We start from the raw sequence: 72,089 nt of genomic DNA on the forward strand, positions 1-72,089 counted from the left end.
CAAAAACATGCAACAGACAGGAACTGGCACTGGGCACTGGATCAATATGTTAGTCCCAAAAATAGTATAAAAAGTTGCCAAAAAGTATATGAAAGTTGAATAATATTGGCATGGAACAATCAAAAGTTATAGATACGACGGAGACGTATCAATGATCCTATTGTTCCTACTGCTTATGTTGAGAAACCACCTTTTCCTGTTAGGATAAAAGATCATGCTAAAGTTTCAAATGTGGTTCGTAAAAGCAATATTAGAACTTATACACCTCCTGAGCAAGTTAAAGTTGAACCTAATATTGCTATTGTTAAAGATCTCTTGTCTGATAATATTGATGGGCATGTTATTTATTTCTGTGATGAGACTGCTAGAATTGCTAAACCTTGTGCTAAAGATAAACATAGACCCGTGGTAGGCATGCCCGTTATTTCTGTTAAAATAGGAGATCATTGTTATCATGGCTTGTGTGATATGGGTGCTAGTGCTAGTGCAATACCTATTGACTTATACAAAGAAATTATGCATGATATTGCACCTGCTGAGTTAGAAGATATTGATGTCACGATTAAACTTGCCAATAGAGATACTATTTCACCAATGAGAATTGTTAGAGATGTTGAAGTCTTGTGTGGGAAAACTAAATATCCTGCTGATTTTCTTATTCTTGGTTCCCCACAAGATAGCTTTTGTCCCATTATATTTGGTAGACCCTTCTTGAACACAGTTAAGGCTAAGACAGATTGCGAAAAGGATGTTGTTACTATTGGTTTAGGTGATATGTCTCATGAATTTAATTTCTCTAAATTTCATAGACAACGCCCTGAAGAGGAATTGCCTAGTAAAGATGAAATTATTGGTCTTGCTTCTATTGTCGTGCCTCCTAGTGATCCTTTAGAACAGTATTTGCTAGACCATGAAAATGATATGTTTATGAATGAAAGAAGGGAAATAGATGAAGTATTCTTTAAACATGAACCCATCCCGAAACACAATTTGCCTGTAGAAATCCTAGGGGAACCTCCTCCACCCAAGGGTGATCCCATGTTTGAGCTCAAACCGTTACCTGATACTCTTAAATATGCTTATCTTGATGAGAAAAAGATATATCTTGTTATTATTAGTGTTAACCTTTCAGAGCATGAAGAAGAGAGATTATTGAAAACTCTGAAGAAGCACCGTGCTGCTATTGGATATACTCTCGATGATCTTAAGGGCATTAGTCCCACACTATGTCAACACAAAATAAATTGGGAGAAATATGCCAAACCAGTTCGTGATCACCAACGACGGCTGAATCCTAAGATGAAAGCAGTGGTAAGAAAGGATATACTAAAGCTCCTTGAGGCAAGTATAATTTATCCCATTGCTGATACTCAGTGGGTAAGTCCTGTCCATTGTGTCCCTAAAAAGGGAGGTATTACTGTCGTTCCTAATGATAAAGATGAATTGATTCCGCAAAGAATTATTACAGGTTATAGGATGGTAATTGATTTCCGCAAATTAAATAAGGCTACTAAAAAAGATCATTACCCCTTACCTTTTATTGATCAAATGCTAGAAAGATTATCCAAACATATACATTTTTGCTTTCTAGATGGTTATCCTGGTTTCTCTCAAATACCTGTGTCAGCTGATGATCAATCTAAGACCACTTTTACTTGCCCACTCGGTACTTTTTCTTATAGGCGTATGCCTTTTGGTTTATGTAATGCACATGCTACCTTCCAAAGATGCATGATGGCTATATTATCTACCTATTGTGAAAAGATTTGTGAGGTTTTCATGGACGATTTCTCTGTCTATGGATCCTCTTTTGATGATTTCTTAAGCAACCTTGATCGAGTTTTGCAGAGATGTGAAGAAACTAACCTTGTCTTGAATTGGGAGAAGTGCCACTTTATGGTTAATGAAGGTATTGTCTTGGGGCATAAAGTTTCTGAAAGAGGTATTGAAGTTGATAAAGCTAAGGTTGATGCTATTGAAAAGGTGCCATGTCCCAAGGACATCAAAGGTATAAGAAGTTTCCTTGGTCACGCCGGTTTTTATAGGAGGTTCATTAAGGACTTCTCAAAAATTTCTCGGCCTCTGACTAATTTATTACAAAAGGATATACCATTTGTTTTTGATGATGATTGCGTAGAAGCATTTGAAATACTTAAGAAAGCATTGATCTCTGCACCTATTGTTCAGCCACCTGATTGGAATTTACCCTTTGAAATTATGTGTGATGCTAGTGATTATGCTGTAGGTGTTGTTCTAGGACAAAGAGTTGATAAGAAATTAAATGTTATTCAATATGCTAGTAAAACTCTAGACAATGCCCAGAGAAATAATGCTATTACTGAAAAAGAATTCTTAGCAGTTGTATTTGCTTGTGATAAGTTCAGACCTTATATTGTTGATTCTAAAGTAACTATTCACATGGATCATGCTGCTATTAAATATCTTATGGAAAAGAAAGATGCTAAACCAAGACTAGTTAGATGGGTTCTCTTGCTACAAGAATTTGATTTGCATATTATTGATAGAAAGGGAGCTAAGAACCCTGTTGCAGACAACTTGTCTAGGCTAGAGAATGTTCTTGATGACCCACTACCTATTGATCATAGCTTTCCTGATGAACAATTAAATGTCATAAATGCTTCTCGTACTGCTCCATGGTATGCTGATTATGCTAATTACATTGTTGCTAAATTTATACCACCTAGTTTCACATACCAGCAAAAGAAAAAGTTTTTCTATGATTTAAGACATTACTTCTGGGATGATCCACATCTTTATAAAGAAGGAGTAGATGGTGTTATTAGATGTTGTGTACCTGAGCATGAACAGGAACATATCCTACGCAAGTGTCACTCCGAGGCTTATGGAGGACACCATGCTGGAGATAGAACTGCACATAAGGTATTGCAATCCGGTTTTTTGGCCTACTCTCTTCAAGGATGCTCGTAAGTTTGTTGTATCTTGTGATGAATGTCAAAGAATTGGTAATATTAGTAGACGTCAAGAAATGCCTATGAATTATTCACTTGTTATTGAACCATTTGATGTTTGGGGTTTGATTATATGGGATTGTTTCCTTCCTCTAATGGATATACACATATTTTAGTTGTTGTTGATTATGTTACTAAGTGGGTAGAAGCTATTCCAACTAGTAGTGTTGATCATAACACCTCTATTAAGATGCTTAAAAAGTTATTTTTCCAAGGTTTGGAGTCCCTAGATATTTAATGACTGATGGTGGTTCACATTTTATTCATGGTGCTTTCCGTAAAATGCTTGCTAAATATGATGTTAATCATAGAATTGCATCTCCTTATCACCCACTGTCTAGTGGTCACGTAGAATTGAGCAATAGAGAACTCAAATTAATTTTGTAAAAGACTGTTAATATATCTAGAAAGAATTGGTCCAAGAAACTTGATGATGCGTTATGGGCCTATAGAACTGCATATAAAAATCCTATGGATATGTCTCCATATAAAATGATTTATGGAAAAGCATGTCACTTACCTCTCGAACTAGAATATAAAGCTAATTGGGCTATTAAAGAGCTCAACTATGATTTCAAGCTTGCCGGTGAGAAGAGGTTATTTGACATTAGCTCACACGATGAATGGAGAACCCAAGCCTACGAGAATGCCAAATTATTTAAAGAAAAAGTTAAAAGATGGCATGACAAAAGAATACAAAAGCGTGAGTTTAATGTAGGTGATTATGTATTGCTATACAACTCTCGTTTAAGATTTTTTGCAGGAAAACTTCTCTCTAAATGGCAAGGTCCTTACGTTATCGAGGAGGTCTATCGTTCCGGTGCCATAAAAATCAACAACTTCAAAGGCACAAATCCAAAGGTGGTGAACGGTCAAAGAATCAAACATTATATCTCCGGTAATCCTATAAATGTTGAAACCAATATTATTGAAACCGTAACCCCGGAGGAATACATAAGGGACACTTTCCGGAACGTTTCAGACTCCGAAAAGGAATAGGTACGTGGTACGGTAAGTAAACCGACTCCAAAATAGTTCTAATGGCAATTTTTATCCGTTTTGGAATATTTAGGAAAATAGAAAAATAAGAAGCAGTCCGGGAAGGACACGAGGGCCCCACGAGGGTGGAGGGCGCGCCCTACCCCCTTGGGCGCGCCCCCTGCCTCGTGGGCACCTCATGCGCTCTCCGGACTCCGTTTTCTTACACATTACATATTTTGGTCGGTAAAAATTCATTATATAATCCCCCGAGGGTTTTGACTCCCGTATCCCGCAAATATCTCTCGTCTTTGTTTCGAGCTGTTTTTCTGAGAGATCTAGGTCGTCATTGAAGGAAATATGCCCTAGAGGCAATAATAAAGTTATTATTTATTTCATTATATCATGATAAATTTTTATTATTCATGTTGGAATTGTATTAACCGAAAACATAATACATGTGTGAATACAAGACAAACAGAGTGTCACTAGTATGCCTCTACTTAACTAGCTCGTTGATCAAAGATGGTTAAGTTTCCTAACCATTGACATGGGTTGTCATTTGATTAATGGGGTCACACCATTAGAGAATGATGTGATTGGCTTGACCCATTCCGTTAGCATAGCACTTGATCGTTTAGTTTGTTGCTATTGCTTTCTTCATGACTTATACATGTTCCTATGACTATGAAATTATGCAACTCCCGTTTACCGGAGGAACACTTTGTGTGCTACCAAACATCACAACGTAACTGGGTGATTATAAAGGTGCTCTACAGGTGTCTCTGAAGGTACTTGTTGGGTTGGCGTATTTCAAGATTAGGATTTGTCACTCCGATTGTCGGAGATGTATCTCTGGGCCCTCTCGGTAATGCACATCACTTAAGCCTTGCAAGCATTGCAACTAATGAGTTAGTTGCGGGATGATGTATTATGGAACGAGTAAAGAGACTTGCCGGTAACGAGATTGAACTAGGTATTGAGATACCGACGATCGAATCTCGGGCAAGTAACATATCGATGACAAAGGGAACAACGTATGTTGTTATGCGATCTGACCGATAAAGATCTTCGTAGAATATGTAGGAGCCAATATGAGCATACAGGTTCCGCTATTGGTTATTGACCGGAGACGTGTCTCGATCATGTCTACATAGTTCTCGAACCCGTAGGGTCCGCACGCTTAACGCTACAATGACAGTTATATTATGAGTTTATATGTTTTGATGTACCGAAGGTTGTTCAGAGTCCCGGATGTGATCACGGACATGACGAGGAGTCTCAAAATGGACGAGACATGAAGATTGATATATTGGAACCTATGTTTGGATATCGGAAGTGTTCCGGGTGAAATCGGGATTTTACCGGAGTACCGGGAGGTTACCGGAACCCCCCGGGGGCTTAATGGGCCTACATGGGCCTTAGTGGAAAAGGAGGGAAGCAAGGGAAGTGTGGGGCGCCCCCCCCCCCAAGGACCAAACCGAATTGGTTTAGGGCAAAGGGGGCCGCCCCCCTCTTTCCTTCTTCCCCCCTCCCAAGTCCTAATCCAACTAGGAAAGGGGGGAGTCCTACTCCCAGTTGGAGTAGGGCTCCTCCGACGCGCCTCTCCCCTTGGCTGGCCGCACCCCTCCCCCTTGCTCCTTTATATACAGGGGCAGGGGGGCACCTCTAGACAGAAGTTGATCAAGTTGATTGTCTCTTAGCCGTGTGCGGTGGCCCCCTCCACCATAGTCCACCTTGATAATACTGTAGCGGTGCTTAGAATAAGCCCTGCGTCGGTAGAACATGAACATCGTCACCACGCCATCGTGCTAACGAAAATCTCCCTCAACACTCGGCTGGATCAGAGTTCGAGGGACGTCATCAGGCTGAACGTGTGCTGAACTCGGAGGTGCCGTATGTTCGGTACTTGATCGGTCAGATCATGAAGACGTATGACTACATCGACCGTGTTGTGCTAATGCTTCCGCTTTCGATCTACGAGGGTACGTGGACAACACTCTCCCCCCTCGTTGCTATGCATCACCATGATCTTGCGTGTGCGTAGGAATTTTTTTGAAATTACTACGTTCCCCAACAGTGGCATCTGAGCCAGGTTTTATGCGTTGATGTTATATGCACGAGTAGAAAACAAGTGAGTTCTGGGCGATATAAGTCATACTGCTTACCAGCATGTCATACTTTGGTTCGACGGTATTGTTGGATGAAGCGGCCCGGACCGACATTACGTGTACGCTTACGCGAGACTGGTTCTACCGACGTGCTTTGCACATAGGTGGCTGGCGGGTGTCAGTTTCTCCAAGTTTAGTTGAACCGAGTGTGGCTACGCCCGGTCCTTGCGAAGGTTAAAACAGCACCAACTTGACAAACTATCGTTGTGGTTTTGATGCGTAGGTAAGAACGGTTCTTGCTAAGCCCGTAGCAGCCACATAAAACTTGCAACAACAAAGTAGAGGACGTCTAACTTGTTTTTGCAGGGCATGTTGTGATGTGATATGGTCAAGACATGATGCTATATTGTATGAGATGATCATGTTTTGTAACCGAGTTCTCGACAACTAGCAGGAGCCATATGGTTGTCGCTTTATTGTATGCAATGCAATCGCCCTGTAATGCTTTACTTTATCACTAAGCGATAGCGATAGTCGTGGAAGCATAAGATTGGCGAGACGACAATGATGCTACGATGGAGATCAAGGTGTCGCGCCGATGATGATGGTGATCATGACGGTGCTTTGGAGATGGAGATCACAAGCACAAGATGATGATGGCCATATCATATCACTTATATTGATTGCATGTGATGTTTATCTTTTATGCATCTTATCTTGCCTTGATTGACGGTAGCATTATAAGATGATCCCTCACTAAATTATCAAAGTATAAGTGTTCTCCCTGAGTATGCACCGTTGCGAAAGTTCTTCGTGCTGAGACACCACGTGATGATCGGGTGTGATAGGCTCTATGTTCAAATACAACGGGTGTAAAACAGTTGCACACGCGGAATACTCAGGTTAAACTTGACGAGCCTAGCATATAACAGATATGGCCTCGGAACACGGAGACCGAAAGGTCGAGCGTGAATCATATAGTAGATATGATCAACATAGTGATGTTCACCATTGAAACTACTCCATCTCACGTGATGATCGGACATGGTTTAGTTGATTTGGATCACGTGATCACTTAGAGGATTAGAGGGATGTCTATCTAAGTGGGAGTTCTTAAGTAATATGATTAATTGAACTTAAATTTATCATGAACTTAGTACCTGATAGTATCTTGCTTGTCTGTGTTCATTGTAGATAGATGGCTCGTGATGTTGTTCCGTTGAATTTTAATGCGTTCCTTGAGAAAGCAAAGTTGAAAGATGATGGTAGCAATTACACGGACTGGGCCCGTAACTTGAGGATTATCCTCATTGCTGCACAGAAGAATTACGTCCTGGAAGCACCGCTGAGTGCCAGGCCTGCTGCTGATGCAACTGACGACGCTAAGAACGGCTGGCAGAGCAAAGCTGATGACTACTCGATAGTTTAGTGTGCCATGCTTTACGGCTTAGAACCGGGACTTCAACGACATTTTGAACGTCATGGAGCATATGAGATGTTCCAGGAGTTGAAGTTAATATTTCAAGCAAATTCCCGGATTGAGAGATATGAAGTCTCCAATAAGTTCTACAGCTGCAAAATGGAGGAGAATAGTTCTGTCAGTGAACATATACTCAGAATGTCTGGGTACCATAATCACTTGACTCAGCTGGGAGTTGATCTTCCGTTGATAGTGTCATTGACAGAGTTCTTCAATCACTGCCACCAAGCTACAAGAGCTTCATGATGAACTATAATATGCAAGGGATGAATAAAACAATTCCCGAGCTCTTCGCAATGCTGAAAGCTACGGAGGTAGAAATCAAGAAGGAGCATCAAGTGTTGATGGTCAACAAGACCACTAGTTTCAAGAAAAAGGGCAAAGGGAAGAAGAAGGGGAACTTCAAGAAGAACAGCAAGCAAGTTGTTGCTCAAGAGAAGAAACCCAAGTCTGGTTCTAAGCCTGAAACTGAGTGCTTCTACTGCAAGCAGACTGGTCACTAGAAGCGGAACTGCCCCAAGTATTTGGCGGATAAGAAGGATGGCAAGGTGAACAAAGGTATATGTGATATACATGTTATTGATGTGTACCTTACTAATGCTCGCAGTAGCACCTGGGTATTTGATACTGGTTCTGTTGCTCATATTTGCAACTTGAAACAGGGGCTACGGATTAAGCGAAGATTGGCTAAGGACGAGGTGACGATGCGAGTGGGAAATGGTTCCAAAGTCGATGTGATCGCGGTCGGCACGCTACCTCTACATCTACCTTTGGGATTAGTATTAGACATAAATAATTGTTATTTGGTGCCAGCGTTGAGCATGAACATTATATCTGGATCTTGTTTGATGCGAGACGGTTATTCATTTAAATCAGAGAATAATGGTTGTTCTATTTACATGAGTAATATCTTTTATGGTCATGCACCCGTGAAGAGTGGTCTATTCTTATTGAATCTCGATAGTAGTGACACACATATTCATAATGTTGAAGCCAAAAGATGCAGAGTTGATAATGATAGTGCAACTTATTTGTGGCACTGCCATTTAGGTCATATCAATGTAAAGCGCATGAAGAAACTCCATACTGGTGGACTTTTGGAACCACTTGATTATGAATCACTTGGTACTTGAGAACCGTGCCTCATGGGCAAGATGACTAAAACGCCGTTCTCCGGTACTATGGAGAGAGCAACAGATTTGTTAGAAATCATACATACAGATGTATGTGGTCCGATGAATGTTGAGGCTCGTGGCGGATATCGTTATTTTCTCACCTTCACAGATGATTTAAGCAGATATGGGTATATCTACTTAATGAAGCATAAGTCTGAAACATTTGAAAAGTTCAACGAATTTCAGTGAAGTTGAAAATCATCGTAACAAGAAAATAAAGTTTCTACGATCTGATCGTGGAGGAGAATATTTGAGTTACGAGTTTGGTCTACATTTGAAACAATGCAGAATAGTTTCGCAACTCACGCCACCCGGAACACCACAGCGTAATGGTGTGTCCGAACGTCGTTATCGTACTTTACTAGATATGGTGTGATCTATGATGTCTCTTACAGATTTACCGCTATCGTTTTGGGGTTATGGTTTAGAGACGGCCGCATTCACGTTAAATAGGGCACCATCGAAATCCGTTGAGACGACGCCTTATGAACTGTGGTTTGGCAAGAAACCAAAGTTGTCATTTCTAAAAGTTTGGGGCTGCGATGCTTATGTGAAAAAGCTTCAACCTAATAAGCTCGAACCCAAATCGTAGAAATGTGTGTTCATAGGATACCCAAAGAAGACTGTTGGGTACACCTTCTCTCACAGATCCGAAGGCAAGACTTTTGTTGCTAAATTCGGATTTTTTCTAGAGAAGGAGTTTCTCTCGAAAGAAGTGAGTGGGAGGAAAGTAGAACTTGATGAGGTAACTGTACCTACTCCCTTATTGGAAAGTAGTTCATCACAGAAAACGGTTTCTGCGACACCTACACCAATAAGTGAGGAAGTTAATGATGATGATCATGAAACTTTAGATCAAGCTGTTACTGAACCTCGTAGGTCAACCAGAGTAAGATCCGCACCAGAGTGGTACGGTAATCCTGTTCTGGAAGTCATGCTACTAGATCATGATGAACCTACAAACTATGAAGAAGCGATGGTGAGCCCAGATTCCGCAAAATGGCTTGAAGCCATGAAATCTGAGATGGGATCCATGTATGAGAACAAAGTGTGGACTTTGGTTGACTTGCCCGCTGATCGGCAAGCAATTGAGAATAAATGGATCTTCAAGAAGAAGACTGACGCTGACGGTAATGTTACTGTCTACAAAGCTCGACTTATTGCGAAAGGTTTTCGACAAGTTCAAGAGATTGACTACGATGAGACCTTCTCACCTGTAGCGATGCTTAAGTCTGTCCAAATCATGTTAGCAATTGTCATGTTTTATGATTATGAAATATGGCAGATGGATGTCAAAACTGCATTCTTGAATGGATTTCTAGAAGAAGAAGAGTTGTATATGATGCAACCAGAAGGTTTTGTCGATCCAAAGGGAGCTAACAAAGTGTGCAAGCTCCAGCGATCCATTTATGGACTGGTGCAAGCCTCTCGGACTTGGAATAAACGCTTTGATAGTGTGATCAAAGCATTTGGTTTTATACAGACTTTTGGAGAAGCCTGTATTTACAAGAAAGTGAGTGGGAGCTCTGTAGGATTTCTAATATTATATGTGGATGACATATTGTTGATTGGAAATGATATAGAATTTCTGGATAGCATAAAGGGATACTTGAATAAGAGTTTTTTAGTGAAAGACCTCGGTGAAGCTGCTTATATATTGGGCATCAAGATCTATAGAGATAGATCAAGACGCTTAATTGGACTTTCACAAAGCACATACCTTGACAAAGTTTTGAAGAAGTTCAAAATGGATCAAGCAAAGAAAGGGTTCTTGCCTGTGTTACAAGGTGTGAAGTTGAGTAAGACTCAATGCCCGACCACTGAAGAAGATAGAGAGAAAATGAAAGATGTTCCCTATGCTTCAGCCATAGGATCTATCATGTATGCAATGCTGTGTACCAAACCTGATGTGTGCCTTGCTATAAGTCTAGAAGGGAGGTACCAAAGTAATCCAGGGGTGGATCACTGGACAGCGGTCAAGAACATCCTGAAATACCTGAAAAGGACTAAGGATATGTTTCTTGTTTATGGAGGTGACAAAGAGCTCATCGTAAACAGTTACGTTGATGCAAGATTTGACACTGATCCGGACGATTCTAAATCACAAACCGGATACGTGTTTACATTGAACAGTGGAGCTGTCAGTTGGTGCAGTTCTAAACAAAGCGTCGTGGCGGTATCTACATGTGAAGCGGAGTACATAGCTGCTTCGGAAGCAGCAAATGAAGGAGTCTGGATGAAAGAGTTCATATTCGATCTAGGTGTCATACCTAGTGCATCGGGTCCAATGAAAATCTTTTGTGACAATATTGGAGCAATTGCCTTAGCGAAGGAATCCAAATTTCACAAGAGAACCAAGCACATCAAGAGACGCTTCAATTCCATCCGGGATCTAGTCCATGTGGGAGACATAGAAATTTGCAAGATACATACGGATCTGAATGTTGCAGACCCGTTGACTAAGCCTCTTCCACGAGCAAAACATGATCAGCACCAAGGCTCCATGGGTGTTCGAATCATTACTGTGTAATCTAGATTATTGACTCCAGTGCAAGTGGGAGACTGAAGGAAATATGCCCTAGAGGCAATAATAAAGTTATTATTTATTTCCTTATATCATGATAAATGTTTATTATTCATGCTGGAATTGTATTAACCAAAAACATAATACATGTGTGAATACATAGACAAATAGAGTGTCACTAGTATGCCTCTACTTAACTAGCTCGTTGATCAAAGATGGTTAAGTTTCCTAACCATTGACATGGGTTGTCATTTGATTAACGGGGTCACATCATTAGAGAATGATGTGATTGACTTGACCCATTCCGTTAGCATAGCACTTGATCGTTTAGTTTGTTGCTATTGCTTTCTTCATGACTTATACATGTTCCTATGACTATGAGATTATGCCACTCCCGTTTACCAAAGGAACACTTTGTGTGCTACCAAACGTCACAACGTAACTGGGTGATTATAAAGGTGCTCTACAGGTGTCTCCGAAGGTACTTGTTGGGTTGGCGTATTTTGAGATTAGGATTTGTCACTCCGATTGTCGGAGAGGTATCTCTGGGCCCTCTCGGTAATGTTCATCACTTAAGCCTTGCAAGCATTGCAACTAATGAGTTAGTTGCGGGATGATGTATTAAGGAACAAGTAAAGAGACTTGCCGGTAACGAGATTGAACTAGGTATTGAGATACCGACAATTGAATCTTGGGCAATAACATACCAATGACAAAGGGAACAACGTATGTTGTTATGCGGTCTGACCGATAAAGATCTTCGTAGAATATGTAGGAGCCAATATGAGCATCCAGGTTCCGCTATTGATTATTGACCGGAGACGTGTCTCGGTCATGTCTACATAGTTCTCGAACCCGTAGGGTCCGCACGCTTAACGCTACGATGACAGTTATATTATGAGTTTATATGTTTTGATGTACCGAAGGTTCTTCGGAGTCCCGGATGTGATCACGGACATGACGAGGAGTCTCTAAATGGACGAGACATGAAGATTGATATATTGGAAGCCTATGTTTGGATATCGGAAGTGTTTCGGGTGAAATCGGGATTTTACCGGAGTACCGGGAGGTTACCGGAACCCCCGGGGGCTTAATGGGCCTATATGGGCCTTAGTGGAAAAGGAGGGAAGCAAGGGAAGTGTGGGGCACCCCCCCCCCCCAAGGCTCAAACCGAATTGGTTTAGGGCAAAGGGGGCCGGCCCCCCGTCTTTCCTTCTTCCCCCCCCCCCAAGTCCTAATCCAACTAGGAAAGGGGGGAGTCCTACTCCCGGTTGGAGTAGGACTCCTCCGGCGCGCCTCTCCCCTTGGCCGGCCGCACCCCCCCCCCCTTGCTCCTTTATATACAGGGGAAGGGGGCACCTCTAGACAGAAGTTGATCAAGTTGATCGTCTCTTAGCCGTGTGCGGTGCCCCCCTCCACCATAGTCCACCTCGATAATACTGTAGCGGTGCTTAGGTGAAGCCCTGCGTCGGTAGAACATCAACATCGTCACCACACCGTCGTGCTGACGAAACTCTCCCTCAACACTCGGCTGGATCGGAGTTCGAGGGACGTCATCGGGCTGAACGTGTGCTGAACTCGGAGGTGTCGTACGTTCGGTACTTGATTGGTCGGATCGTGAAGACGTACGACTACATCAACCTCGTTGTGCTAACGGTTCCACTTTCGGTCTACGACGGTACATGGACAACACTCTCCCCTCTTGTTGCTATGCATCACCATGATCTTGCGTGTGCGTAGGAAATTTTTTGAAATTACTACGCTCCCCAACAGTCATGTCATCTTCATGTGCCCCCAAGGACAAGTTTTTCGAGAAGGTCATCAACCCTTACCTCGCGGGAGTGCTCCAACACCCTCAAACCATTGAGATGCGTGAGAGGGTGCTGCACATCCGTGATGCTGAGGGACCAAGGAGGACCGGAAGCGTGGAGACAAGGCTCGAGGCAATGGAGCAACAAGTTTTCAAGTGCCAGGAGATGGTGGAACGCGGACTCGACACCAACCATATGATGATCGCGGATTTCACCAACAACCACAAGTTGGATGCCAAGAACATTGGGGAGACCATCTTCAAGCTTCACGAGAAGATCGAGCACCTCCAAGCCCAAATCTATGACCTACAAAACCAAAACTGTGAGTATGAATATAGATTCAGAAGGATGAGTTTGGCTGCAGATTTGAGGATCCAGGAGACTCAATCATCCTTCTATGATGGCGAGCCTATGCCTTGGAAAAAGGACGACAAGCCTACATCATCAACAACTCCACCCTCTCCACCAACAAAGAAGAATTGAGTATCTGGTATGGGCACTCCCCTTGGCAACTGCCAAGCTTGGGGGAGTGCCCCGGTATCGCATCACCATCACTTTTATCTTTACCGATTTTCTTAGTTCGATCCTTTTGATAATATTTTGATCTAGTAGAATAAAAGTTCTTAGTATGATCTAGTTGTGAGTTTTGCTTTATGATCCTTCTATGTAATCGAGTCCGTGAGCTATATATAATAAAGATTAGTGTTGAGTCAAGGGCTTGATTATTTTGCCATGATCTTGAGGGAATAAAAGAATAGAGAAAGAATAAAAAGGAAATAAAAGAGATCATATGGATCTTATGGAGAGTAATGAACTCACATATAAAAAGTATGATGAATAAAAGTTGTTGAGAGTTGACAAACATAGTTTTGGTCATCGTTGCAATTAATAGGAAGTAATAAAGAAAGAGAGGTCTTCACATATAAATACACTATCTTGGACATCTTTTATGATTGTGAGCACTCATTAAAATATGACATGCTAAAGGGTTGACGTTGGACAAGGAAGACAACGTAATGGGTTATGTTTTCTTACATCTGAGATAAATTATATTATCATGGATCATCCAACATGATTGAGCTTGCCTTTCCCCCTCATGCTAGCCAAATTCTTTGCACCAAGTAGAGATACTACTTGTGCTTACAAACACCCTTAAACCAGTTTTGCCATGAGAGTCTACCATACCTACCTATGGATTGAGTAAGATCCCTCAAGTAAGTTGTCATCGGTGCAAGCAATAAAATTGCTCTCTAAATATGTATGACTTATTAGTGTGGGAGAAAATAAGCTTTATATGATCGTGTGATATGGAAGAAATAAAAGCGACAGACTGCATAATAAAGGTCCATATCACAAGTGGCAATATAAAGTGACGTTCTTTCGCATCAAGATTTTGTGCATCCAACCATAAAAGCGCATGACAACCTCTGCTTCCCTTTGCAAAGGGCCTATCTTTTACTTTTATCTCCCACCTTACATAAGAGTCATGGTGATCTTCACCCTTCCTTTTTACATTTTATCTTTTGGCAAGCACAACATGTTGGAAAGATCCTGGTATATATGGCTAATTGGATGTGAGTTTTCATGAACTATTAGTGTTGACATTACCCTTGAGGTAAAACGTTCGGAGGCAAAACTATAAGCCCCTATCTTTCTCTGTGACCACGGCGAAGAAGATTAGGCCCGCTTGTTCTCTGCTACCTCTTGAGCACTTGCGTTGGTTTTCCCTTGAAGAGGAAAGGGTGATGCAGCAAAGTGGCGTAAGTATTTCCCTCAGTTTTTGAGAACCAAGGTATCAATCCAGTAGGAGGCCACGCACGAGTCCCTCGCACCTACAGAAACAAATAAATCCTCGCAACCAACGTGATAAGGGGTTGTCAATCCCTACACGGTCACTTACGAGAGTGAGATCTAATAGATATGATAAGATAATATTTTTGGTATTTTTATGATAAAGATGCAAAGTAAAATAAAAGGCAATAAAAATAACTAAGTGTTGGAAGATTAATATGATGGAAAATAGACTCGGGGGCCATAGGTTTCACTAGTGGCTTCTCTCAAGAGCATAAGTATTCACAGTGGGTAAACAAATTACTGTTGAGCAATTGACAGAATTGAGCATAGTTATGAGAATATCTACGTATGATCATATATATAGGCATCACGTCCGAGACAAGTAGACCGACTCCTGCCTGCATCTACTACTATTACTCCACACATCGACCGCTATCCAGCATGCATCTAGAGTATTAAGTTCAAGAGAACAGAGTAACACTTTAAGCAAGATGACATGATGTAGAGGGATAAACTCATGCAAAATATGATATAAACCCCATCTTGTTATCCTCAATGGCAACAGTACAATACATGCCTTGCTGCCCCTACTGTCACTGGGAAATGACACCGCAAGATTGAACCCAAAGCTAAGCACTTCTCCCATTGCAAGAAAGATCAATCTAGTAGGCCAAACCAAACTGATAATTCGAAGAGACTTGCAAAGATAACCAATCATACATAAAAGAATTCAGAGAAGATTCAAATATTGTTCATAGATAAACTTGATCATAAACCCACAATTCATCGGTCTCAACAAACACACCGCAAAAGAAGATTACATCAAATAGATCTCCACAAGAGAGGGGGAGAACTTTGTATTGAGATCCAAAAAGAGAGAAGAAGCCATCTAGCTAATAACTATGGACCCGAAGGTCTGAGGTAAACTACTCACACTTCATCGGAGAGGCTATGGTGTTGATGTAGAAGCCCTCCGTGATCGATGCCCCCTCCGGCGGAGCTCCAGAAAAGGCCCCAAGATGGGATCTCGTGGATACAGAAAGTTACAACGGTGGAATTAGGGTATTGGCTCCGTATCTGGTAGTTTGGGGGTACGTAGGTATATATAGGAGGAAGGAGTACGTCGGTGGAGCAACAGGGGGGCCACGAGGGTGCAGGGCGCGCCCAGGGGGGTAGGGGCGCTCCCCTACCTCGTGGCCTCCTGGTTGATGTCTTGACGTAGGGTCCAAGTCCTCTGGATCACGTTCGTTCCAAAAATCACATTCCCGAAGGTTTCATTCCGTTTGGACTCCATTTGATATTCTTTTTCTGCGAAATCCTAAAATAGGCAAAAACAGCAATTCTGGGTTGGGCCTCTGGTTAATAGGTTAGTCCCAAAAATAATATAAAACTGTATAATAAAGCCCAATAATGTCCCAAACAGAATATAATATAGCATGGAACAATAAAAAATTATAGATACGTTGGAGACGTATCAAGCATCCCCAAGCTTAATTCCTGCTCGTCCTCGAGTAGGTAAATGATAAAACATAATTTTTGATGTGGAATGCTACTTGGCATAATTTCAATGTAATTCTTCTTAATTGTGGTATGAATATTCAGATCTGAAATATTCAAGATAAAAGTTCAATATTGACATAAAAATAATAATACTTCAAGCATACTAACTAAGCAATTATGTCCTCTCAAAATAACATGGCCAAAGAAAGTTCATCCCTACAAAATCATATAGTTTAGTCATGCTCCATTTTCGTCACACAAGAATGCTCTCATCATGCACAACCCCGATGACAAGCCAAGCAATTGTTTCATACTTTAGTAATCTCAAAAAATTCAACCTTCACGCAATACATGAGCGTGAGCCATGGATATAGCACTATGGGAGGAACAGAATATAATGATGGGGGTTATGTGGAGAAGACAAAAAAGGAGAAAGTCTCACATCAACGAGGCTAATCAATGAGCTATGGAGATGCCCATCAATTGATGTTAATGCAAGGAGTAGGGATTGCCATGCAACGGATGCACTAGAGCTATAAATGTATGAAAGCTCAACAAAAGAAACTAAGTGTGTGTGCATCTAACTTGCTTGCTCACGAAGACCTAGGGCATTTGAGGAAGCCCATTGTTGGAATATACAAGCCAAGTTCTATAATGAAAAGTTCACACTAGTATATGAAAGTGACAAAACAAAAGACTCTCTATCATGAAGATTATGGTGCTACTTTGAAGCACAAGTGTGGTAAAAAGGATAGTAACATTGTCCCTTCTCTCTTTTTCTCTCATTTTTTTGGGCCTTCTCTTTTTTATGGCCTTTCTCTTCTTTTTTTTCTCACTTGGGACAATGCTCTAGAAAATGATGATCATCACATTTCTATTTATTTACGACTCAATGATTACAACTCGATACTAGATCAAAGTATGACTCTATATGAATGCCTCCGGCGGTGTACCGGGATATGAAATGAACCAAGAGTGACATGTATGAAAGGATTATGAATGGTGGCTTTGCCACAAATACTATGTCAACTACATGATCATGCAAAGCAATATGACAATGATGAATGGGTCATGATAAACGGAATGATGGAAAGTTGCATGGCAATATATCTCGGAATGGCTATGGGAATGCCATAATAGGTAGGTATGGTGGCTGTTTCGAGGAAGATATAAGGAGGTTTATGTGTGAAAGAGTGTATCATATCACGGGGTTTGGATGCACCGGCGAAGTTTGCACCAACTCTCAATGTGAGAAAGGGCAATACACAGTACCGAAGAGGCTAGCAATGATGGAAAGGTGAGAGTGTGTATAATCCATGGACTCAACATTAGTCATAAAGAACTCACATACTTATTGCAAAAATCTACAAGTCATCAAAAACCAAGCACTAGCGCATGCTCCTAGGGGGATATATTGGTAGGAAAAGACCATTGCTCGTCCCCGACCGCCACTCATAAGGAGGACACTCAAAGAACACCTCATGTTTCAAATTTGTTATATAGCATTTACCATACGTGCATGCTATGGGACTTGCAAACTTCAACACAAGTATTTTTCAAATTCACAACTACTTAACTAGCACACCTTTGATATCACTACCTCCATGTCTCAAAACAACCAACAAGCATCAAACTTCTCTTAGTATTTAACACACTCATAAGAAAGTTTTTATTAGTCTTGAATACCTAGCATATTAGGATTATTTAAGTAAATTACCATGCTATTTAAGACTCTCAAAATCATCTAATTGAAGCATAAGAGAATAATAGTTTCGATAAAATAAATCCATTGACGTGCTCTAAAAGATATAAGTGAAGCACTAGAGCAAAAACTATATAACTCAAAAGATATAAGTGAAGCACATAGAGTATTCTAATAATTTCCGAATCATGTGTGTCTCTTTCAAAAGGTGTGTACAGCAAGGATGATTGTGGTAAACTAAAAAGCAAAGACTCAAATCATACAAGACGCTCCAAGCAAAACACATATCATGTGGTGAATAAAAATATAGCTCCAAGTAAAGTTACCGATGGAAGTAGACGAAAGAGGGGATGCCTTCTGGGGCATCCCCAAGCTTTGGCTTTTAGGTGTCCTTAGATTATCTTGGGGTGCCATGGGCATCCCCACGCTTAGGCTCTTGCCACTCCTTGTTCCATAATCCATCAATAGAATTCACCCAAAACATGAAAACTTCACAACACAAAACTTAAAGTAGAAAATCTCGTGAGCTCCGTTAGCGAAAGAAAACAAAACACCACTTCAAGGTACTGTAATGAACTCATTCTTTATTTATGTTGGTATTAAACCTACTGTATTCCAACTTCTCTATGGTTTATAAACTATTTTACTAGCCATAGATTCATCAAAATAAGCAAACAACACACGAAAACAGAATCTGTCAAAAACAGAACAGTCTGTAGTAATCTGTAACTAACGCAAGATATGGAACCCCAAAAATTCTAGAATAAATTGCTGGACGTGAGTAATTTATCTATTAATCATCTGCAAAAATAATTAACTAAATATCACTTTCCAAATAAAAATGGCAGCAATTCTCATGAGCGTTAAAGTTTCTGTTTTTTACAGCAAGATTAAGAAGACTTTCCCCAAGTCTTCCCAACGGTTCTACTTGGCACAAACACTAATTAAACACAAAAACAACACAACCAAAACAGAGGCTAGATAAATTATTTATTACTAAACAGGAGCAAAAAGCAACGAATAAAAATAAAATTGGGTTGCCTCCCAACAAGCACTATCGTTAACGCCCCTAGCTAGGCATAAAAGCAAGGATAGATCTAGATATCTTTAGTTGGTAATTCTTTAATGAGACATATATCACCTTTAGGAGTTTCTTTCCTTTTATCAATAATCAAACTTCTAGGCACAAGATCAAAAAAACATTAGTAGCAAATGGTTCCTTAATGATAGCAAAAGATTAGGATGAATACTTATAGATTTGAGATCCGCAGTTTCTTTGCTAGAGGATTCACCCTTATTTTTAGGAACATACATAAGGTTGGCAATTTTAGTTGGAGGACTTGGAGTATTCTTTACGGAAAAAGCGGTTCCCAAGTTGGTAATGATACCCTCAAGTTTATCGATTCTAGTGGAATCATGATTTATTCTTTCATTAACTATAGGTTCCTTCTCATTAATATTTTTCAAAGTTACTCCTACTTTAGATCCATATTGGGTAATTTGGTTGTGGATCTTTTTATCTAAATTTTCAATTAACTCAACGGTAGCAACTTTATTTTCAATAATTTCAAGTTTTTGCATTACATGCTCCAAAGTTAACATAGTTCCATTAACCAAAAGAGGGGGTGAGCTAAATAAATCTATCATAGCATTATAGGAATCAAAAGTGTGGCTACCCAAGAAGTTCCCTCCGGTAATGGTATCAAGGACATATCTGTGCCAAGGAATAGCACCTACATAAAAATTGTGAAGAAGAATAGAAGTAGATTGCTTCCTGGTAGATCTATTATGAGCATTGCAAATTCTATACTAAGCGTCTTTTAGGTTTTCTCCTTCCCTTTGCTTAAAATTAAGAACTTAATTTTCGGGAGACAACGGAGAAGATAGGGGACTAGCCATAATCACAAGCAAGCAATCCAACACACGAGCAAACAAGAAACGAGAAAAAAGAGGCAAATAGAAAAAGAGAGGGAGGATAGAGAGAGAGAGAGGGAAAACAGCAAGGGTGAAGTGGGAAAGAGGAAAACGAGAGACAAATGGCAAATAATGTAATGCGGGAGATAAGGGCTTGTGATGGGTACTTGGTGTGTTGACTTTTGCCCGAAGGTTTGAGGTAAACTACTCACACCTCATCGGAGAGGCTATGGTGTTGATGTAGAAGCCCTCCGTGATCGATGCCCCCTCCGACGGAGCTCCGAAAAAGGCCCCAAGATGGGACCTCATGGATACAGAAAGTTACGGCGGTGGAATTAGGGTTTTGGCTCCGTATCTAGTAGTTTGGGGGTACGTAGGTATATATAGGAGGAAGGAGTACGTCGGTGGAGCAACATGGGGCCCACGAGGGTGGAGGGCGCGCCCAGGGGGGTAGGCGCGCCCCCCTACCTCGTGGCCTCCTGGTTGATGTCTTGACATAGGGTCAAAGTCCTCTGGATCACGTTCGTTCCGAAAATCACGTTCCCAGAGGTTTCATTCCGTTTGGACTCCGTTTGATATTATTTTTCTGTGAAGCCCTAAAATAGGCAAAAAAAACAACAATTCTGGGTTGGGCCTCCGGTTAATAGGTTAGTCCCAAAAATAATATAAAAGTGTATAATAAAGCCCAATAATGTTCAAAGCAGAATATAATATAGCATGCAACAATAAAAAATTATATATACATTGGAGACGTATCATTCTCCCACGAGCTGTCCATGCTGGCCAATGAGGGTAACCTTGCCCTAGTCACCCTCCGCAACGGGCGCTCCCATTCCTCCTCCACCTTCAGCACCTTCCCCATCAGTGACTACTACGAATACTTTGTCTACCAGGCGGGGGCGCGGGAGCTCTCCCGGCTCCGGCAACTGTCCCCCGAGATGTTAACCGGGGGAGCTGACTGCTTCGATGTCGATTCGATCGGTGTCATGCCTTACCGCAGCAACATCTCCGTCACCGGCCCTTCTCAGGCCCTCCCCAAGGACGACGATGATGCCGCCTGTGATACCTACGTAATCGCGGTGCTTGGCCACGACTATTTCCACGACTCTGCCAATGGCCCATACTACCTGTGCATCTACGACTCCAAGGCCGGGGCCTGGACCCGCAAGCCAGGCGCCATTCCACGCCCGCCGCCGCCATCCAGCTACATGTGCGACATGGCCATCACCATCGGCGGCTTCAACGGTGGCATCGTTGGCTGGGTCGACCTCTGGAGGGGCATACTCATCTCCGACGTGCTAGCCGACCACACCCCCTTCCACCTGTTCCGCTATATCCCCCTTCCCAAGCGGAGGCATCTGCAAAATTGCCTCCCTCTTGCCATTGACATTGCACGCGACTTTAGGGACATTGTCTTTGTCAAATACTCCAGCACCATCAGGCTCGTCGACCTTCAGGTCCACGCCGACACCAGCAGCAGCCCTTTCTCAGAAACCCCTAGTGGCTGGACGGTGGTCACATGGACCATGGAGATGGAGGGGCTTCATGGGGATTTGGATACCCTGGGTGATTGCGTTTCAAGCAGGAGCTTGAACTTAATTCCCGTGATACCAAGGGCTACAACTTGCCCAAGTCTCTCTTTGTCTGCAGCCCCATTCTCAGCTCCGGGAAAGATGTCATCTTGTACCTCCTGACCAATATCAGCAGTGAAACCGACAGGAACTCGCATGTGATTGCTGTTGACCTCAAGCTCAAGAAGCTGCTGGGGGTCAAGGAATTCGATATGCAAAGACCCACCAGCTACATACGAACTAACATCTCCAGCCATCTCATTCCGTCGGGTCCCGTACCATCATCTCCCCGTTAATGATAAATATACGTCAATATGTCTGGCTCAAATTTATTCGAGATGTAGACCATGACATGAGCTGTAGTTTTAACATTTGTGATCAATCTAGCAGTTAATTAAATACAGATCCATGTAGCTACACATTCTATCTATATCGCATCTAGCTTTCCTTCAAGTCCAAATATTTTTCTTATTTTGGAGGAAAGAAAAGAAAAGTTTGTGCACTTGAATTTTTGGTGTTAGAATGGATGGTTTAGATAAGAGGTGTAGCTGCATTGCTACACAACCACACAACTTTCCCACACTCTTCTCGGATCACGTTGCGGTCGTTGTTGGTTGTGATTTTAAAAAGAGAATGGCACACGCTTATTTTTCACACCAAATTTTTTGGAAAAAATCTTATACGACCGGGTCGTACATCCCGCGTCGTGCGACCCTGTCCTGATGATGACACCTAGCAAAATGAATATCAAAGCACATCCCCTTTCTGCTTCCACCTCTGACCTCTCTCTCTCCTATCTCTTTCTCCTCCCGCCGTTCTCCTCGACTAACGCACGGGCTCTGGGATCAACATCGGTGTCTCTGGGATCCTCTCGCAAGAAGCCTACCATCACTAACCTAGCGGAAGGAGATGGTGATGTCGGGGATACGATGGAGATCGACTCGCAATGGGTAGTTTAATTTGTTTAGGTGTGACTGCCTTGGATGCCCATAGCACCATACCACCATTATGGTATATTTGCTTTCAACTCATGTCACGCCACACCGGACATCTTAATACTAAGTTGTAGCAAACTGTGAGGAAGTACATACATTAACATTAGAAATGCATTGTTCCTTTAAAAATGTAGTATTGTTGATGTCATTGGCATGTGCAACTGAATTTATAAAGTGAAAATTGTGTAATATTAAGTACAGAGTTACCGACTGATAACCTTAGTCTGGAAAATGAATTATTCAAAGTTCAGGCGACTGGTTTTGCCACAAAAGTGCGGTGAAGTGGATATCATGTGCATTATCTCTCAGCTTTGCACCATGCGCATTGACGGCGGCAAGAGGTTAGGCCGGCGGTGGAGGGTGGCACAACTGCAACATTGGAGGGTGGCAAAACGGTTTGAGGAGGAAGAAGAGGATGCACGCACAGGAGGGATTCGAAGTATGAAAAGAAAAATAGTCAACTGATGCATCCAGTTTTACATTTGTGTTAGGTATATTGTCGTCTCTTTTTCTTCGCCAAGATCAATTGTCACCTCTTCACATTTTTATTTTGCCTCCTCTACATGTCACTTCCTCAGTTTAAACAACCAATACAGTGAAGGCATTGAGGAAGGATGATGGTACTTTGTGTATGGTAGATGAGGAGATGCGGGAGATGGCAGCGAGTTTTTATGAGAGCCTCTTCTCTTCGGAGGGCTCAACTAACGCTCAAGTGCTTCTTCAGAATATACATCCCTGTGTTGTTGATGATATGAATAATGCACTAACGGACCCTTTTGCAGATGATGAGATTGAGAGGGCTCTATTTCAAATGGGCCCAACGAAAGCACTCGGACCCGATGGCCTGCCTGCACTCTTCTATCAACGACACTGGTCGCTTCTTCGTGAAGATGTGTGTAAGGCTGTGAAAGACATCTTGGGGGGGTGTTCCGGCTCCGGAGGCGTTTAACGCCACTATTATTGTCATGATGCCTAAAGTTAGTTCTCCGGAGATACTATCTCAGTTTAGGCCCATAAGCCTCTGCAATGTGCTATACAAGGTGGCAACCAAGGTGTTAGCAAATAGGCTTAAGCAAATCCTTCCGATTCTTATATCTGAGGAGCAGAGTGCGTTTGTTCTGGGGCGGCTCATTACAGACAATGTGTTGGTGGCCTATGAATGTGTTCATGCCATCCGCAAGAGGAAAAGAAAGAAGTCGTTCTGTGCAGTTAAGCTGGACATGATGAAAGCATATGACAGAGTGGAGTGGCCTTTTTTTGGAAAAAATGATGGAACAGTTCGGGTTTCGAGCAGAGTGGATCTCCATGATAATGAGGTGTGTGACGTCGGCAACATTCTCTTTTAAACTGAATGGTGGGCGATCAAGGTGTTTTCTTCCTTCCCGTGGCCTACGGCAGGGATATCCACTATCGCCCTACCTATTTCCCTTCTGTGCTGAAGGCTTTTCTGCGCTCCTAAAAAGGGCCCAGGAGGAGAAGAGGATCAAGGGAGTGTCTTTTGGGAGCACTGGCCCCCATGTGACACATCTTCCGTTTGTGGACGATAGTGTGGTTTTTGTGGAGGGGACAAGAGATGGCATGGAGGCGCTGAAGGATATATTGTAGCAATACGAGGAGGCCTCGGGCCAGAAAGTAAACCTGTAGAAATCTGGAATTTTCTTCGGAAAAGGCTGTTCGGAGGAGAGTAAAGTAGAGTTGAAGGATGTGTTGGGAGTTTCTTCAGAAGCACTCAGTGAGAGGTACCTAGGACTACCAACACTGATTGGGAAATCCAAAGAAGGCACTTTCAAGTATGTCACTGAGAGCTCGAAAGGAAAAGTGGGCGAATGGAAGGGGCAGGGGCTTTCCAAAGCGGCAAGAGAAGTGCTTGTCAAATCCGGTCTTCAAGCTGTACCTACTTTCACGATGAGTTGTTTTCACCTCACAAAGAAAACGTGCCAGAACCTGACTTCGATCTCTTCGAAATTCTGGTGGGGGGCAATGAATGGTGAAAGGAAAGTGCACTGGATCGCTTGGGAAAAAATGTGTGCGTCAAAGAGAAGTGGTGGCATGGGCTTTAGGGATCCCAAAGCTTTTAATCAAGCCCTCTTGGCAAAACAGGCGTGGCGCATTCTGCAGGTGCCCTCATCTCTATGTACTCGGGTGCTAAAAGCACGATACTTCCCCTGAGCACTCAATATTGACAGCCACTTGCCCGCCGGGGGGGGGGGGGTGGTCCTTCACTTTTAGAAGCATCATCCATGGAAGAAACTTACTCCGGGAAGGACTAGTATGGAGGATAGGTGACGGATCGAAAGTTTCTATACACCATGATAACTAGATACCCCGCTATGGAAGCCTAAAACCGTTAGGGCAGAATTATGTTCATGGGATCACCAAGGTTGCAGACTTGTTGAACCAGGATGGCACGTCGTGGGACGCCCGGAAGGTGGATGACATGTTTTCCCCGACAGATGCTGCTGATATAAAGTAGATCGCTGTAGGTGGACCAGGTGCTGATGAATTTTTTGGCATGGAACTATACTCGCAATGGAGTGTTTAATGTCAAATCCGCATATCACTTGTGTATGATGATGAACAGGTCAAGAACTGGACAGTCGGGTTCTTCATGTTCTGTTCGAGGTCATCAGGGATATATGGGTCTATGGAGCACAAATGCACCAGCAAAAGCGAAGATACATATGTGGCGCATCATTAAAAATGGGATTGCAGTGGGGGCCGAACTACACCGTCGTCGGATAAAGCCTGGTATTTTTTATGTTGCATGTGGCAGGGAAGAGACCTTATATCATAGATTCTGGGCATGTCAACATTCATCACAGTTCTGGCAAATGATGCAGTCGGAAAAGGGAGTTTCGGTGGCGATCCCACCGAGTCAGATCGACTCTCAGAGTGCATTGGCGATCTGGTTACTGGGGTGGTTTGCAGGAGCATCTGATGACGAGAAGGAGGCGATGATACACGCTGTATATGGCTTGTGGTTGGCTCGCAATGAAGCAAGGGACGGCCGAAGGATAGTTCATCCACATGAAATCATGGAGTGAGTGTATAGTTACATGCAGGAGTGGCGGGCGGTCCATACACCTAAGGTGCGTGCTCCGGTGACCAGGGAAACGGAGAGGTGGAAACCACCAGAGAAGGGTTGGATGAAGATAAATTCAGATGGTGCTATATCAAAACATGGAAGCAGCACGGGCGGAGGAGCAATTCTGAGAGACTACATGGGTGCGTTCCGAGGAGGAATCTGCTAGTTTTTCCCTCGCGTTACCGACCCTGAAGCAGCCGAGGTTCTTGCATGTAGGAGAGCAATTCAGTTCGCAATACAGCAGCAGGTGGAAAGGATCCATGTGGAGCTAGACAGCCAAGTGGTGGCATAGATGATAAACCAACCGGACAAGAACTTGTCTGCTACCGGGCCGTGGATCCAAGATATTAAGGACATGCTTCAGTCTTTCACTCAGTTCAAAGTGGTTTGGGTTCGGAGATCTGCAAATGTTGCCGCTCATAAACTTGCAAAAGTAGGTGTAGGCGAGGAGAGATCGCAGCTTTGGCTTGGGTCTCCTCCTGATTTTATTTTAGATGTAATTTCGGATGACATTCCAGACTTTGTTTAATTAATAAAGCGGCAGCAGATTACACCCCAAAAAAAACGACCAATAACTTTCTCTTCACGTGTCTTTTGTACTAGTGCTATCATTTCTCCACAAACAACCAACACGTGCTAATTCATTTCTTCACAAAGAAACAACCTTTCCATTTGTCCTTACAACAAACATGTGCTAATTTCGGTTCAAAAAAAAAACATGTGCTAATTCAAGTATAAAGATAAATACCAACTTCTGACAAGCGGAGCGGTATTGACCTAGGTCACATCTACAATATATATCCATTGTAAGCCGACGCACGGGATAAGTTGATCAGTTCTAAATCCCTGGCATTTGTAACCTCTCCCGATATAGTTTTTTTTTAAACTGTCACCCGGGGGGAAAGGCTCCCCGTCTGAATATATTTCAAAAAAACGTTGAGAGAGATTACAGAGTAGAGAAGGCGAGAGGAGAAGAAGTCCTGCCACAGCCCGGCATGGGACTTGTCCTCAGCCTTTTTAAGGAGGTGAGACCAAAGCGTGAGATCCGCAATGATTCCCTTAATTACATCATTGGACGAGACATCGACCTGGCGAAAAGTTTTTGCGTTTCACGCGTCCCAAATTTTCCATATGATGAGAATAAGAATGAAGGGCCAAACAGATCCTGGGAGCCCCGCATGGGCCGGTGGCGACCAGAGTGCTGCCAAGGGAGAGGAGCATGGGAGGAACCCAATGGCGTCCCAGATGCTGCGCGAGGCAGGGCAGTGGAAGAACAGGTGGGCACGGTCTTCCGGCGCAGACGCACATCTAGCACATGAGGAGGACTCGATGATGGTCTTCCGATGCAGATTAGCCCTAGTGTTGAGCCGGTCGAGGTAGAATAGCCATCCAAAGACCCGCACCCGGCTCGGCACCCGCGAGTCCCAAATGCAGGCCAGAGAGGGATCGGCGAGTTGTGAAGAGAGGGCCTCGTAGGCCCCCTTGGTGGTGAAGGGGGCACCATTAAGCAAGGTCCTCACGTCGGGAGCACCTGTCAGACACACCTCTTGCAACAGACATCTCCCGATATAGTGAAATTCGTTGGCTGGCGCTCATGGTTTTTTTTCTTCGTGTTGGGGCATGTGTTGATTTTGTTTATCGTCGTTTGATTTGGTCTGCAAAGTTGTCATCCTCACAAAGCAAAGAAAAAGGTTGTCTCTTCATTTGTATTTACCCTTAGTTAATAGTTTTAGTTTGGTTAAGCAAATTTATCTATTAAAAAATCTTTGAATGCAAAAAATCATTTGTATAGGTCGTTGATTCGGCATTGATTAAAAAGGATGGAGTGCCCCTCTTTCTGGTAAATAGTTCATGGTTATAGATCTCCCAAAGTTTCATTGAAAGAGGGAGTAGAACCGCACGTCTGTGAGATCTCGTCGATGAAAACCTGACTCGAGAGAGTGCAAGCCCACACCCCGTCCCCCACAACACACACACACACACACACACACACACACACACACACACACACACACACACACACAAAGTGCACACAGAGAAAACGCGAGATGTGGCTACAAACGCCACCCGACACACATCACACCACATCTTTAAAAAAAACTCACACCACATCTTTTGAAACCAAATTCGCATGCGGTGTGCATTTGAGCTTTGTATTTTGAGGTTGACTTACAGTTTTCCTACTTGCTCGATGTCACCATGTTGCGGGCCCGTATGAGGGCATGTACAACGCTATACAGTCAGGTGTCTGTAACGAGAGCCACATATGATTTTAGATGAGGTGGAGTTGAGAAAAGGAAGAAAGAGAATGAGTCCGTCGGTAGAAATGCAGACGGTCTTTAGTCCTGAAAGATCGGCTGCTATCGACGGCTTATTACCATTGTACGAGGCCGTCTCCAACTGTAGACCCGATTTTTCCTCTACGCAAGGATCCAGCATCCCAATCCTCACCCGCGGCGATGAGGAGACCTTGTGCCCCGCCCGACGAGCTGCTGCTCGAGCCTGACGTTTAGTCGATGAGGAGCTTTGATGTCACCGACGCGGGTGATACTCGGGGCAAAGGCTGCGACAAGGCGCGGCGGGGGCGGCGCAACCCGGCACCACCACCAGTTCACGAGTATGTCAGAGTTCCTCGTCAAAACCGCAATATCCTATCTCAGATTTGAGTCCGGTGTTCCGATCTGGCTAGCAATTGATTCAAAGGATGGACAAATCTCTGGTAGCTCAGCTTGCGATGCATGTGACTGCTATGAATTGGGGTCGATCCATTCTCTTCTCCGTCTCTCTAGATTTTCCTCCCTTAATTGATTTTACAAATTTTCGTCTTCGTGGAAGCTGCGTGATACGGAGCCGGCACTGCGCATGGTGGCATGACTCTCTGCAAATTACTTCCTCCGTTCCCAATTACTTGTCTTCGATTTGTCTATATATGGATGTATCTAGACTCATTTAGTGCTTGATATCTTCGTATCTAAACAAATCTAAGACAAGTAATTCGAAAAGGAGCCTGCATTTGGAATGATTAATTAGGAACTGAGCTTGTGGAGTTTTTCTCATTTTTAAATGTTATAGACAACTAGAAAGACAGTCTGTTGTATAAGCTATCTATACCGCTACCTACAGATGACACGGAGAGCTGCTATAGACGGATGCTATCTAGACTATTGTATTCCTTTCGTTTTTTTTTACTCCGCATATAAGATTTAATGAAAATCAAACTGCACAAAGTTTAACTAAATTTATATAAAAAAATATGAACATCTACAATATTAAAGCTATATAGTATGAACATACGTTTCATGATGCATCTGATAATATTGATTTCATATTATAAATATTTATATTTTTTAATATAAAATTAGTCAAACTCTATAAAGCTTGACTTTATCAAACCTTGCGGACTACTTGCCCTGAAGAGATAACGCACCGAAAAATCAGCAGTACGAAGACGTGGTCGAATAGATACACACGTCGGTCAAACTTTACAGCAAAAGAAAACAAATGTTACACCGAGTATGGCGTTCAGATTTGGCTGAGGTGACCTAGTGTAAAACTGACATGCGGGCCAGCTGATTTGCAGCCCCACACGTCAGTGATTCCAGCGAACCCCAGCACGTCGTCGAGTGTCGACTGACAGCCACAGCCACACAGCAGCTCGCCGAAAATAACAAGCTTAAAAAAAAAGTTTACACAATTAAGAAAAAACGAAGCAATGGCTATACTACATCTTCCATCCATCCATGGCAGAGTTGACTCGAGCTCGCCTCGCCTCAGACCCTCTGCTCCGGGGACACCTGGTGGAGCTCTGCCTCCCTTCGCTGCCCGGTGACCTCATCGCGGGCGCCCTCGCGGACGAAGAAGAAGTAGAAGGCGACGCCGATGCCGGCGGCGAGGACCACCCAGACGGCGATCTGGAGCCCGCGGTCGGGCATCGAGTCGGCGACGCGCGCGGCGATGACGTTGGCGAACGCCACGGAGACGACCCACACGGCGAGCCGGACCCGGCGCCGCTCGGGCGCCGCCGCCGGGTCGTCGCGCCGCAGCAGGCTCAGCTTCCCGAGGCAGCAGTAGAGCACGGCGAGGAGATAGTAGGTGACGACGACGTAGGCGAGGCTCCGCGGCCGGTGCCGCGCCTGGTACACGCCCCACGCGAAGCTGGCGGCGAGGACGAGGGACACGACGGCCCACAGCGCCCAGCGCGCCCACCCGCCGGGCTGCGGCGCCGCCGGACCGCCGCCCAGCTGCGCCGTCTGCGGCGCCGGCCGCGGCGGCGGGTCCCGCGCCACCGGGTAGGACGTCGCGGCCGGCTCCATGGCGCGGTGGTCGCGGGCGAGATCGAGCTGGTGCCGCCGCTGTGGCCTGAGAAAGTGGGGAATGGCGACGCACGTGTTTGACGCGTTGGGTTGATCTCGACACGGGATGAGATGCGGTTGGCTTATATTGGACAGAGCGGCTGCACCTGCTCGGAAAACGCGGGGAAAGAAGCGGGGATAATCGGCAACCGCGTTGGGTGCTCACGGCAACACTTCCGGCTTCTGAATTCCTGACCGAGTGGAAGTTACTTCCAAATTCGCAAGAAACCAAATTACTCCTGGGAGAGTACAGACTTTTTTCGTGGAAATGCACTGCTCATGTCACTGCCACACAGATATGCGACCAGATATTCTGCATGTGTCACTGGCACCTGGGACAAGGAGGGAGAATGCCAAACCCAGGACTAGTAATACAACTTTGTCCAAAAACACAAGCCAGTTGCATATATTATATATACAAAACAAACACACGCAACGACCGGCTGCTCAATTCAAACTTCAGCCATATGGTTTTTGCCACAAAAGTACCAGGAATACGTCCAATACTTATACTAGTTATACGTAAGTGGTTCAGAGTACCGGTTTCTAGGATATAGGTACACGCCAGTTTCAGCTTCGCACACGTTGAATCACTTCAGAGAAGGGATTAACCATAGGAACGGCTCTGCTCGAGGCTGGCGCCCGTAAAAGTCTTGCTGACTCTGAGCAGGGGCAGCGGTTTCGAGGGCTTCTACGAGCTCCTTGGTCCCATGCTCAAGGTTGAACGCGCACATGTTGTTGTAGCCGTCGATGAAGTAGACGCAGTTTGCCTTCAGGTACGGATGGTCCTTGGCCGGGAAACAGAACGAGCTGTAGTGGCTGACGAACAGCCCGAATTCCCCAATGTCGCTGGTCCGCTCGAAGGAAGAGGTCTCCCTGTCGAGGACCCACAGCGCAAACTTGTTCTGCGACTGGCGCTTGACCCTTATGAGGTGTCCGGACGGGGTCTCCACCAGACAGTTGAACTTCTGGTGTTGGTAGTGGACGAGGTTGTGCATATGCGGTTCCACCTGGGGGAAGTCATCATCTGGCCATGAACGGGGAGGCTCTGCCCACACCTCGACCGTGCCATATACATCAATGGTGTAAAGTTGCCTTCGGTGCTTGAAGACATCCACCAAAATGTGTTTTGAATCGACAAACGACCAGCTTTTACTTCCTTTGCGTGTCACTTGGTATCCTTTTTGGTCGCGATGGATGACAGCAACAGTGAAGTTGCTCTCACTCATGTCAAGCAACATGGCCTTGGACAGGTGCTTCCTTCCGATTGAGGGGAGTTGGAACGATGTGCTGCTGATGGGATTAACCAGCTGGATGGTTCCCTGTGGCGGGCTAAAGAAGATAAGCCAGCCATGGGATGAACCAACCGGAGTCCACATGGATCCAAAGATCGTGGCAACACTCGGGATATGGATGGTTTGACTCTTTTTTTCAGGTAACCTAAAAAATTTAGCACCTTCAAGCGCCTTTGTGGGGAGCATCAGCCATGGGTCCACCCGTGGATGGTTGGATACTTCCTTGCAGATATGGTTCCATGACGTGCATACAGCACGGAATCTGATGTAGTCAGGAATGCCAAGCTTCTTTATAATTAGACCAACAATATCAGTCTGAATATTAGCCCAATCTTTCATCCCAACAGAATTAACTTCTTTAAGCCTGAAAAAAAGAACTTGTCTGTATCAGTGTACTTCATGAATCATGACACAAATGCTAATAAAGACACCAAATTCTTGCTACATCTTTGTGGAAGCGTTCAAATAGTTTCACAACGAAGGCATTCAAGCCATGTCCAAGTCAAATAACAGTTTCTGATATGTACAGATAGCATCAGTACATACATCCATTTAAGCTCATTTAATTTTGGGATTTGATAAATGGAAAGGGGAGTAAATAAGAAAACCCAAGTTCAATAAGGAAAACCTTAATGTAACAAGTTAGACGATACCCTAAAGGTTAGTTTTATGAAAACAACTATCCAGCTATTCACAAAGACCATTCACCAGAGAGCAGCTAACATGAAATAGCAGTGACGGGAAGCAGATCAATCAGAGAATGTTGGTAAGGATCGAATGTTGCTTGATAAGATAATATTACAGTTCAGTTCAATATGCTGATTAAAATACCAGCTCATGGATAAACATGGTCAAGTCGGAATCTGTGAATAGAAAGGGGGCAGCCCGGTGCATGTAGCTCCCGCTTGCGCAGGGTCCGGGGAAGGGTCCGACCACTTTGGGTCTATTGTACGCAGCCTTTCCCTACATCTCTGTAAGAGGCTGTTTCCAGGACTTGAACCTGTGACCTCATGGTCAGAAGGCAGCAGCTTTACCACCGCGCCAAGGCTCCCCTTCAGAATCTGTGAATAGAAGCACAGGAGAAAACAATAGTACTCCGTCCTTCCATCCCAAAATAAGTGTCGTGGTTTTAGTTCAAATTTGAACTAAACGGCGACACTAATTTTTGGATAGAGGGAGTATGTACTATGTACACTGCTTTAAGATCTTCATTCTAATCAAGCAGATTAAACACCACTGAGCTCAAGATCGGGTCTAAACTTGAATACCCCATAACTAAGTTGAGTGACTGTAGAACTCCATATGTGATTGAACAGTTTCGTAGAGTTTCATATGTGATTAAACAGAATGGCGAATGCACAAATCGATAGTTCAGAAAATTCTGGTAAGTGATAATAGATTAATAGTACCTTGTTTCCTTCGTGGACATGCTACTACAATAACTTCAGCTGATGTAGAGGATCCAAACTCAACTGCAGTGACATCACAACATCATAAACTGAATTAAATGGGCGGAAGAGGAAACAACATATCCTGGTGCAGTGTCGCACAAGTTAAGACATAAGATACAACATGAATAGACAGGAGGGAGTCAGGGAGGAGTGCCTTTTGAATTTTTTATCACGGAAGCTCTAATGTAAGGAAAACCTTCACTCTACATATAAACTTACGCTGCTGCACGGCAGCACGTAAACTCAGATCACCAACCACAGATGACCTACATGTACTACATTTCATGGAAATTACAATTGAAACAAATCCATATGTACATATATGCAAGTACGACTGCCGCATTAACAGCGGCATTAAATATCAGCAACCTCAGTTACCAGATCTCCAGCATTTTCATTGATATTTGGGGGGTTTAGAGGAGTTTGTTACAAGGGATGTACAAGTCCAACACATGTACCATTGGACAAGCCCTACACCAGTACAATTACATGATAAGATGGAAACTATAATAGGAAAATAGGGCACACTGCTCCTTTGATGTTTAAACTGTGCTTATCATTGGAACGTCTAAATGAACAGATGTTTATGCACATCCCCTGGACCGTGGACCGACCACAGTATGTTCTATTAAACAACACAAATACACAATCCTTCTTACATACCAAACGAACCGTTTGGAAGGGCCACGGAATCACACCAAAGCTCGATCAATTAATCAAAGATATAAAACTAACAAAGTGACATCTAACTCCTACACCATTTGGTTTTACACGGAGATTCATGGGAATTTTCTCTTTTCTTTTTCTTGTTTGACTAATCAAATGATGTAGGGGTTAGATGTAGCTTTGTTAATTCTCATCTAGAGGAGCAATAGCAAATCCGATTAAAAAATCTATAACCCCCAAACCCTACCAAAACCCCCCAAATCAACGCGTCCCCACACCCACCAACAAAATCGCCGACCAGAACTAGACGGCCTCGGGGCAGTCCTTCAATCGCCGCCAAAAGAACACCAAGGAAATCGCCGGTCGGAACTAGAAAACCTAGGATGGGTCCTTCAATCGCCAAATCAAACGCAGAACTCCCCGGCGGAACTTGAAATCGATCGATACGGCACGCGTACATGAGTATATGAGGGCGTGGAATCTCAGCTCACCACCGTGATACGCGCGGGTACCGGTCGACGCGACGTCGCCTGGATCCCGCCTCCGTGCCGCCGCCGATGTCGATGTCGATGTCGGAGAGGAATCGAGGGGCGGCGGCTAGGGTTCGATGGCGGCCTCGATTCAAGCTGTGGCGGCGCGACTCGGTGCGGGGCCCGAGGATAAGGTGGGGGAAAGCACGTACGCGGCGGTCGCCGGCCGTGACGGCCCCCGTCGGATCAGTGCGGGGCGAAGTGGGGACTGTGAAGGAGAATTCGAGGGGCGGGGGGATGGTGGCGGGGGGTGGGGAGAGGAGGTTCGGACGCGGTTGTTCTGGTCAAGGAGTCGCCGGCCTGGGACGGATGACCTGGCACATTCTGTAAATGTTTTTTATACCATAATAATTCGCGAGTGCTAGGCGCCGGCCGGCCGGCCCAAGTTTCGGCCGGTCGGCTAGCAGCCGTGCGATTCGACCACGCAGAACCGTTTAATCGTGACTTCGTCTTCTTCATCCTCATGTACACGGGGGAAATCCCCCCTTGTCTCGGTGGCACGCGACTTTGCCTACCCGTGTGCTGCTCCGACGAGGGCAGTGGCTGCCGCCCGCTCGCACCGCGACGCCTCGTAATGACGCCCCTCCATTGCTCATCGAAGTACTTTCTGCTGCTCATCAATTCCGGTTGAAGATTCGACGCCAACAGGTTGCAAACTCCCGCCGTCGACCGGTTTGCAACTCCAATTTGTCGAAGCTCCATGGTTGCAGCACTTGATGCGCCACTGCCGCCTTGGCCGTCGACACTTGCTGCACGGGATTGCACAAACAGCGGCACCTGTCAATGCATTTGAATTGACGTAGCAAAAAACTTCGCTGGTTGTAGCAAAAAATGACGACGGTTGTAGGAAAAACCAACGGTTTGTACCAACCCTAGATAGGGTTGTAGTTGTGGATAACATGGATGTAGCTTCGTACATACGGTTCTATCATTTAAATCTACCGGTTGCAGCTTCCTGGTCGTAGGTTGAAGCCGCCTGCCGTCGCCGGCCACAAATTCATCGTCGTTGGATGCAACATGTCACTCCACCCGCCGAAGCTTTTTTGTTACCGGTCGTAGCTTTTGCGCAACCCGGTTGCAGCTTCTTGAACTCTCCAGCTGCATCCATTTGTTGCCGCTGGTCACAAAACTGCACTTCCGGTGATTGTAGCAAATAGTGACGCCGACTGTAGCAAAAAAACAATGCGGTTGTAGCAAAAACCAGTCGTGGTTTCAGCTCACTTATTGGTTGAAGCAAAAGCCAAATGTGGTTTCAGCTTTGGCTTCGGTCAGTTGCAACAAAAAAAAATGTTGGTTCCAGCTTCGTCGTCCGCTCGTTGGGGTTGCAACCATTGTCTTGGTCATCCGAGAAGGCTTGTCGGGCACCCCTTGGCACGGCGGCACAACGCGGTCCCAGCACCTCCATCACGGAAGTCGGCAGCTGATGGTGCACACAGGAATGGCAGCTCGGGAGATTACATTTTTTGTGTAACATCACCTACTATAATATTAACTACCCTTTCCTGCGCCTATGTCCAAGGTTTTTCATGTGGTCTCTTGTAGTCGCAACGATGATGCCCGTAAACCCGAATCGCCCCATGTGAATAGTCCAGGATGAGGACTCAACGTGCTAGTGGAAAACGAACGTCATCCTCCGACAAGCACTGTCAAGTCCGCAAAATTACAAGTCAGTGCAAGGAGGGGGCACGAAAGGGGCATGCTAGAGCATGATGATCAACTTCGTCGTGAATAGATAGACAATGTAACCGACACGGTCGATGTTAGGAAATAGGATGAGATGCGACGTATGGGCGTATTTGCTAGTATAGTAAAAAAAACATCTTAATGAAATCTCACTCATCACCTATTCTCAAAAATTACTGTTTTGCTGATGCAAATGCAGTTCCCCCTCTATACGGTAAGATTGAGACGACCATGGTTGGCTATTGACCAGCAGTCTAGAAAGTGACTGGCGACCTCACTTTTCAGTAAACGCGGGTAGGTGATCGTGGTGCTGTTACCCAAGATAAGACGCACCATTTGCAGAAGTGGGCAATGGATCCTGCGTCATTCACAGATCACAGCTGCCGGCCAATGGATTCCCATCGACCATCCTCGCTGAGCCCGTCGCCGCTCAGCAAGAGTCGCGTTAGACAGCGACGTTCATCTTTTTTCTTGTCCTTGCGACGTCGTTCTCGGGGACGGAGAGGGAGAGGGGTGATGTTCTGGTTTTCGATTCTGATTGGGTCGGGGTTGATGCGTCGATTTGCCCGAGAGTGCGCCGGCAACGTTGCTGCTTGCGGAATTAGCAAAGATCGGAGCAAGTTTCTTTGGATGCGTCCAGACGTCCGGTGCTCCTGTGTTGTACTCCCTTCGTTCAATAATGTTGGCCTATATATTTTTTAAAGACCAAACTTTACAAACTTTGACCAAGCGTAGAAAAAACTATTTCCGTTTAGAAACGCCACAAAGCGCATTTCAAGACACTTTATGTAACTAAACACTCGCTTTTGATGGCAGCGATGACGCCCGTGCCGTCATGCTCCCGCCGTGCCGACGTGAAGCAACTCACCACTCCTTATTGGGTCGTCCTGAAGCGGCGAGTTGCTGAACCACGTGCCGGCTTGGAGCGGTAACTTGCTCCGTTGGGTCGGGCGCTGGAGGTGGAGCAGCGAGTTGCCTTCCTCGTATTCGGCCGGCTTAGCGGGCCACCCAGCCGGTTTGTATGCCAAAAACTGCTCTTTGGAAGCCATCGAAAGAGTGGTGAAGGAGGAGATGTGGGGGCGGCGGAAGGGTGTGGTTCTTTTGCCCGGCGTCTGGCCTCGTTTAAATAGAGGGTGGACGCGAGGAGTTCAGCCGACATTCCGTTTAATGCCTCCCCGCTCATGAACGAACATGTGGCCGGAGTAGGTTTCTTGGCTTTCACACGGGGTTAATGGAGGCGTATGAATGCGGTGAGTAGGCGTGTTCAACCGGACGTGCAGTAGGCGGTGCCCTCGACCGGCGAGCCGCTTCAATGACAGAGGCAATGAGAGGTCGCGTCCGTCCTAAGCCGCATTCAATGCGGAGCGACGCGCTCTACAGCGACATGAATACGGGCATATGGCATTAGGCGGGATGCACGTGGGGGGGGAGTGGTTTTCGATGGGCCAGGGCGGTCAAAAAGCGGGCTTGGGATCGGTCTGCACTCCCTCAAACCTCCTCCACTTTTGTCTCGGATTTATGGAAGAAATCGCGTCCGAACTATCCCGCGGACCGATATAGATCGGCGTTGAATGACTTCCGCGGTTCGGATAGCGCCGTCCGGACGGTTGCGGGAGATTTGCGGGTTGGCGTTGGAGATGTTCTTACAAGCTAAAGTATAAGAGCATCTACAGTCGGACCTCTCAAACCCGCCTCATACGCCCGGGCGGGCTGCCCAGTCACTGATCGGTCACGTTTTTTCATCCAGACGGACGCCTCAAACGCCCGGGCTGACCGGCACCCCCCATATCCAGCCCAAATATGGGGGCACACCCGCCACGTCAGACCCGGCCCATATTGGCCCACCCGACCCCACTTATATTCCCCATCCTCTCGCCGGAGCAAACCCTAGTCACTTCACTCCACTCCCCTCTGCCACCCGAACTCACCTCCGGGCAGTTTCCGTCCTTCTCCGCCATGGCAGGCAGCGGATCGGACTCCGACCAATCCGGATCCGGCAATTGGGGTGTCATCCCGTGTGGGTTGGAGGAGGCAATGCCAGTCCGCATTTCACTCCACCGCTTCCAGGAGGACAGCGCCCAGCTGACGCCATAGTGTCGGCTCACCGGGCGCTCGGGTCCTCTGGTGCTGGATCCTCGCGGTCCCGGGCGGAACACCTGTCCTTTCCCATCACCTCGGGCAGAGTATGAGTCCCACTGGGAACGGGCGGCCCGCCATGAAAAGGAGAGGATAAGGGCCGCTGAGGCACATATCGCAGTAGAAATGGCGGCTGATGTAGCGGCGCGGGCCGCCGCAGAGGAGGAAGCCATATGTTCCCGCATTTGGAAAAACGGTACTGGAGGAACATGTGCGCCATCGCCCGTGAGCAGAACCGGGCGGTCCGTGCCATGGCCGGACTGCCACCGAAGGAGGACAGCGACGGCGAGGACAACTTCGGCGACGAGCAGATCCGGCTCGATCCGTACTGCGTCTTTGACCAGTACTTCCGCGAGAAGGACGACAAGGGCGTCGGGAAAGGCAAGGGCAACTGTGGATGAACTCCATCATAGCTAAACATGCCAAATTTTGGTAGTCCGATAGTATGTTTAGTGTAGTGTGATGGAATAGCCGGATGATGCGTGTGTGTCGACGTAGTTGTATGAGTTTTGTATGGATTTGAGATATGGTAATTGAGGTGTCCGGATGTGGATTGCATTTTTTGAGGAGTGCCCAGTCGGTGCCCGCGGACGTGCCCGTTTGAGGAGCCGGATTTACCTAGTCCAGTTTTAGATGCTCATCAGCTCGCCTCCCCCCGGGTGAACAACAAATTCAAGTAAAGTGGCAGAAAAAAATTGTACATCAACGATGAACAAGTTCTCTATGTGCATGCAATTGCAAAATTGCATGACAATATGACATCGATGGTGGGCTCGGAACAGAAGAGAAAAACAGTGCTCCAAAAATCAGGGCCTGTTTACCTTTTCTCAAAATTCCAACTTTCTTTGTTTAGAATTCCTCTAATGTCATATCACCATGAATCTAGAAAAGTCATACATCTTTCGTGCCATTTTTTTGCTATTTGTTTTCAATTTACTGTTCATCTACGGGAGCAGATGCTCTTGTGCACCGCAACGCCATCCGCCTACAAGATTACATTCCCTGGGACAATGTTCGACAGAAACATGAGTGAACCTTTTAGCAAAACGAGTGCATTCTTCATATGTCGTCGCAGCAGTACCGATTGAGCTTCCTTCGTTTCTCATTGTATCTACGACGTCCATGTACGTTGGTTACAATTAACTTGGAGCATCCAAATGCCCAATCTGGCCAGCCAGGAAAGACAACGCCAACTAGGAAATCTCGCAGCGGCTGGCCGCCAAGAAGGTACCTCCGCGTATAATTTCTTTACCCCAATAGTTTGTGCAATAGGATTTTTGTAATCGATTATCCAACTTTGCCCCTCGGTTTCCGCTTTGGCTGCACTGCTCTGTGGTGAGTAACACACACTATTTCCTATCACTTGGCCGCACCTCTCGCTGTACCAATCCCATACTCCCCGTGAGGGAGAGCCAATCTATAGAAGAGAAAGAATATCTCCACAAGGGAGGAGTTGATGGCGTGGACGTTGACAACATGTTGTTGGCGAATCAAGACGATGGTAGCACGAAAAATGGGGACGATGGCTTGCTCGCGGAGGACAGTCTCCTCGTGGACGATGGAGTGCTCACGGAGACACATATATGGAAACTCAAGGAGACACTCGGACTTCAGGAGGTTAGGGTTGAAAGCATTGTCAATGAAACTTACCTCACTACTAAATTCCCAATACCTCCTAGGCCTAGAATTGCATACTACTACTAATGAAAAGAATGGAAATTGTGTTCTTGCGTCCATCATTTGTCATTTTTCTCAAACATCTTGCTTCATAAGGATGCTCTTTATAAGGGCGTGAGGCGAGTGGTCCAACAAATTACTCACTCTCTACCGAGACGCTGCATCGTGAATGAATGATTGAATAGCACTAATTGGCAACTGTACTACGTATCATGATATATATTATCATGGCAGAAAAGATAGGCCAGGATAATTTGCCCAACGGAGACATCATATAGCAATCATGCGTTAGGGGAGACCCCACAATGTACCAGTTACAAAAACAAATAGTTGTCCTAAAAAACAGTTCACTGTTCAGTGCTACGAACAATTTTTTCATCTCATAACCAAGATTCAAATAATAAAAACTAATGTTTGCAAAAAAGTTTGCAAGAGAAGGGAAAAAAAGGGATTACACTAGCGGAAAATCATAATAGAACTCGGGCTATTATTTCTAGATTTCTATTGAACGAAAAATCATGGTTCGAAGAAATCAATCTTATAAAAATCCTATTGCAGAAACTATTGAGGGAAAGAAATTGCACGTCGAGAAAAAAAAAATATTAGGAGGGAGTAACAAAGATGTTCCGTGAAGAATGGGTGGGAAGCTCCATGAGAAGGCCATGCTAAACTGAACATCGATGCAGTTTTCTCTGTCGATGAAAGTAGTGGTGCTTCAGGTGTTGATGCGTTGTCATTCGATGAAGGCCACTCTAAACTGGCAAGATAAAGAAAATAAAAACCCTTTTTTAAGTTTCAAAAAACTGTGAAAACTCACACATGTATATAGTGATGTATACCTCATTTTTTGTAAAATCTTATGTTTAAATACGTTTTGATGCGGTCTACACAAAAAAAAATCTTGAACTTTTATAGCGAACAGTACATGTGTTAGAAAGTGATGGTTGTGTTAATTTTGTGTAACTCACATCAGAATGTATTTTATCATGAAAATTTACATACATGTAATATAAATCCCTATGTGCTTGTGTATTTTTTTTTCAGTTTTTTAAAACTTAAAAGGCTGATTTTAAACTAAAAATCAGGGTTGCCCAGCTCTATTAGGAAATTTCACCAGTGCAAGTCTTTTTTTCTTCTCTTGCAATTTTTTTGCAAATATTTTATTATTATTATTTGAATCTTAGTTACAAGATTAAAAATTGTTTGTAGCATTTTAACGGTGAAATGTTTTTCCCCAATTGATGCATCGTGGGGTCTCCAATACTGCATCATTGCTATGTCATGTCTTTGTTCGGTGCATTGTTGTGGCCTATCTTTTCTGTCATGACAATATATATCATGATAGTACAGTTGCTCACTAGTGCCATTCAATTATTCATTCATTATGCAATGTTTTGGTAGAGAGTGAGTAATTTGTTGGACCACTCGCGTCATGCCCTTATAAAGAGCATCATTCTGATGTCGAGAAAAATGACAAACGTCGGTCGCAAGAACACAATTTCTGTTATTTTCGTAAGTATAAGTATGCAATTCTAGGCCTAGGAGGTATTGGGGATTTAGTAGTGAGGTCGGTTTCATTGGCAATGCTTTCAGCCATAACCTCCTGAAGTGCAAGTTTGTCTACCAGTCCCCATATATGAGTAGCCACTTCCCTGTATATGAATAGGCAACTTAAACTCAGGCAGATTTGAACAATTTTGTTCTTGATCGGAAGCGATCTGCATGGCAACGTCGTAACTGCAAATCTCTGTTTCCAGGCATGATGTTGTCCTCAAGGACCTGGATGCCCTCCACTACCTCAGTGAGCATTCCACCGTCCATGAAGAGACTATCCTCCATGAGCAAGTCGCCCTTCCCCATTTTCGTGCTACCATCATCTTCGTTCATGAACACAAGATCGTCGTTGTCCACGCCGTCCACTCCTTCCTTGTAGAGATTTTTTCCCTCTTCTATAGGTTGGATCTCCCTCCACAACAAATGGATCTGCCATGGGGACGACCGGGGCAGGGGTTGTTGTTAGCACCGAACAATCAAATAATGATATTCTAACTACATAAAGTATTATTCAATAATGAAAAATAAATTTAGTACTTCAAAAATAAACATTTGGTATGGCACTATTCAATTAAAGTTTACATTTGTAAAGCAATGCTATAGGTTTGAAGAGATAATATCAAAGTGACAAGGCTTAGAGAAGGTTGTTCGATTGTAACTACACATACATGTTGGAAAATTGAACACCGCCAGTTCGTATTCTATCATAGATTAAAAAAATGTTAACATCTGTCTCCAAACCAGAAACACATCGATGCCCTTAATTATTTGTCATCACACATGTACATGCGAGGGAGGAGTATATCATGAAACTCAAGGTGGAGTTAGGCTGACCATTTGGCTGAACTAACATCATGGGCATATTAAATGGTGCAGTTCATCTGTTTCTTCATTCAAGAACACTAAAGAATACAAAACATAGAAGATATATTCACCATCTAGCACTTCCATGAAAAAGAAAAAGAAAATGGATTGGGCAGACATCAATGATCCATTTTCACGTGGACACATGTGTGTCGGCAGTAGTTGAGTTAGAGAGGCGTTTAGGGGAGAGGGTCGGATTGGACTTGCTGCTTGGTAGGTGTGTGGAGATGGGGAGAAAGCTTCAAGAAAACTACCCAATACACACAAATCAGCTCGTCCAATCAAGCTAACTCGAACCAGCACACACAAAATCAACTCGTCTAATCAAGCTAACTTAAAAAAGATGTTCATAGCTGAGAAGATTGAGGCCTTGTTTGTTTGGGCCTTTACTTCTACTTTTGCAGTTTTTCCACTTCGGCAAAAAGCCAAATAGAACTCCTAAATGGGTCTTTTTGCTTCGGCTTTTGGTTTATATCATCATATAACAATATTTATTCATAAGCCAAAAGGCGAAGCAAAAAAGGCCCGATTTAGGAGGTTTTGTGGCTTTTTTGTCAAAGTGAAAAAGCTGCAAAAGCAAAAGCCCGAACAAACATGGCCTAAGAGGAAGGAAAGAACCCACCTATGGAGCAAGTGATGTTGGACAGGGCGTGGGCGGTGGCACATACAGATCATCAGGTCAATGCTTGGGCATAGGGCATCTGCTATCATAGACCGAGAAGGCGGGGATCACGGGGCTTCGAGAGAGGTACATATAGGGGCGATGATCGAGAGGCTCGGAGCCGGCAGCAGCGCACGGGTCTCCGGCTATGAGCCTGCGACTGATTGTGAAGGCTTGGTCGGTGGCATTGCAGTATGGAGAGAGAGGGGTAGAGAAAAGAATCCAAGAACACCGTAAGTGTTGTTCGGATCTCGGTGGAGATCAGTTTTTGAGGGAATCAGTGGAGATTTTATTGGTTCAGGCTGCTCAAGAGAATTTTTGTCCTCAATTAATCATAAGAGGAATGGTCATAAGATAACCTGAGCAATTACACTGGGGTGCAAGTTGCATCGTGTCTCACGTGTGCGTACATAATGCATGCATGTATACATGAGGAGAATTCCTGATGTGGCTAGATGATGTGAGAATTGATAGTAGTGGGATCAACTTCTTAAAAATGTAAGATTAGTTTCGTTTAAAGTCAAATTTTGTAAACTTTGACTTTATAAAAAAATTAACATTTACAATATCAAGTCAATACCATTAGTTCCATCATCGAATATACCCTCACATCATATATATTTATATTGTAGATGTGAACATATATTTTCTATAAACCCAGTCAAACTTCACATAAAGCTAATATATTATGCAGAGTGAATAAATATGGAAGGGGTGCTAAAAATGTCATATGAACATCTTAGATGTTTGGGTTTTGAGTTGTTCATATGCATGGTCTCACACCTCAAATCTACGAACACATTTTCACCTACTAAGGTTGAATAACAGGTCTCGAAAAACATTTCTAAAGTTGCCTGCACACATGTACAAGCCGTATGTTTGTGAATTAATATCCAAACACCAATAAATTTGTATATTTAAATTAGAAAATGTCAAAGGGCACTTAAATAATTAGGTATATTAGAAATCAATTTCAATAATCAAGAAATGCGATGTTCGATATGATTTACATTTATTTATATAGTCTGGTTTAGTTGTTCATGTCAATTAGATAAAATATTCAATCTACTAGTGCACAATGTTCCCATATAGTTTCAAAAAAAATCATGTACTTGTTGCACAAAAAAGAGTAAAGCAACAACATAATTGAGATCTAAATACCCTTGCTAGATCAAGAAGGAGTAAAGCACCATTTCCGACGCGTATCGTCACCTCGTCCTTCGCCAGTCTCCGCTTATTCCGCAGCTCCTGTTTTGAGTTACAAATATGAGCAACGGCACCGGTATCAAATACCCAGGAGCTATACGAGCGTTGGTAAGGTACACATCAATAACATGTATATCACATATACCTTTGGCGTTGCCGGCCTTCTTATCCGCTAAGTACTTGGGGCAGTTCCGTTTTCAGTGACCATTTCCCTTGCAATAAAAGCACTGAGTCTCGGGTTTGGGTTCATTCTTTGGCTTCTTCCCGGCAACTGATTTACCGGGCGCGGCAACTTCCTTGCCGTCCTTCTTGAATTTCTTTTTACCCTTGCCTTTCTTGAAACTAGTGGTCTTATTCACCATCAACACTTGATGTTTCTATTTGATTTTCACCTCCGCTGATTTCAGCATTGAATAGAACTCAGGAATGGACTTCTCCATCCCTTGCATATTGTAGTTCATCACAAAGCTCTTGTAGCTAGGTGGAAGCGACTGGAGGATCCTGTCAATGACCGAGTCATCTGGAAGATTAACTCCCAGCTGAAATAAGCCATTGTTCAACCCAGACATTATGAGTATATGCTCGCTGACAGAACTGTTCTCCTTCATCTTACAACTGTAGAACTTGTCAGAGACTTCATATCTCTTGAACCGAACATGAGCTTGGAAAACCATTTTCAGCTCTTGGAACATCTCATATGCTCAATGCTGCTCAAAACGCTTTTGGAGCCCCGGTTCTAAGCTGTAAAGCATGCCGCACTGAACCAGGGACTAATCATCACTACGCGACTGCCAGGCGTTCATAATGTGGCTTACACCCGTTGTATGCGAACGTTAGAATCTATCACACCCGATCATCACGTGGTGCTTCGAAACAACGAACCTTCGCAACGGTGCACAGTTAGGGGGAACACTTTTCTTGAAATTTTAGTGAGGGATCATCTTATTTGTGCTACCGTCGCTCTAAGCAAATAATATGTAAACATGACAAACATCACATGCAAATCATAAAGTGACATGATATGACCAATATCATCTTGCATCTTTGATCTCCATCTTTGAGGCGCGGCATGATCACCTTTGTCACCGGCATGACACCATAATCTCCATCATCGTGTCTTCATGAAGTTGTCTCGCCAACTATTACTTCTACTACTATGGCTAACGGTTAGTAATAAAGTAAAGTAATCACATGGCGTTTTCATTGACACGCATGTCATACAATAAATTAAGACAACTCCTATGGCTCCTGCCGGTTGTCATACTTATCGACATGCAAGTCGTGATTCCTATTACAGGAACATGATCAATCTCATAAATCACATATATCATTCATCACATCCTTTTGGCCATATCACATCACATAGCATACCCTGCAAAAACAAGTTAGACGTCCTCTAATTGTTGTTGCATGTTTTACGCGGCTGCTAAGGGTTTCTAGCAAGATCGTTTCTTACCTACGCAAAATCCACAACGGTGATATGCCAATTGCTAATTACCCTTCATAAGGACCCTCTTCATCGAATCCGATCCGACTAAACTGGGAGAGACAGACACCCGCTAGCCACCTTATGCATCAAGTGCATGTCACTCGGTGGAACCAGTCTCACGTAAGTGTACGTGTAAGGTCGGTTCGGGCCGCTTCATCCCACAATGCCGCCGAATCAAGATAAGACTAGTAACGGTAAGCAAATTGCACAAATCATCGCCCACAACTACTTTTGTGTTCTACTCGTGCATAGAATCTACACATAGACCTAGCTCATGATGCCACTGTCGGGAAACGTAGTAATAATTCAAAATTTTCCTACGTGTCACCAAGATCAATCAAGGAGATGCTAGCAATGAGGGAGAGGGAGTGCATCTTCATACCCTTGAAGATCACTAAGCGGAAGCGTTACAAGAACGCGGTTGATGGAGTCGTACTCATGGCGATTCAAATCACGGAAGATCCGATCAAGCGCCGAACGGACGACGCCTCCGCGTTCAACACACGTACAGCTGATACGTCTCCAATGTATCTATAATTTTTGATTGCTCCATGCTATATTATCCACTGTTTTAGACATTATTGATCTTTATTATACACTTTTACATTATTTTTGGGACCAACCTATTAACCGGAGGCCCAGCCCAGAATTGCTGTTTTTGCCTGTTTTAGGGTTTCAAAGAAAAGGAATATCAAACGGAGTCCAAACGGAATGAAACCTTCGGGAACATGATTTTCTCAACGAACAAGACCCGGAAGACTTGGACCCTACGTCAAGAAAGAAAAGAGGAGGCCACGAGGTACGGGCGCGCCCACCCCCACCAGGCGCACCCTCCACCCTCGTGGGCCCCCTGTTGCTCCACCGACGTACTCCTTCCTCCTATTTATACCTACATACCCCCAAACGATCAGATACGGAGCCAAAAACCCTAATTCCATCGTCGTAACTTTCTGTATCCATGAGATCCCATCTTGGGGCCTGTTCCGGAGCTCCGCCGGAGGGGGCATCGATCACGGAGGGCTTCTACATCAACACCATAGCCTCTCCGATGAAGTGTGAGTAGTTTACCTCAGACCTTCGGGTCCATAGTTAGTAGCTAGATGTCTTCTTCTCTCTTTTTGGATCTCAATACAACGTTCTCCCCCTCTCTTGTGGAGAACTATTCGATGTAATCTTCTTTTTGCGGTGTGTTTGTTGAGATCGATGAATTGTGAGTTTATGATCAAGTCTATCTATGAATAATATTTGAATCTTCTCTGAATTCTTTTATGTATGATTGGTTATCTTTGCAAGTCTCTTCGAATTATCAGTTTGGTTTGGCCTACTAGATTGATCTTTCTTGCAATGGGAGAAGTGCTTAGCTTGTTGGAAATATGCTCTAGAGGCAATAATAAATTAGTTATTATTATTATATTTCATTGTTCATGATAATCGTTTATTATCCATGCTAGAATTGTATTGATAGGAAACTCAGATACATGTGTGGATACATAGACAACACCATGGCCCTAGTAAGCCTCTAGTTGACTAGCTCGTTGATCAATAGATGGTTACGGTTTCCTGACCATGGACATTGGATGTCGTTGATAACGGGATCACATCATTAGGAGAATGATGTGATGGACAAGACCCAATCCTAAGCCTAGCACAAGATCGTGTAGTTCGTTTGCTAAAGCTTTTCTAATGTCAAGTGTCATTTCCTTAGACCATGGGATTGTGCAACTCCCGGATACCGTAGGAGTGCTTTGGGTGTGCCAAACATCACAACGTAACTGGGTGGCTATAAAGGTACACTACAGGTATCTTCGAAAGTGTCTGTTGGGTTGGCACGAATCGAGACTGGGATTTGTCACTCCGTGTACATGGAGAGGTATCTCTGGGCCCACTCAGTAGGACATCATCATAATGTGCACAGTGTGATCAAGGAGTTGATCACGGGATAATGTGTTACGGAACGAGTAAAGAGACTTGCCGGTAACAAGATTGAACAAGGTATCGGGATACCGACGATCGAATCTTGGGCAAGTATCGTACCGATAGACAAAGGGAATTGTATACGGGATTGATTAAATCCTTGACATCGTGGTTCATCCGATGAGATCATCGTGGAGCATGTGGGAGCCAACATGGGTATCCAGATCCCGCTGTTGGTTATTGACCGGAGAGTTGTCTCGGCCCTGTCTGCATAACTCCCGAACCCGTAGGGTCTACACACTTAAGGTTCGATGATGCTAGGGTTATAGGGAAAGTATGTACGCGGTTACCGAATGTTGTTCGGAGTCCCGAATGAGATCTTGGACATCACGAGGAGTTCCGGAATGGTCTGGAGGTAAAGATTAATATATAGGAAGTATGGTTTTGGCCACCGGAAGTGTTCCGGGCATCACCGGTAGTGTATCGGGACCACCGGAGGGGTCCGAGGGTCCACCAGGTGGTGCCACCAGCCCCGGAGGACTACATGGGCCAATAGTGGGAAGGGACCAGCCCCTAGGTGGGCTGGGGCGCCTCCCACCAAGGCCCAAGGCGCTTCCAAGAGGGGAGGGGGGCAAACCCTAGGGCAGATGGGCCCTAAGGCCCACCTCAGGTGCGCCTCCCCCTCTCCCCCTTGTGGCGCCACCCTAGATGGGATCTAGGGCTGCCGCCACCCCTAGGGAGGAAACCCTAGGTGGGGGCGCAGCCCTCCCTCTCCCCCTATATATAGTGGAGGCAAAGGGGCAGCCCAACACATGAAGTTCCTCCCTTGTTGGCGCAGCACTACCCCTCTTCCTCCTCGTCTCTCGTAGTGCTTGGCGAAGCCCTGCTGGAGTCCCGCGCTCCTCCACCACCACCACGCCGTCGTGCTACTGCTGGATGGAGTCTTCCCCAACCTCTCCTTCTCCCCTTGCTCGATCAAGGCGTAGGAGACGTCACCGGGCTGTATGTGTGTTGAACGCGGAGGTGCCGTCCGTTCGGCACTAGGATCATCGGTGATTTGGATCATGACGAGTACGACTCCATCAACCCCGTTCACTTGAACACTTCCGCTTAGCGATCTACAAGGGTACACTCTCCTTCCCCTCGTTGCTAGATTACTCCATAGATAGATCTTGGTGATGCGTAGAAAATTTTAAATTTCTGCTACGATCCCCAACATAGCTTTGGGTTCAATCTTGCGGTGTCCTTTCCCAGTGTCAGTAGGGGCAGCAAGGCACCTATTGTATTGTCGCCATCGAGGATAACAAGATGGGGTTTTCTTCATATTGCATGAGTCTATCCCTCTACATCATGTCATCTTGCTTAAGGCGTTACTCTGTTTTTAACTTAATACTCTATATACATGCTGGATAGTGGTCGATGAGTGGAGTAATAGTAGTAGATGCAGGCAGGAGTCGGTCTACTTGTCTCAGACGTGATGCCTATATACATGATCATACCTAGATATTCTCATAACTATGCTCAATTCTGTCAATTGCTCAACAGTAATTTGTTCACCCACCGTAGAATACTTATGCTCTCGAGAGAAGCCACTAGTGAAACTATGGCCCCCGAGTCTATCTTTATCATATTGATATCCTACTACTTAGTTATTTCCTTTGCTATTTACTTTGCCTTTATTTTACTTTGCATCTTTTATCATAAAAATACCAAAAATATTATCTTATCATATCTATCAGATCTCACTCTCGTAAGTGGCCTTATAGGGATTGCCAACCCTATTTGCGTTGGTTGCGAGGATTTATTTGTTTTGTGCAGGTACGAGGGACTCGCACGTAGCCTCCTACTGGATTGATACCTTGGTTCTAAAAAACTGAGGGAAATACTTACGCTACTTTGCCGCATCATCCCTTCCTCTTCGGGGAAAACCAACGCAGTGCTCAAGGGGTAGCAAGAAGGATTTCTGGCGCCGTTGCCGGGGAGGTCTACGCAAAAGTCAACATACCAAGTACCATCACATACCCTTATCTCCCGCATTATATTATTTGCCATTTGCCTCTCATTTTCCTCTCCCCCCACTTCACCCTTGCTGTTTTATTCACCCCCTCTCTCTCTATCCTCCATCTCTTTCTCTATTTGCCTCTTTTTGCCCGCTTGCTTTCTGTTTGCTTGTGTGTTAATTTGCTTGTTTGTCACGATGACTCAAGATAATACTAAATTGTGTGACTTCACCAATACCAACAAGAATGATTTTATTAGCACTCCGATTGCTCCTCTTACAGATGCTGAATCTTGTGAAATTAATACTGCTTTGCTGAATCTTGTCATGAAAGATCCATTCTCCGACCTTCCTAGTGAAGATATTGCTACCCATCTAAATAGCTTCATTGATTTGTGTGACATGCAAAAGAAGAAAGATGTGGATAATGATATTGTTAAATTGAAGCTATTTCCTTTTTCGCTTAGAGATCGTGCTAAAGCTTGGTTTTCGTCTTTGCCTAAAAATAGTATTGATTCATGGAACAAGTGCAAAGATGCTTTTATCTCTAAGTATTTTCCTCCTGCTAAGATCATCTCTCTTAGAAACGATATTATGAATTTTAAGCAACTTGATCATGAACATGTTGCACAATCTTGGGAGAGAATGAAACTAATGATACGTAATTGCCCTACTCATGGTTTAAATTTGTGGATGATTGTTCAAAATTTTTATGCCGGATTGAATTTTGCTTCTAGAAATCTTTTAGAGTCAGCCGCGGGAGGCACTTTTATGGAAATCACTTTAGGAGAAGCTACTAAACTCCTAGATAATATTATGGTTAATTATTCTCAATGGCATACTGAAAGATCTACTAATAAAAAGGTGCATGCGATAGAATAAATTAATGTTTTGAGTGGAAAGATGGATGAACTTATGAAATTATTTGCTAATAAGAGTGTTTCTTCTGATGCTAATGATATGCCCTTGTCTACTTTGATTGATAATAATAATGAATCTATGGATGTGAATTTTGTTGGTAGGAACAATTTTGGTAACAATGCGTATAGAGGAAATTTTAATCTTAGGCCTTATCCTAGTAATCCCTCTAATAATTATGGTAATTCCTACAACAATTCTTATGGAAATTATAATAAGATGCCCTCTGATTTTGAATCTAATATTAAAGAATTTATTACTTCGCAAAAGAATTTTAATGCTATGATTGAAGAAAAATTGCTTAAGCTTGATGATTTGGCTAGGAACGTTGATAGAATTGCTCTTGATGTTGATTCTTTGAAACTTAGATCTATTCTACCTAAGCATGATATTAATGAGTCTCTCAAAGCCATGAGAATTTCCATTGATGAGTGCAAAGAAAGAACCGCTAGGATGCGTGCTAAGAAAGATGCCTTTATAAAAGTGTGTTCTTCTAGTTGCTATGAAAATAAAGATGAAGATCTAAAAGTTATTGATGTGTCCCTATTAAATCTTTGTTTTGCAATATGAATCTTGATAATGATGGGACTGAATATGATCCACCTTTACCTAGAAGGCGTTCTAAGAATTCAGAATTTGTTGATCTTGATGCTAAATTTGATAAAAGTGGGATTGAAGAAATTAAAACCCTAGATGTTGCTAAACCCACTATTTTGGATTTCAAGGAATTTAACTATGAAATTGCTCTTTGATTGATTGTATTTCCTTGTTGCAATCCGTTCTAAATTCTCCTCGTGCTTATAGTCAAAATAAAGCGTTTACTAAACATATCGTTGATGCCTTGATGCAATCTTATGAAGAAAAACTTGAATTGAAAGTTTTTATCCCTAGAAAACTTTATGATGAGTGGGAACCAACTACTAAAATTAAAATTAAAGATCATGAATGCTATGCTTTATGTGATTTGGGTGCTAGTGTTTCCACGATTCCAAAGACTTTGTGTGATTTGTTAGGTTTCCGTGATTTTGATGATTGCTCTCTAAACTTGCACCTTGCGGATTCCACTATTAAGAAACCTATGGGAAGAATTAATGATGTTCTTATTGTTGCAAATAGGAATTATGTGCCCATAAATTTTATTGTTCTTGACATAGATTGCAATATCTCATATCCTATTATTCTTGGTAGACCTTTCCTTAGAACGATTGATGCAATTATTGATATGAAGGAAGGAAATATTAGATTCCAATTTCCATTAAGGAAAGGCATGGGACAATTTCCTAGAAAGAAAATTAAAATACCTTATGAATCTATTATGAGAGCCACTTATGGATTGCCTACCAAAGATGGCAATACCTAGATCTATTCTTGCTTGTTATGCCTAGTTAGGGGCGTTAAACGATAGCGCTTGTTGGGAGGCAACCTAATTTTATTTTTATGCCTTGCTTTTTACTCCTGTTTAGTAATAAATAATTTATCTAGCCTCTTTTTTGGTTGTGTTTTTTTATGTTTAATTAGTGTTTGTGCCAAGTAGAATCGTTGGGAAGACTTGGGGAAAATCTTGTTGAACTTGCTGTAAAAAACAGAAACTTTAGCGCTCACGAGAACCACTGTCATTTTTATTTGGAAAGTGCTATTTAGTTAAATCTTTTTGAAGATGATTAATAGATGAATTCCTCATGTCCAGGAATTTATTTTAGTATTTTTGGGGTTTCATATCTTGTGCTAGCTACAGATTATTACAGACTGTTCTGTTTTTGACAGATTCTGTTTTTCGTGTGTTGTTTGCTTATTTTGATGAACCTATGGTTTATAAGCCATAGAGAAGTTGGAATACAGTAGGTATAACACCAATATAAATAAAGAATGAGTTCATTACAATACCTTGAAGTGGTCTTTTGTTTTCTTTCGCTAACGGAGCTCACGAGATTTTCTACTTTAAGTTTTGTGTTGTGAAGTTTTCAGGTTTTGGGTAAAGATTTGATGGATTACTAGATCATTGATGGCGCGCGTTGCCGCACCCGTCTATTTGAATAATATAATAGTAGGAAGTTTTATAAATATTCATATTACTTGATTGCTAAATTCAAAGGTATTATTTTTATCGTTGCCACAATTTGTCATCTCATCTTTTTATCAGTTCAGCACTTTAACATTAACGACACAAAGACAGAAAAAAGAGGCATCAGTTATCGCATAGCACATGTTGACATGAATACGATGCAAAAAAAGATATGTTCACAAAAGTGGCCTATAGTAAAAAGCCACGAAGAAGAAAAAAAGTACAGTTATGTGAGAGAGATGATTACCTCAAGCTTGTGCAATAAAAAGAAAGCAAGCAAAGAACATTACGCCCCAGTAAGGCAACACAAGGAAATGTTAATGTAGCCAGCATAAAGATTAGACATATAGAGCAATCAGATTTAACATCTTTCATCCACATCACATCCACATACACAAGAAAAGTCAGAGGCAGATATATTGTTTGCCATCTTGGAAAATCGTAAGTTCACAAAGCATGCAAGCTGGAAAAACAGAACAAAGCATTTTGTAATGATAAATTAACCTAAATTCACTCACATTCAGTTAGGACAATATCTGATGAATTAAACCTCCAGTCAATTGTCCACTGTATGCGGTCCTTCCTGCAAAATGATAACGATATACAAAGCAACTTTCAAATGATATAAAATAATAAGGGACAAAAACAAAGAGAGATGATATTATTGAGTTCCAGGGACAGGATGCTTACAAATAGCTAACAAACTAAAACACAAAACTAATATTAACCTATTTATAAAATTGAGTATTTGGAATTATTAAGAGAGATGTGTTTATTAATTAGAAAACCAAAACTTTGTTATATGAATGATGTTAACATTATGTCTTATACTCAATTTGCTTTCCTTCTTATATTCACGTGGTGTTCCTAGGCATTTGGTCCACCAAGGTTGGCTACACCGAGACAAACAATGGGCCAAATATTGCAATTGGGTAAAAACTTGTCCAGAACATTACAAAGTGGTCTTAAAGTTTCAAGAAGCAATTTGTCATCATATAAACCAAAGCAAACAACATTTAGCATACTTCATTTCTGTGTTATTGACAAAACTATACTTTGGTTGTCACTTTGTATGAATGCATTAATAAATGTTACATGCATGGCAAACAAATTGTTAGGGAAATGTGACCACATTATTTGATATAATCTATAATCAAAATTTCAAAAATATATTGAGTAAAGTTCTTCTAGTTTAATTAGTCGGGCATCAAGGGATCATTCTGTGAGGTTTGTAAGTTGTATCCACCTTAAGATGTACTCCCTCCGTCCCAAAATTCTTGTCTTAGATTTGACGGAGGGAGTATAAATAAATCTCTATAGTTAGGAAATTAAGCCCTCCCACCTTGCAGCTTATAAGTCGCATCGTTTATGCCAAAGCCTCATCCATGCTTGAAGATGAATATATAATTTTCAAAAACCATATGAGCAACCAGTTTTGATATCGCAAGAGGGAGAGCATGGCATAGTTACCTCTGTGAAATTGTGAGTCTTCCCACCTTACAAATTTCTTCATTGCCTTTACTTTTCCAAGGTGAGCAAAACCTGGAAGGCATTCAAGAACTATGTGAGCCAAATATAATTCTACGTACATAACAAACTTGACTGTTTCTAAAAATACAAAAAAATAAAATTGAGTTTCTGACAAAAATCATTCCCAAAGAGGATATTCCAGTTTTTACCTAAGTTAGAGCCAAGACAAAAATGAATATGGCCGTGGATGACTTAAAGAGGCACGTAATCATCCTCGTTGTGCATGCCAGCTTCAAATATGGTTTGTGCATAGCAGATCAAAAAGATATTTGTTCCTACAATAATTTCAAGATATGAAGAGAGTGACTAAAAATGAGTAATGAATACATAGAATAGAAAGAGAAATTCATAGGTGGTTAGCTAACATGGTTAGACAACTAATTCTTGTTTTTTTTCTGGATGTGATTTCCCCTCGAAATCAAATGCACAAGACACTTAGGCATCCATTCCTGTGATAGAAATGAAATGTGTTTCAGTCTTTCTCTGCTAAGCTAAACAAAAAGCTCTGTTCTTTTCTTTCTGTTCCATTTTGAAAAAACCTTCACATACATACAAATACAATGTACAGAATTGCATATACTATGAATCTCACAAGATTCAACATTTTTATATTTTTAGAGTGTATCTGCAGTCAGTGTCAGCGCCTTGTATTACGTCAGAGCTCAGTCGTGTCTTGTTGATCTAAAGCCATGACCAGAAGCGAGCTGTACCTGTAGGGAATGCATGACCGGTGTGCAGGTAGTGCGAAAGGGCAGCGACCGTCTTGGACGGTAGCACACATGGGGACGCTGATTCTTGCTGCGTCACTGCTGGACGTGATGGATAATCGTGGTGGTCACGGCCAATTTCGTTGACTTCAAGAGATTATCGGACTCCACTACACAACTCTGGCACCTTTCTCCCAATGCACTCCCTAGACCACCTACTAATCTGCAAGTCGAAATCAATGACAACATGGATTAGTACAAACGTAACTTACTGTTTAAAACATAAAGTCCCACGTCCAGGATAAAAAATATTGATCAAGCCTTGCAGAAAAGCGGTTTTCCTTTCTACAACTCCAGTGCCATTCAGAACATTTGCATGTGGTCATGGCCTTTGTTTCTTCTCCGGTTGCAAGTCTAACACGAATAAGATTTGGCAACTGATGTTTCCCCAACAGTCCTCATCCCCAAATCCTATCCCGATCTCCTCGGGACAATTTTTCCTCAGCAGAACCGATCAAGACCTATGCCTAACACCCACATAGGCATCGCTACATCAGTCTCCATAGGAACAAACACTTTGCCACACGGAAAAGGGAGATCAGCGGGCGCGGGGTGGCATAGGGAATCCCGGTCGCGATGGGGACAGCAGCCGCGGGCACTTGTGGATATCGCCGTCTTCACCGCCGCGACGGCGGCGGTACACCACCAGTTCGCCCTCGGTACAGAGAACGAGATGTCGGGGAGGAGGTCACCTGCGCCTCATGGCCGTCGTCGGGGCCAACCAGATGAGCAAAGGGACCTGGCGGTGGCGAACCGTGCCGGCGCCTGAACGCACATATCGTGGGAGAGAGATGAGAGGGTGGCTTGCTTCTGTGTATCGAGCACCTCGGATGCCCTCGAGCAAATGGCTTTCAGCGTAGCTTCGATGGGTCTGTACCTATATGGGCTGGAGCAGCCCGTAGAAGCCCAAGTAACCACAGGCCTCCGAAAAAGCCTCCAGAATAGCGGCTTATTAGGACAGCCAGCCCAGATCGCGGTAAACTACCAATTAGATGAAAATCTGACGGCCAGAAACTAAACAAACGCGAAATCCGACGGCCAAAAATGCTGAGTGCATGAGAGAGCTCGCTTTAGGCTCAGTTTTGCTGTCATTAATGGAACAAGGAGTGACAAGAGTCTAAGCTTGGGGATTCCCATGACACCCCCAAGATAATCTAAGGACACCTAAAAGCCAAAGCTTGGGGATGCCCCGAAAGGCATCCCTTCTTTCGTCTACTTCTATCGGTAACTTTACTTCGAGCTATATTTTTATTCGCCACATGATATGTGTTTTACTTGGAGCGTCTTGTATTATTTGAGTCCTTGCTTGTTAGTTTACCATAATCATCCTTGCTGTACACACCTTTTGAGAAAGCTATACATGATTTAGAATTTGTTAGAATACTCTATATGCTTCGCTTATATCTTTTGAGTTATATAATTTTGCTCTAGTACTCTATGTGCTTCACTTTTTGTTCCATAATCCATCAAATCTTTACCCAAAACTTAAAAACTTCACAACACAAAACTTAAAGTAGAAAATCTCGTGAGCTCCGTTAGCGAAAGAAAACAAAAGACCACTTCAAGGTACTGTAATGAACTCATTCTTTATTTATATGGGTGTTATACCTACTGTATTCCAACTTCTCTATGGTTCATAAACTATTTTACTAGCCATAGATTCATCAAAATAAGCAAACAACACACGAAAAACAGAATCTGTCAAAAACAGAACAGTCTGTAGTAATCTGTAGCTAGAGCAAGATCTGGAACCCTAAAAATTCTAAAATAAATTGCTGGACGTGAGGAATTTATCTATTAATCATCTGCAAAAATAATTAACTAAATAGCACTCTCCAAATAAAAATGACAGCAGTTCTCGTGAGCGCTAAAGTTTCTGTTTTTTTACAGCAAGTTCAACAAGACTTTCCCGAAGTCTTCCCAACGGTTCTACTTGGCACAAGCACTAATTAAACACAAAAAACACGACCAAAACAGAGGCTAAATAATTTATTTATTACTAAGCAGGAGAAAAAAGCAAGGAATAAAAATAAAATTGGGTTGCCTCCCAACAAGCGCTATCGTTTAACGCCCCTAGCTAGGCATAACAAGCACGAATAGATCTAGGTATTGCCATATTTGGTTTTCAACTTTTTAGCGGAATCAAGCTCGAATCCGGGAGGTTCTTTACGTTTCCCTCCATATTCTGAAATTTTTAGATCTAACGAATCCAACCGCTTATTGCAAAGGGTAATCAACATGTTCATGCGGTGAATATTTCCACTAATGTTCTTAAGAGGTTCAAGAGATTTCTGCAAGATTTTAGTAACTTCACAATTTTTTTCAAAAACTTGTGTCTCTTCCTGGGTAGGATGAGGCCCCTTTTGTTGAGGTAGTGTTCTCACTATACCTTCTATAATTTCAAGCGCAATATGGGGATCAATTTCAACAAAATTGCCTTTGGCAACGCAATCCAAGAGTTGTCTATGAGACATATTCAATCCAACATAAAAAATGTGAAGCAAAATTCTCACGTTTATTTCAGAGGTACAATTACGATAAGACACCATTATTCTCAACCAGGCATCTTTTAAGTTTTCTCCTAGTCTTTGTTTAAAGTGAAAGATCTCGAACTCAGGGGTCAATGGAGAAGATAAGGGACTAGCCATAACGACAAGTAAGCAAACTAACACACAAGCAAACAAAAAGAAAGCGGGCAAAAAGAGGCAAATAGAGAAAGAGAGGGAGGATAGAGCGAGAGAGAGAGAGCGAATAAAATGGCAATGGTGAATTGGGGGGAGAGGAAAACGAGAGGCAAATGGCAAATAATGTAATGCGGGAGATAGGGATTGTGATGGGTACTTGGTATGTTGACTTTTGCGCAGACTCCCCGGCAACGGCGCCAGAAATTCTTCTTGCTACCGCTTGAGCACTGCGTTGGATTTCCCCGAAGAGGAGAGGATGATGCAGCAAAGTAGCATAAGTATTTCCCTCAGTTTTTGAGAACCAAGGTATCAATCCAGTAGGAGGCTACGCGCGAGTCCCTGATACGTCTCCAACGTATCTATAATTTTTGATTGCTCCATGCTATATTATCTACTGTTTTGGACTATATTGGGCTTTATTTTCCACTTTTATATTATTTTTGGGACTAACCTATTAACCGGAGGCCCAGCCCAGAATTGCTGTTTTTTGCCTATTTCAGTATTTCGGATAAACAGAATATCAAACGGAGTCCAAACGGATAAAATCTTCGGGAACGTGATTTTCTCACCGAACGTGATCCAGGAGACTTGGACCCTACTGCAAGGGATCAAAGAGGAGGTCACGAGGGTGGGGGCGTGCCCCCCCTAGGACGCGCCCCCCTGCCTCATGGGCCCCTCGGTGCTCTACCGACATACTCCTTCCTCCTATATATACACACGTACCCCCAAACGATCAGAACATGAGCCAAAAACCTAATTCCACCGCCGTAACTTTCTGTATCCACGAGATCCCATCTTGGGGCCTGTTCCGGAGCTCCGCCGGAAGAGGGCCGTCATCACGGAGGGCTTCTACATCATCCTAGCCCCTCCGATGAAGTGTGAGTAGTTTACCTCAGACCTTCGGGTCCATGGTTAGTAGCTAGATGGCTTCTTCTCTCTCTTTGAATCTCAATACAAAGTTCTCCCCCTCTCTTGTGGAGATCTATTCGATGTAATCTTCTTTTTGCGGTGTGTTTGTTGAGACCGATGAATTGTGGGTTTATGATCAAGTCTATCTATGAATAATATTTGAATCTTCTCTGAATTCTTTTATGTATGATTGGTTATCTTTGCAAGTCTCTTCGAATTATCCGTTTGGTTTGGCCAACTAGATTGGTAGTTCTTGCCATGGGAGAAGTGCTTAGCTTTGGGTTCGATCTTGCGGTGTCCTTACCCAGTGACAGAAGGGGCAGCAAGGCACGTATTGTATCGTTGCCATCGAGGATAACAAGATGGGGTTTATTTCATATTGCATGAATTTATCTCTCTACATCATGTCATCTTGCTTAAGGCGTTACTCTGTTTTTAACTTAATACTCTAGATGCATGCTGGATAGCGGTCGATGAGTGGAGTAATAGTAGTAGATGCAGAATCGTTTCGATCTACTTGTCACGGACGTGATGCCTATATACATGATCATGCCTAGATATTCTCATAATTATGCTCAATTCTATCAATTGCTCAACAGTAATTTGTTCACCCACCGTAGAATACTTATGCTCTTGAGAGAAGCCACTAGTGAAACCTATGGCCCCCGGGTCTATTCTCATCATATCAATCTCCATCACTTTAATATTGTTTTGCTTTTTACTTTGCCTTTACTTTTTACTTTGCATCTTTATATCAAAAATACCAAAAATATTATATCTATCAGATCTCACTCTCGTAAGTGACCGTGAAGGGCTTGACAACCCCTAATCGCGTTGGTTGCGAGTAGCTATCGCTTTGTGCAGGTACGAGGGACTTGAGCGTGGGCTCCTACTGGATTGATACCTTGGTTCTCAAAAACTGAGGGAAATACTTACGCTACTCTGCTGCATCATCCCTTCCTCTTCGGGGAAAACCAACGCAAGCTCAAGACGTAGCAAGAAGGATTTCTGGCGCCGTTGCCGGGGAGTCTACGCAAAAAGTCAACATACCAAGTACCCATCACAATCCCTATCTCTCGCATTACATTATTTGCCATTTGCCTCTCGTTTTCCTCTCCCCCCAATTCACCCTTGCCGTTTTATTCGCCCTCTCTCTCTATCCTCCCTCTCTATTTGCCTCTTTTTGCCCGTTTGCTTTTGTTTGCTCGTGTGTTAGATTGCTTGTTTGTCGCGATGGCTCAAGATACTACCAAATTGTGTGACTTCACCAATACCAATAATAATGATTTCCTTAGCACTCCGATTGCTCCTCTTACCGATGCTGAATCTTGTGAAATTAATACTGCTTTGTTGAATCTTGTTATGAAAGATCAATTCGCCGGCCTTCCTAGTGAAGATGCCGCTACTCATCTGAATAGCTTCGTTGATTTATGTGATATGCAAAAGAAAAAAGATGTCAATAATGATGTCGTTAAATTGAAGCTATTTCCTTTTTCGCTTAGAGATCGTGCTAAAGCTTGGTTTTCGTCTTTGCCTAAGAATAGTATTGATTCATGGAACAAGTGCAAAGATGCTTTTATCTCTAAGTATTTTCCTCCCGCTAAGATCATCTCTCTTAGAAACGATATAATGAACTTTAAACAACTTGATCATGAACATGTTGCACAAGCTTGGGAGAGAATGAAATTAATGATACGTAATTGCCCTACTCATGGTTTGAATTTGTGGATGATTATACAAAAATTTTATGCCGGATTGAATTTTGCTTCTAGAAATCTTTTAGATTCGGCCGCGGGAGGCACTTTTATGGAAATCACTTTAGGAGATGCTACTAAACTCCTAGATAATATTATGGTTAATTATTCTCAATGGCATACTGAAAGAACTTCTAATAAAAAGTGCATGCGATAGAAGAAATTAATGTGTTGAGTGGAAAGATGGATGAACTTATGAAATTATTTGCTACTAAGAGTGTTTCTTCTGATCCTAATGATATGCCTTTGTCTACTTTGATTGAGAATAACAATGAATCTATGGATGTGAATTTTGTTGGTAGGAATAATTTTGGTAACAACGCTTATAGAGGGAATTTTAATCCTAGGCCATATCCTAGTAATCCTTCTAATAATTATGGGAATTCCTACAACAACTCTTATGGAAATTATAATAAGATGCCCTCTGATTTTGAATCTAATATTAAAGAATTTATTTCTTCGCAAAAGAATTTTAATGCTATGATTGAAGAAAAATTGCTTAAGATTGATGATTTGGCTAGGAACGTTGATAGAATTGCTCTTGATGTTGATGCTTTGAAACTTAGATCTATTCCACCTAAGCATGATATCAATGAGTCTCTAAAAGCCATGAGAATTTCAATTGATGAGTGTAAGGAAAGAACCGCTAGGATGCGTGCTTCCAAAGATGCCTTTATTAAAGCATGTTCTTCCAATACCTATGAAAATCAAGATGAAGATCTAAAAGTTATTGATGTGTCTCCATTAAATCTTTATTTTGCAATATGAATCTTGATGAAACTGAATATGATCTTCCTTTACCTAGAAGGCGTTCTAAAAATTCGGAGTGTTTAGATCTTAATGATGAAATTGATGAAAGTGGGATTGAAAGAAATAAAAATCTAGATGTTGCTAAACCCACTATATTGGATTTCAAGGAATTTAATTATGAAAGTTGCTCTTTAATTGATTGTATTTCCTTGTTGCAATCCGTGCTAAATTCTCCACATGCTTATAGTCAAAATAAAGCCTTCACCGAACATATTGTTGATGCCTTGATGCAATCTTATGAAGAAAAACTTGAGTTGAAAGTTTCTATCCCTAGAAAACTCTATGATGAGTGGGAACCAACTATTAAAATTAAAATTAAAGATCATGAGTTTTATGCTTTGTGTGATTTGGGTGCTAGTGTCTCTACTATTCCCAAGACTTTGTGTGATTTACTAGATTTCCGTAATTTTGATGATTGCTCTCTAAACTTGCATCTTGCGGATTCCACTATTAAGAAACCTATGGGAAGAATTAATGATGTTCTTATTGTTGCAAATAGGAATTATGTGCCCGTAGATTTCATTGTTCTTGATATAGATTGCAATCCTTCTTGCCCTATTATTCTTGGTAGACCTTTCCTTAGAACGGTTGGTGCGATTATTGATATGAAGGAAGGGAATATTAGATTTCAATTTCCATTAAAAAAGGGCATGGAACACTTTCCAAGAAAGAAAATAAAATTACCATATGAAACTATCATGAGAGCCACTTATGGATTGCCTACCAAAGATGGCAATACCTAGATCTATCCTTGCTTGTTATGCCTAGCTAGGGGCGTTAAACGATAGCGCTTGTTGGGAGGCAACCCAATTTTATTTTTATTCCTTGATTTTTGCTCCTGTTTAGTAATAAATAAATTATTTAGCCTCTGTTTTGGTTGTGTTTTTTGTGTTTAATTAGTGTTTGTGCCAAGTAGAACCGTTGGGAAGACTTGGGGAAAGTCTTGTTGAACTTGCTGTAAAAAACAGAAACTTTAGCGCTCACGAGAACTGCTGTCATTTTTATTTGAAGAGTGATATTTAGTTAATTATTTTTGCAGATGATTAATAGATAAATTCCTCACGTCCAGAAATTTATTTTAGAATTTTTGGGGTTCCAGATCTTGCGCTAGCTACAGATTACTACAGACTGTTCTGTTTTTGACAGATTCTGTTTTTCGTGTGTTGTTTGCTTATTTTGATGAATCTATGGCTAGTAAAATAGTTTATAATCCATAGAGAAGTTGGAATACAGTAGGTTTATCACCAATATAAATAAATAATGAGTTCATTACAGTACCTTGAAGTGGTCTTTTGTTTTCTTTCGCTAACGGAGCTCACGAGTTTTCTATTTTGAGTTTTGTGTTGTGAAGTTTTCAAGTTTTGGGTGAATTCTTTTGATGGATCATGGAACAAGGAGTGGAAAGAGCCTAAGCTTGGGGATGCCCATGGCACCCCCAAGATAATCCAAGGACACCAAAAATTCAAAGCTTGGGGATGCCCCGGAAGGCATCCCCTCTTTTCGTCCACTTCCATCGGTAATTTACTTGGAGCTATATTTTTATTCACCAACATGATATGTGGTTTGCTTGGAGCGTCTTGTATTATTTGTGTCTTTGTGTCTTAGTATGCCACAATCATCCTTGCTGTACACACCTTGAGAGAGCCATACATGAATTAAAATTTGATAGAATACTCTTTGTGCTTCACTTATATCTTTTGAGCTAAGTAATTTTGCTCTATGTGCTTCACTTATATCTTTTGAGCTAAGTAGTTTTTCTCTATGTGCTTCACTTATATCCTTTGAGCTAAGTAGTTTTGCTCTATGTGCTTCACTTATATCTTTTGAGCTAGATAATTTTGCTCTATGTGCTTCACTTAGATCTTTTAGAGCACAGTGGTGGATTCGTTTTAAAGAAACTATTGATCTCTCATGCTTCACTTAAATTAATTTGAGAGTCTCTTAATAGCATGGTAGTTCGCCTAATAATAATATGCTTGGTATTCAAGATTTGTGAAACTTTCTTTTGAGTGTGTTGAATACTAAGAAAAGATTGAAGCATGATAATTGTTTTGAGATATGGAGGTGATAATATTAAAGTCATGCTAGTTGAGTAGTTGTGAATTTAAAGAATACTTGTGTTGAAGTTTGTGATTCCCGTAGCATGCACGTATGGTGAACCGTTATGTGATGAAGTCGGAGCATGATTTATTTATTGATTTTCTTCCTTATGAGTGGCGGTCGAGGACGAGCGATGGTCTTTTCCTACCAATCTATCCCCCTAGGAGCATGCGCGTAATACTTTGCTTTGATAACTTCTAAATTTTTGCAATAAGTATATGAGTTCTTTATGACTAATGTTGAGTCCATGGATTATACGCACTCCCACCCTTCCACCCTTGCTAGCCTCTCTAATACCGCGCAACTTTCGCCGGTATCATACACCTACCATATACCTTCCTCAAAACAGCCACCATACCTACCTATTATGGCATTTCCATAGCCATTCCGAGATATATTGCCATGCAACTTTCCACCATCTAGTTCATCATGACACATCCATCATTGTCATATTGCTTAGCATGATCATGTAGTTGACATAGTATTTGTGGCAAAGCCACCGTTCATAATTCTTTCATACTTGTCACTCTTGATTCATTGCATATCCCGGTACACCGCCGGAGGCATTCATATAGAGTCATACTTTGTTTTAGTATCGAGTTGTAATCATTGAGTTGTAAATAAATAGAAGTGTGATGATCATCATTCAATAGAGCATTGTCCCAAAAAAAGAGAAAGGCCAAAGAAAAAAAGAAGGCCCAAAAAATAAAAAATAAAAGGGGCAATGCTACTATCCTTTTTTCCACACTTGTGCTTCAAAGTAGCACCATGATATAGCGAGTCTCATATATTGTGCTTCAAAGTAGCACCATGTTCTTCATATAGAGAGTCTCATATGTTGTCACTTTCATATACTAGTGGGAATTTACGTTATAGAACTTGGCTTGTATATTCCAATGATGGGCTTCCTCAAATTGCCCTAGGTCTTCGTGAGCAAGCAAGTTGGATGCACACCCACTAGTTTCTTTTGTTGAGCTTTCATACATTTATAGCTCTAGTGCATCCGTTGCATGGCAATCCCTACTCACTCACATTGATATCTATTGATGGGCATCTCCATAGCCCGTTGATACGCCTAGTTGATGTGAGACTATCTTCTCCTTTTTGTCTTCTCCACAACCACCATTCTATTCCACCTATAGTGCTATATCCATGGCTCACGCTCATGTATTGCGTGAAGATTGAAAAAGTTTTGAAAAAGTTAGAGTATGAAACAATTGCTTGGCTTGTCATCGGGGTTGTGCATGATTTAAATACTTTGTGTGGGGAAGATGGAGCATAGCCAGACTATATGATTTTGTAGGGATAACTTTCTTTGGCCATGTTATTTTGAGAAGACATAATTGCTTTGTTAGTATGCTTGAAGTATTATTATTTTCTATGTCAATATAAACTTTTGTCTTGAATCTTTCTAATCTGAATATTCATACCACAATTAAGAAGATTTGCATTGAAATTATGCCAAGTAGCACTCCGCATCAAAAATTCTCTTTTTATCATTTACCTACTCGAGGACGAGCAGGAATTAAGTATGGGGATGCCTGATACGTCTCCAACGTATCTATAATTTTTGATTGCTCCATGCTATATTACCTACTATTTTGGACTATATTGGGCTTTATTTTCCAATTTTATATTATTTTTGGGACTAACCTATTAACCGGAGGCCCAACCCAGAATTGTTGTTTTTTGCCTATTTCAGTGTTTCGGATAAACAGAATATCAAACGGAGTCCAAACGGAATAAAATCTTCGGGAATGTGATTTTCTCACCGAACGTGATCCAGGAGACTTGGAGCCTACTGCAAGGGATCAAAGAGGAGGTCATGAGGGTGGGGGGCACGCCCCCTGCCTCGTGGGCCCCTCGGTGCTCCACCGACGTACTCCTTCCTCCTATATATACACACGTACCCCCAAATGATCAGAACAGGAGACAAAAACCTAATTCCACCACCGCAACTTTCTATATCCACGAGATCCCATCTTGGGGCCTGTTCCGGAGCTCCGCCGGAAGAGGGCCGTCATCACAGAGGGCTTCTACATCATCCTAGTCCCTCCGATGAAGTGTGAGTAGTTTACCTCAGACCTTCGGGTCCATAGTTAGTAGCTAGATGGCTTCTTCTCTCTCTCTTTGAATCTCAATACAAAGTTCTCCCCTCTCTTGTGGAGATCTATTCAATGTAATCTTCTTTTTGCGGTGTGTTTGTTGAGACCGATGAATTGTGGGTTTATGATCAAGTCTATCTATGAATAATATTCGAATCTTCTCTGAATTCTTTTATGTATGATTGGTTATCTTTGCAAGTCTCTTCGAATTATCCATTTGGTTTGGCCAACTAGATTGGTAGTTCTTGCTATGGGAGAAGTGCTTAGCTTTGGGTTCGATCTTGCGGTGTCCTTACCCAGTGACAGAAGGGGCAGCAAGGCACGTATTGTATCGTTGCCATCGAGGATAACAAGATGGGGTTTATTTCATATTGCATGAATTTATCTCTCTACATCATGTCATCTTGCTTAAGGCGTTACTCTGTTTTAACTTAATACTCTAGATGCATGCTGGATAGCGGTCGATGAGTGGAGTAATAGTAGTAGATGCAGAATCGTTTCGATCTACTTGTCACGGACGTGATGCCTATATACATGATCATGCCTAGATATTCTCATAATTATGCTCAATTCTATCAATTGCTCAACAGTAATTTGTTCACCCACCGTAGAATACTTATGCTCTTGAGAGAAGCCACTAGTGAAACCTATGGCCCCCGGGTCTATTCTCATCATATCAATCTCCATCACTTTAATATTGTTTTGCTTTTTACTTTGCCTTTACTTTTTACTTTGCATCTTTATATCAAAAATACCAAAAATATTATATCTATCAGATCTCACTCTCGTAAGTGACCGTGAAGGGCTTGACAACCCCTAATCGCGTTGGTTGCGAGTAGCTATCGCTTTGTGCAGGTACGAGGGACTTGAGCGTGGGCTCCTACTGGATTGATACCTTGGTTCTCAAAAACTGAGGGAAATACTTACGCTACTCTGCTGCATCATCCCTTCCTCTTCGGGGAAAACCAACGCAAGCTCAAGACGTAGCAGTCCGTCGTACCTACACAAAAACAGTAGCTCAACGCAACCAACACGCTTAGGGGTTGTCAATCCCTTCACGGTCACTTACGAAAGTGAGATCTGATAGAGATGATAAATAATATTTTTGGTATTTTTGGAATAGAGATGCAAAGTAAAAAGTAAAAAGCAAAGTAAAAAGCAAAGCAATAATAAAGTGATGGAGATTGATATGATGAGAAAGAGACCCGGGGGCCATAGGTTTCACTAGTGGCTTCTCTCGAGAGCATGAGTATTCTACGGTGGGTGAACAAATTACTGTTGAGCAATTGACAGAATTGAGCATAGTTATGAGAATATCTAGGTATGATCATGTATATAGGCACCACGTCCGAGACAAGTAGACCGACTCCTGCCTGCATCTACTACTATTACTCCACTCATCGACAGCTATCCAGCATGCATCTAGAGTATTAAGTTAAAAAACAGAGTAACGCCTTAAGCAAGATGCATGATGTAGAGGGATAGTTTCATGCAATATGATAAAAAAAACCCATCTTGTTATCCTTGATGGCAACAATACAATACGTGCCTTGCTGCCCCTTCTGTCACTGGGAAAGGACACCGCAAGATCGAACCCAAAGCTAAGCACTTCTCCCATGGCAAGAAAAACCTATCTAGTAGGCCAAACCAAACTGATAATTTGAAGAGACTTGCAAAGATAACCAATCATACATAAAAGAATTCAGAGAAGATTCAAATATTATTCATAGATAGACTGGATCATAAACCCACAATTCATCGATCTCAACAAAGACACCGCAAAAAGAAGATTATATCGAATAGATCTCCACGAGAGAGGGGGATAACACTGTATTGAGATCCAAAAAGAGAGAAGAAGCCATCTAGCTACTAACTATGGACCCATAGGTCTGGAGTAAACTACTCACACTTCATCGGGGGGGCTTGGATGATGATGTAGAAGCCCTCCGTGATCGATGCCCCCTCCGGCGGAGCTCCGGAACAGGCCCCAAGATGGGACCTCGTGGATACAGAAAGTTGCGACGGTGGAATTAGGTTTTTGGCTCCGTATCTGATCGTTTGGGGGTACGTGGGTATATATAGGAGGAAGAAGTATGTTGGTGGAGCAACTGGGGGCCCACGAGGGTGGAGGGCGCGCCTGGGGGGGGGGGGGCAGGCGCACCCCCTACCTCGTGGCCTCCTGTTAATTGGCTTGATGTAGGGTCCAAGTCTCCTGAGTTGTATTCGGTGAGAAATTCACGTTCCCGAAGGTTTCATTCCGTTTGGACTCCGTTTGATATTCCTTTTCTTCGAAACCCTAAAACAAGCAAAAAACAACAATTTTGGGCTGGGCCTCCGGTTAATAAGTTAGTCCCAAAAATAATATAAAAGTGGATAATAAAGCCCAATAATGTCCAAAACAGTAGATAATATAGCATGGAGCAATCAAAAATTATAGATACGTTGGAGACGTATCAGGTGGCGTGCCCACCCCCACCAGGCGCGCCCTCCACCCTCGTGGGCCCTTGTTGCTCCACCGACGTACTCCTTCCTCCTATATATACCTACGTACCCCCAAACGATCAGATATGGAGCCAAAAACCCTAATTCCACCATCGTAACTTTCCGTATCCACGAGATCCCATCTTGGGGCCTGTTCCGGAGCTCCGCCGGAGGGGCCATCGATCACGGAGGGCTTCTACATCAACACCATAGCCTCTCCGATGAAGTGTGAGTAGTTTACCTCAGACCTTCGGGTCCATAGTTAGTAGCTAGATGGCTTCTTCTCTCTTTTTGGATCTCAATGCAACGTTCTCCCCCTCTCTTATGGAGAACTATTCGATGTAATCTTCTTTTTGCGGTGTGTTTGTTGAGATCGATGAATTGTGGGTTTATGATCAAGTCTATCTATGGATAATATTTGAATCTTCTCTGAATTCTTTTATATATGATTGGTTATCTTTGCAAGTCTCTTCGAATTATCAGTTTGGTTTGGCCTACTAGATTGATCTTTCTTGCAATGGGAGAAGTGCTTAGCTTTGGGTTCAATCTTGCGGTGTCCTTTCCCAGTGACAGTAGGGGCAGCAAGGCACGTATTGTATTGTTGCCATCGAGGATAACAAGATGGGGTTTTCTTCATATGCATGAGTCTATCCCTCTACATCATGTCATCTTGCTTAAGGCGTTACTCTATTTTCAACTTAATACTCTAGATGCATGCTGGATAGCGGTCGATGAGTGGAGTAATAGTAGTAGATGCAGGCAGGAGTCGGTCTACTTGTCTCGGACGTGATGCCTATATACATGATCATACCTAGATATTCTCATAACTATGCTCAATTCTGTCAATTGCTCATAGGGATGGCAGTTTTGCCCATGGGTATGGGTACCCGCGGGTACCCTACCCAAAAACAATGGGTATGGGCAATACTTGAAGAGATTTTCTACCCATGGGTAATGGGTACCCATACCCGCAAAATATATGGGTAGGGCATGGGTAAGAAATTGTGCCCATGGGTAACCCAATGGATACCCAGAAAATTAATAAATGAAAATAACTCCTATAACATGTGGGGTTAACATCCAACTCATATGGTCCAACCCTAAATCTTGTATTCCTTAAACAAGTCATAGCTCATAGGCTCATAATCACCTGCTCGCCACTCCTCATACGTCCTATGTGACTCCTCAAAAGATGAAATATCGACTCTTAGCTACCAGACTCTTGTCGAACACTCGATCCAGCAATCCCAAATTCCCACCACCGCCTTCCACTACGCCGGCCTTCCACCAACCGCTGCTCATACTCCCCTGATGCCTCCAAGAGGCCACCCACTGGAGGAGGCCACATACGTGCTATACTACTCTACCATGATCACTTGAATTTTGAACTCATTTCTCTACCTCTTAAGAATTTGAATGCTATATATTGTACACAATGGATACCCATTGGGTATAGGATACCCGATGGGTATGGGCATGGGTGTCAGTTTATACCCATGGGTATTGAAGTGGGTGGGTATAAAAAGTTTCTATGGGTATGAGTTTGGGTAGAAGGAGGTTGTTCCCGCCCATACCCTACCCATTGCCATCCCTGATTGCTTGCTCAACAGTAATTTGTTCACCCACCGTAGAATACTTATGCTCTCGAGAGAAGCCACTAGTGAAACCTATGGCCCCTGGGTCTATCTTTATCATATTGATCTCCTACTACTTAGTTATTTCCTTTGCTATTTACTTTGCCTTTATTTTACTTTGCATCTTTTATCATAAAAATACCAAAAATATTATCTTATCATATTTATCAGATCTCACTCTCGTAAGTGGCCTTATAGGGATTGATAACCCCTATTTGCGTTGGTTGCGAGGATTTATTTGTTTTGTGCAGGTACGAGGGACTCGCGCGTAGCCTCCTATTGGATTGATACCTTGGTTCTCAAAAACCGAGGGAAATACTTACGCTACTTTGCTGCATCATCCCTTCCTCTTCGGGGAAAACCAATGCAGTGCTCAAGAGGTAGCAATAGCCCGGGGACGTCTCCTCCTTCTTGATCCAGCAAGGGGAGAGGAGAAGTTGAGGGAGAACTCTGGCAGCACTACGACGTGGTGGTGGTGGAGCTCGTGGTTCTCCGGCAGAGCTTCGCTAAGCACTACGGAGGAGGAGGTGTTGGAGGAGGGAGGGGCTGCGCTAGGGAAGGGGTGCAGCTGCCCTCCCACCCCCTCTATTTATAGGGTCAAGGGGAGAGGGGCCGCCCCCCTTAGATGCATCTAGAGGGGGGCGTCAGCCAAGGGGGGAGGCTTGCCCCCCAAGCAAGGTGGGAAGCGCCCCGTCCCCTTAGGGTTTCCAACCCTAGGCGCCTTGGGCCCTTGGGGGGCGCACCAGCCCACCAGGGGATGGTTCCCTCCCATATTCAGCCCATTAAGTCCCCCGGGGTAGGTGGCCCCACCCGGTGGACCCCCGGACACCTTTCGGTGGTCTCGGTACAATACCGATAACCCCCGAAACTATTCCGGCGACTGAAATTAGACTTCCCATATATAAATATTCACCTACGAACCATTCCGTAACTCCTCGTGACGTTCGGGATCTCATCTGGGACTCCAAAAAACCTTCGGTAACCACATACAATTTCCCATAACAACTCTAGCATCACCGAACCTTAAGTGTGTACACCCTACGGGTTCGGGAACCATGTAGACATGACCGAGACATCTCTCCGGCCAATAACCAACAGCGGTATCTGGATACCCATGTTGGTTCCCACATGTTCCATGATGATCTCATCGGATGAACCACGATGTCGGGGATTCAATCAATCACGTATACAATTCCCTTTGTCCATCGGTATGTTACTTGCCCGAGATTCGATCATCGGTATCCCCACACCTCGTTCAATCTTGTTACCAGCTTGTCTCTTTACTCGTTCCGTAACGCATGATCCCGTGACCAACTCCTTAGTCACATTGAGCTTGTTATGATGATGCATTACCAAGTGGGCCCAGAGATACCTCTCCGTCATACGGAGTGACAAATCCCGGTCTCGATTTGTGCCAACCCAACAGACACTTTCTGAGATACCTGTAGTGCACCTTTATTTTCACCCAGTTACGTTGTGACATTTGATACACCCGAAGCACTCGTACTGTATCCGGGAGTTGCACAATCTCATGGTCTAAGGAAACGATACTTCACATTAGAAAAGCTCTAGCAAACGAACTAAACGATCTTGTGCTATGCTTAGGATTGGGTCTTGTCCATCACATCATTCTCCTAATGATGTGATCCCGTTATCAACGACATCCAATGTCCATGGTTAGGAAACCACAACCATCTATTGATCAACAAGCTAGTTAACTAGAGGCTCACTAGGGACGTGTTGTGATATATGTATTCACACATGTATTACGGTTTCCGGTTAATACAATTATAGCATGAACAATAGAAAATTATCATGAACAAGGGAATATAATAATAACCATTTTATTATTGCCTCTAGGGCATATTTCCAATAGTCTCCAACTTGTACTAGAGTCAATAATCTAGTTACATTATGATGAATCGAACACCCATAGAGTTCTGGTGTTGATCATGTTTTGCTCATGGAAGAGGTTTATTCAATGGATCTGCGACATTCAGATTCGTATGCACTTTACAAATATCTATGTCTCCATCTTGAATATATTCACGAATGGAGTTGAAGCGACGCTTGATATGCCTGGCCTTCTTATGAAACCTAGGCTCCTTGGCAAGGGCAATAGCTCTAGTGTTGTCACAGAAGAGAGTCATCAGGCCTGATGCATTGGGAATGACTCCTAGGTCGGTGATGAACTCCTTCATCCAGACTGCTTCCTGTGCTGCCTCCGAGGCAGCTATATCCTCCGCTTCACATGTAGATCTCGCCACGATGCTTTGCTTGCAATTGCACCAGCTGACTGCCCCACCATTCAAAATGTACATGTATCTGGTTTGTGACTTGGAGTCATGCAGATCTGTGTCGAAGCTAGCATCGACGTAACCCTTTATGACGAGCTCTTCGTCATGTCCATAAACGAGAAACATATCCTTAGTTCTTTTTGATACGTCTCCAACATATCTATAGTTTTTTGTTGTTCCATGCTATTATATTATATGTTTTGGATGTTTAATGGGCTTTATTATGCACTTTTATATTATTTTTGGGACTAACCTATTAACCGAAGGCCCAATGCAAATTGCTGTTTTTTTTGCCTATTTTAGTGTTCTGTAGAAAAGGAATATCACACGGAATCCAAACGGAATGAAACCTTCGCGAGGATCTTTTGTGGAACGAATGCAATCCAGGAGAGTTGGAGTGGAGGTCAAGGAAGTAGCGAGGCGGCCACAAGGTAGAGCGGCGCGCCCCCCACCCTCGTGGGCCCTTTGCAGCTCCACCGACCTACTTCTTTCGCCTATATATACTCTTATACCCTGAAAACATCCAGGGGAGCCCTGAAACCACTTTTCCACCGCCGCAACCTTCTGTACCCGTGAGATCCCATCTGGGGACCTTTTCCGGTGATCTGCCGGAGGGGGATTCGATCACGGAGGGCTTCTACATCAACACCATAGCCTCTCTGATGATGTGTGAGTAGTTTACCACAGACCTTTGGGTCCATAGTTATTAGCTAGATGGCTTCTTCTCTCTTTTTGGATCTCAATACAAAGTTCTCCCCCTCTCTTGTGGAGATCTATTTGATGTAATCTTCTTTTGCGGTGTGTTTGTTGAGACAGATGAATTGTGGGTTTATGATCAAGTTTATCTATGAACAATATTTGAATCTTCTCTGAATTCTTTTATGTATGATTGGTTATCTTTGCAAGTCTCTTTGAATTATCAGTTTGGTTT

The 72,089-nt window shown here is 43.1% G+C and overlaps 2 protein-coding genes and 1 long non-coding RNA gene across 4 annotated transcripts; all 3 read right to left on the reverse strand.

The window, feature by feature from the left end:
* Positions 1–29,049: 29,049 nt before the first annotated feature.
* LOC123060417 (uncharacterized) lies at positions 29,050–30,054 on the reverse strand. The gene has a single exon (XM_044483130.1). The coding sequence runs from the start codon at positions 29,941–29,943 to the stop codon at positions 29,401–29,403; it is 543 nt and encodes a 180-aa protein (XP_044339065.1). The 5' UTR covers positions 29,944–30,054; the 3' UTR covers positions 29,050–29,400.
* A 248-nt stretch (positions 30,055–30,302) lies between these two features.
* On the reverse strand, positions 30,303–34,209 carry LOC123060416 (F-box protein At2g05970). Of its 2 annotated transcripts, none has more exons than XM_044483128.1 (3): positions 33,886–34,209; positions 32,687–32,749; positions 30,303–31,641 (listed from the first exon to the last, which is right to left on the reverse strand). In XM_044483128.1, the coding sequence occupies exons 2-3, from the start codon at positions 32,704–32,706 to the stop codon at positions 30,573–30,575; spliced, it is 1,089 nt and encodes a 362-aa protein (XP_044339063.1). In that variant the 5' UTR covers positions 32,707–32,749; positions 33,886–34,209; the 3' UTR covers positions 30,303–30,572. The 2 variants fall into 2 exon arrangements, with proteins under 2 accessions (XP_044339063.1, XP_044339064.1); XM_044483129.1 differs by having other exon boundaries at positions 33,853–34,189.
* Positions 34,210–52,469: 18,260 nt separating this feature from the next.
* LOC123057989 (uncharacterized) lies at positions 52,470–55,193 on the reverse strand. Its single transcript, XR_006427023.1, has 4 exons — positions 54,328–55,193; positions 53,767–53,892; positions 53,558–53,629; positions 52,470–52,670 (listed from the first exon to the last, which is right to left on the reverse strand). It is a non-coding gene; the product is annotated as an uncharacterized lncRNA (long non-coding RNA).
* Between the last annotated feature and the right edge of the window lie 16,896 nt (positions 55,194–72,089).

This window comes from Triticum aestivum, chromosome 3A, assembly GCF_018294505.1.
Source record: "Triticum aestivum cultivar Chinese Spring chromosome 3A, IWGSC CS RefSeq v2.1, whole genome shotgun sequence".
NCBI classification, from domain to species: domain Eukaryota; kingdom Viridiplantae; phylum Streptophyta; class Magnoliopsida; order Poales; family Poaceae; genus Triticum; species Triticum aestivum.

Coding starts and splice junctions, on each gene's coding strand:
- LOC123060417 (XM_044483130.1), bottom strand. CDS start 29,943: ATGGAGCCGGCCGCGACGTCCTACCCGGTGGCGCGGGACCCGCCGCCG.
- LOC123060416 (XM_044483128.1), bottom strand. CDS start 32,706: ATGTCCACGAAGGAAACAAG. Junction 31,642..32,686: donor ATGTCCACGAAGGAAACAAG/GTACTATTAATC, acceptor TCTTTTTTTCAG/GCTTAAAGAAGTTAATTCTG.